The sequence below is a fragment of the Vicugna pacos genome, chromosome 21, assembly GCF_048564905.1.
Source record: "Vicugna pacos chromosome 21, VicPac4, whole genome shotgun sequence".
Taxonomy (NCBI): Eukaryota; Metazoa; Chordata; class Mammalia; order Artiodactyla; family Camelidae; genus Vicugna; species Vicugna pacos.
Genome location: NC_133007.1, coordinates 23,863,221 through 23,934,799, shown reverse-complemented (window position 1 = coordinate 23,934,799; position 71,579 = coordinate 23,863,221). Strand labels below are relative to the sequence as shown.

Below are 71,579 nucleotides of genomic sequence, written 5' to 3'. Positions count from 1 at the left end.
AAGTGGGACAGGGAGACAGCAGAGTATTTGGAGCAACAGACGGATAGATGATGACATCGGCTTAAAGGCCCACGCTGGCTGTGTGTGGAGAACAGACCACAGTGCAGCGAGAGTGGAGCCTTGGAGGGAGTTGGGAGGATCCAGCAGAAGTGCAGCTTGAAGTGGAAGTGGTGGAGGCAGTGAGAAGGGGGTGAATTCATGAAATATTTGGAGAGGTGGCAGGATTTGCTGAGGGGTCAGATGCAGAGCCTGAGTGAAAGAGGAGTCAAGGATTTTGGCCTGAGCACTGTGCTGAAGGATGGTTTGGGGGTCAGCGATGACAGTGGGGCCTGAGATGCAATGGGACCTTCACGTGGGGCTATCAGGCAAAGATACACGTGGGTCTGGGGTTCAGGGGAAAGGTTTGTGCAGACAGGGACGTGCTCCAGCGGGGCAAGGTCTGGGCACTGGGAAGCACTCAGAAGGTCAGAGTCAGGAAGAGGAGACTGAAAAAGAGTGGCCAGGGAGGCAGGAGGAGGAGGAGGATCAGGAGACTCTGGTGTCTAGGAAGCCAGGTAGAGGGTTTCTTGAGGAAAGGAGTGATGAAATGTACCAAATACCGATCAGGTGAAGACAGAGTGAACCACTGGGATTGGCCTGGTGGAACTCAAGGTGACCTCCCACCAGAATCTGTAGGTTTCAGCTTAGTGGTCCTTCCTCAGAGAGGCCTCCCTGCCCCTTCGTGCCCCCTCCTCTCCCAGCGCCCTGCACTTCCCTTCTCGGTAGCTGCCCTGATATCTGAGCACGACTTTTGGCGTTTCCTTGTTCCGCGTCTGTTCCCCGCGGTGGTGGAGGCTCCCTGTGGGCAGGAACAGGGACGTGGTGTTTACCCTGCGTTATGAGCACCCAGCACGTGCCTGGCCCCCGAGGGGGCCTCAGTGAACAGCCACTGAGTGAGTGCTGAGCAAGCACCTGGGAGCCAGGCCGCGGACGGAACCCAAGCAGTTTTCAGTTCTGCTCCCGTGGGGTCAGTTGATTCACTCGGGTTTTATTTGTGTATGTGGGGGAAGAAAGTCCCCCAGAGACCTCGCTGACCTTTGCAAAAATGGTGATGGATATGCCTGAATATTTTTCATGAGTTTTTATGACCAGAACAAATATGAGTTCGAGGAGGGTTAGCACTTAAAAATTAATTTATTTTTAGAGCTGTTTTAGATTCACAGGAAAATAGGGAAGACAGCACAGAGAATTCCCATACACTCCACATAGAATTTCCTCTGTTATCAACATCTCACCCTACTGACGCTTGTCACAATTAATAAGCTGATGTGTTACGAGGAAGAGTCTGCACTTTATTCAGTTTTCCTTCATTTTTACCTCATGTCCTTTTCTGTCCCAGGCTCTTGTCCAGGACGTCATCTTGCATTTAGCCATCATGTCTTCTTTGGCTCCTCTGGCTGTGACAGTTTCTCAGACGTCCCTTTTTCCATCGCAGTTTTGAGGCGCACAGGTCAGGCATTTCGTAGAACGTCCTTCAGTTGGGACTTGTCTGATGTTTCTTTGTAACTTGTCAAGGGTGTGGGGGTTTGGGAGGAGGACAACAGGCGAAAGTGTTGTTTTCAGCACATTGTGTCAAGGATACATGCTCCCAACATGAGCCACCACTGCTGCTGGTGGCCTCCAACACCTGGCTAAAGGGGGTGTTCCCCGGGGGCACCCACTAAGAAGTTACTCTTCCCCTTTTCCTGCACTGTCCTTGTTAAGAGCACTGGGGTCCCAGAAATCTGCCCACTAGACAAATCTTTTTAGTTGGGTCAGAAATTTCAAGAGGTTTCTGAATGAGGGAGATAGCCACCCGTTGTTTTGAGGGGAGAGATCCTGTTAACAGGAAGGAGATGTCTTGGGGCCCTGATTTGACACCTGTTCCCAGACTTGGATTACAAATGAATAACGTGCCATCCTATTTTATAGATCACCCTTGACTTAATTTTGTCAGCATGAGTGTTATCACCAAGAGTCTGACATTTCTTGAATATTTTAAGAATCTAGAGTTTCATACTTGAATTACTGAGGATAACACAGTGGATTTTGGGATTGTCCTTCTGAGGCGTGGATGTTGTTGGGGTGAATTATCACCTGAAGGGAGCTGGGAAGATATAAGGCCACTGGGGAGCTCGCCTTTGTTTTCCCGCAGGCACTGTGCCATGTGCCTGGGGCTGCGGGTTCGCCGGAGGGGGAGGTGCTGGGGGAGGTCGTGCTGCGCGTGAAGCCACCTTGGGGCTCTGTAACCAGAGCAGATGGTGACCCGGACAGGAAGGGAGGGCCCTGGCAGTGCCGAGACACACATGTATCCAGTAAATATTTGCTGAGTGGAAATTAGTCATGGTTGCCATGTGCAGCTTAGCTGAAAGATGTGTGTCCTGTTCAAGAACAGATGTGACACCCCAGCGTCCTCACAGGAGGGCTGGGACAAGGGAGAGACAGCAAGACAGCCACCCTCAGGTGCCGACCCTGCAGGGGCACCGGCCTGAAAGTGGGGCCTTCCTGCCTCCCCTGTTCACAGGGCCTGGGGCTGCATCAGAAGGAGGGGACAGGAGCCAGTGACCTGGTCATGTCACCAATGACCGACGACTTGCTGAAGTGCTGGGGGAGCCCAGCGCGGAGAGCACCTAGTTCCATCTGGGGCAGGACGGGGCAGCTCCCGGGGGCCATGTGAGCTGCATCTGGAAGGGTCGGTGGGCATTAGAAGGGGGCAGAGGGAAGGGTCTCCCTCCAGGGAGCGGGAGCAGGTGTGCGGGCTGGAGGCTGACGGGTGTTCCTCTCTTAGGCGCATAAGGGACGGGGTTGCCCCCTCAAATGGGGAGGTCTTCCCCAGTTGCCTGCTCCTGCTGGGCTCTCCCTCCTCTCTGTGCCCCCAATGAGAGGGTCTCAGATGTCTGTGGGCACGTTCTCGGGGCTGCGAGTGGGGACGTGCAGAGCCCGCCCTCTTCGCCCTGGGGTGGAGTGCTGTGGTCTGAGCCCCTTGGGTGCAAAGAAAATTGAGTTTAGTATTGTGGTCTGTCCTCCCCTCGCTGGACGGAAGAGAGATGGTGAGAACCCGTCCAGCCAAGAACCGCAAGGGAAACCTAGTGATAAAGGAAGCCCAGCTGGAAAGAGGCCGCCTGATGTGGTTGGGATGAGAGTCACCCACAAACTGAAGTCGGGGAAAGGTCCTCACCGGAGCTGGGCACAGGCACAGGGTGGGAGCAGTCTCTCCGCCAGGGAGAAGGGCAGGTCCCCCGGTGGACAAGGCCGCCTTGATCTCGGGGGTGCTGAGATGCAGCCACTGGCCTTAGTTTCTCGGCCTGGGGTGGAGTGAGGGAGGCAAGAGACTGTCTTGGGACAGGCCTGGCCTCCCTCCCCTTATGTGGCTCCTCAAGGTCTGAAGCCGTCGGCGTGTGGGAGCCTCACTGCACTGAGAGGGCTTGGGTCCTGGTAAGAAAGGCGGGGCCTGGTCCTAGGCCAGGCTCGCTATGTACTGGCTTCCAAACTTTGGGCTCATTTATTAACCTCTTTGGATCTTCAGTTTCCACATTTGTGAAATTGTTAGATAATTGTAATTATATCTGTCTCTCATAGATGAAAATGCTCTGTGAATCTGAAAGAGCTAGATAAGTTGGGGGTGTTGATGACTGGGGTATTGTTTTGGGATTAGAGATCTAGTTCTGAAAAAGCACCCGGTGTTCTGCCAGCGTGGCCTGCTAACTTGTCTGGTGAGCTCCAGGTTCCCCGCCTGTAGCTCTGTCCTCTTTTCTTCTCTCTAGGCTCCTCCTCCCCTCCGAAATCCTGAGCAGATTGTTTACCCAGAGAGCTCTCACACAGGGAGCGCTCACAGGAGGTGCAAGGACATGGGAGCTGAAAAATATGGGCCTTGCTTCTCATCCCCCTGAGAGTGACCAGGGGGCGAGCTGCCCACGTGCGGACACCATACAGGAAGCTTCTGACCTCACGATTCATGGGTCACCTTTTGAGGTAATTTCTCCATTACTGGATTGGGTTGCATGAATCAAACTGGTGCTGTGTATTCTGTTGCCTGGGATGCTACGGGATGGTTTAGGGGAGCACAGAATGGACTCAGGTGACTCGCTCGAGGCCACCCAGTGGGATGGGACAGTGGCTGTGAGGTTGGGGATTTTTTTCTAGAGTCTGTTGTTAAGAGTCCAGACCCTACCCTTGATTTGATGTGTAAGTTTTTGCAGGTCACGTTGTCCGTCATGGTCTCAAGTTTCACATCCATATAGTGGGTTTAACAGGCAGTTCCCCGACTACCTTAAGTGCATGGTCACGGGGCTAGTCCTGGGGGTCCAGCCTTGGAGTCTGGGCAGCTGGGAGGAAGCCTCAGTGGGGAGGAGAAGGGGGCACTGCCCAGAAGTGAGGTAGATGGTGCTACTCCCACAGGGTGTGGGCCAAGAGTTCTCAGGTGCTGGGGGGTACTGAGTCTGGGGAGAGGCGGCCAGAGCCTGAGTGAGCCTCAGGGGGTGGGGTGAGTCTGACAGCTGAGGCCGTGCCCGGAGACCTGTGTGGATGTCTGTTGCGGCCCCTCTGTGACAGCAGGAGCAGGGCTGGCAGAGGCTTGAAGGGAAATGCTGGGTGGGCTGCAGACCGGGGCTTAGTTTGTGTGTATGGGGAGGACTACTGACGGGTGTGGCCGCCGGGAAAGCTGTGCGGGTACAAGCCATGGGAAGTGTCTGTATTTGCATAGGAGACGCGGGGAGCTGACTCCTCCCCCCCGAGCTCTGTTCTTTTGCTCACAGCTTCTGGTTTAGGCAACTGACAGCTGAGTTTGTGGAAAATCAAAATCTGACTCATTATTTAGTATAAAGACAGAGGAGGAGACAGGCCCTGATGCAGGGGAGGCCTAGCTCCCCCGGGCTGAAATGGTGTGACTTCTGAGCAGAGCCCAAGGCTGGCACTGATGGGCAGGGCTGCAGGGGGCAGAGCTGGCGCCCAGGGAAGCAGGTAAGGGGATTCCAGTGAGTGCTAGTGTGGGGAGTGTGAGACGTCACCCTCTCCAGCACAGGGCCAGGCATATCCCGGGGTGAGGTGGTTTATACATTGATTCTGCATTTGTTTCTTGAGGGCCTGCGGCAGGAGCTGGGGATAACATGAAGAGTCTGAGTGGGTGGCTGTAGGCTGGTGGGCTGTTGACACAGACCTAGCACGCTAGCTCCGCCCTGGGGGTGGGAAGAGCCTGAGTGCTCCGAGTAAACTTGTCCTCCTCTTCGTCCCTGCCTCCTGGATGTTTCCTCCGCAGCTGAGCAGACTGACGGGCGGCACTGATGGAGCCCTGCTCAGAAGACGCGCTTCTCCGCAGGGCCTCCTGGCTCCTGGGGCTCGCCAGCCTCCTCCTCAGTGAGTGGCCGGGGCTCCGGGAGGGAGGGCTTTGGGGTGGAACAGGGAGGCAGGGTCTCCTTTCCGTGTCTGGTGTCTTTCACGAACAAAAAGACAAAACAGCTCTGTTATAATTTGGCAAATGTAGTGTGTTTGGTTTACAGCCCCGGGATGAACTATAGAACAAAATGGCCTTTTGCTTGTGGCGAGGCCGGGACCTCTGACCTACCACTGCCTGGGCTGCACTTAGGGAACCATTTCCAGGGAGATGAGGCCGCTTCTGCTGCAAGAACAGGGAAGCCAGGAGCTGCCAGGAGCTGCCTGCCTGGAGCTGCCTGGGGAGAGGGGTGGCGACAGAGAAGCCGGCTCCTGGGGACAGAGGGGTGGGATGAGAGTTTCCCTGCTCTGGACTCAGAGGGGACCTAACAGCCTCTGCAGCTTCCTGTGGAGTTGGGGGCCAACTAGAACCCCGGGTCTGAGCTAGAGGAAGCAATTCTAACGTGAGTTTCTTGAGCAATATTCAGAAGGCTGAATACAATGAAATTCTTCTTTCATAAAAGGAACAGCAGCCTCTAACATTTTCGGGTGTCTGTAAACCCACATGTTGTAAGAATATGGAGAAACCGAGAAAGGAATAGTAGACTGTTAGTGTGGGCAGGCAGCGGGAAGTAGGGACAATCAGAAGTTAAACAAAAAGGGAACTGAAGAAAAGACTATCTTGAAAAGCAGACATGTTTATGACTTTATCAGAGGTTATATGTTTACAACAAAGTAAGTAAAAACCAGTGAGGAAATAATAAGGCCTAGTGAATCATGAACTCTGAAGGAAGCTTGGAAAGCTTTTAATGTTTTAATTTTTTTATTTTATTATCCCAGCCACTATATGAACGTGCAGGAGTTCTATGAAATTTAATGGACTAGAGGGCACCTGTAAACAGATTTTTTGAAATAACAATGAGCTTTGCAGAACATTACCCTCTATAACTAGGTAACTTTTTGTCAACAGTAAAGTGCAGGCTTTCTCTTTTCTTCATTTTATTTAACTGAAAAATATGTGGTATTATTTAGAGTTTTCTCCTCAACCTCTGGTGTTGGAAGAATACATAGGGCAAAGAGAGAGAGCGAGAGACAGAATGAGAGGGAGAGAGAGAAATAGAATTTTAAGTTGGTTTATGAGCATGCACTTCCCCTTTCCCAGGAGAGGAAGTTGGAGGATAAGCACCAGGACCTGGGCGGGACGGAGGGGACAGCTCCTGCAGGGGAGGAGCGCTGGCTGGGAGACAGGAGACCCGGAAGTCAGGTCTGGCTCTGCACTGTGTGACCAGGACAAGCTCACCTCCCAGGGAGCTGCCTCCTCTGGGACAGGAGGGGCCTGGGCTGTCCCCCTCTAAGTCCTCTCCCAGCTGGGACGTCCTGGGATTCGGTGCCTCCACCCAGACGGGACTTTCCTGTGGGTGCTTCAAGGCCTCTGCTCTGTCTCTTCATCCTGTCCTGTCCTCTTTCTGTGTCCTGACAGGGACTGGCATGTGATGAGTCCGTGTAGGGCAACTTCAAAGAGCAGATTCTCGTCATCCCTGTGGTCACTTCTCAGCCCTCCAAGAAGGGAGGGAGTGCTCTTCTTCAAGCCTCTTCTTTGGAACCCGGCCCGGCCCTCTGTTTTCTCTGCATCTGCTCCTGTAGACCTCCTAGTGAAATGAAGGACACCACCTATCTTCCCACAGCCTGTGGAAACCTTCTTTGCAAGCCACGCGCAGGAAAGCATGTTAAGGCGGCGTTAAGCCTACTATGAGGACCCCAGTCCTGACTGGGGTGAAGGCCCGACCCAGCAGAGGGGATGCTTGATTAAGTGAGTTAGTGACTAAATGAGTACAAGGAAATACCAGAAATACTTGCACATGTGAATACTGGCCTGAGCTAGTCTCTGCTTCCGGCGAGAGCCAGGAGTGGGCAGGAGGACAGCAGGAGGGAGGCGGGCTCGATATGGGGAGAATTTACTGATTTGGAGAATACACTGATTTGGCCCCTGGAAGGCAGCAGCCAACCCGGGCAGGTCCTGACCTGATGAGAGAAGCAGATTGCTGTTCCCTTCAGGATAAGTCATTCTGTGGCCCTTTCCCTTGTTCTGTTCTGACCTACTCTGGCTCCCAGGAAGGACAGGTCAGAGGGTATCAGGTCCCCTGCAGCCTGTGTCTGAAGAGGGAGGACAGGCTTAGGAGGAGGCAGCCCTGAAGGTTGTACCCATGGTCACGCTCTGCATGAGAGTGACTGAGGACCGCCCACTGTGGCCGCTTGGGGACTGGATGGGGAAGAGCTGTCTTGGTGGCAGGGACAGCAGAGCTCACTACAGGATTGCGTGCTCCACATACTCTAGTCCCTGGCAGCTAGCTAGGGCCTTGTGATCATGCTGGCCAAACAACATGAGCAGAGATCACACTACTTCTGGGTGGATGTGGTGAAACCCCATGTGTGATTCTCTTGTTTTCCTTCCTCGCTGTGGGGCTGGGAGCCTGTGAAGACGCTGTGGGTTCCATGGGTGCAGCTACCAGATGGTGGAGCCTTCACTGTGTGTGACAGGATCCCCTCCTCACTCTCTCATGGGACTTGTGGTGAGGGATGTAAACTCCCCTGTTCTAAGACCCTGAGGTATTGCTACTCTTTGTTACACAGCAGAGTCTAGCCTGTCCCGACTACTACACTGCCTGGAAGGGGCGGGGAAAGGAGCAGCTTTTATATTTGGATGAGGTGTCTATTGTTGTGTAACCTATCACCCCAAAACTAAATGCCTTAAACACCACCAAGTACAGGCTCACACTTTCTGTGGGTCAGGGCCCAGGGCCCAGGGCCCAGGGGTGCTTCAGCTGGGTCCTCTGGCTCAGGGTCTCTCAGACTGAAATCAAGGTCTTGGCTGGGGCTACAATCAGCTCCAGGCTCAACTGGGCAAGATCTGCTTCTAAGCTCCCTCGTGTGATTGCTGATGGGAGGCAGTTCCTGTGGCTGTTGGACTGAGGGCTCCAGTTCCTCCCTGGATGTTGGCCGGAGGCTGCCCTTGGTCCCTCCTCACATGGGCCTCTTCATAGGGAAGCTGACAACATGGCAGCTGGATTCCTCAGAGTGAGCAAGAGAGAGTGAAGGAGAGAGAGAGAGAGTGGGAGCAGGAGGGAAGTCAGAGGCTTGTATAACCTGGTGTCACTGAGTGACATCCATCACGTTTGCTGTGAGCAAGTCATTAGGTGCAGCCCACATTCCAGGGAGGGGGTCACACAAGGATGTGGACACGAGGCGAGGGTATCTTTGGGAGACAAGTAAGAAGTTCCTTCTACAATTATGCATTTAGTGCTAACAGAAAGTCTGCTAGGTAACCACGAGTAACCTATTCCAGATCACACTTTACTAGAACTACCAGGACTTAATTCCAGAACTTTTTCAAATGTATTATCCTTGGCTGCCTCTGGAGAATCTAGGGAGTTACTAAGGATTTCATTTAAAATGTGGATTCTGTAGTTCTCCTTCATTTTTGATGCGAAAACACTCACGCTTCCTGTTCGCAATGCCCTAGGTGTCTGCAGCACTGGGGCCAAGAGTCCTGGAGCACATGGTACTGGAGCCCACGTTCCTCTGAAGAAGATCCGAGGAGCTTCTGTGTTGTTTCATGTGACAAAGGAGCCAGGAGCTAAGCTGGAGGAGGTCTCGTGGGGCTTTGGCCCTGAGTCAAACTACAGAGTCCTGCTGAAAGTCCGTCCTGGGACAGATGCTCCAACCTGGATCAGCCTCCAGGACAAGTACCAGCAGAGGGTCCATGTGCCCAACATGACGTCCCTGAAGATTGAGAACCTGACATCTGAGGACAGTGGGCAGTACCGGGCTCGCATCAGCTTTGCTGGAGGAATAGAACGTACCCAGGTTTTCCCCCTCATTATCTACGGTACGTGACACCCCCCACCCCATCCCATAGCTCACTTCCTTCTTTTGTCACATAGGAGTGTCACATAGGTCTCATTTTGCAGGATTCCTTCCAGACAGCAGCCTTCAGACTTTATTTTACTGTTTAAAATTAGGGTCAGTGGGTTCACAAGAAATGGAGAGCAGAACTGAGATTCGCACCAAGGATAACATCACTTCAGTGTTTTGGGAGAGGAGTGTGAAAATCTAGGGAAGTGACATTGCCACATTATTGTTCTTCATAGGTCTAAATCTGCTTAGTTTGTGTATTCATCGTCTGTTGCTGCTATAACAAATTGCTGTAATTTAGAGGCTTAAAACAACGCAAATTGACTATTTTACTGTGCTGTAGGTCAGAAGTCAGACATGGGTCTCACTGGATCAAAATCAAGGTGTTGGCAGGGCTGTGTTCCTTTCTAGAGGTTCCAGAATGAGATTCATTTATTTGCATTTTCCACCTGCTAGTGGCTGCTTACATTCCATGGCTCGAGACCACTTTCCTCCACCTTCAAACCTGGCAATAGTGGGACCAGTCCTCCTCACTTTGTATCCCTCTGACTTCCTCCTCTTCTTCCTCCTTCCATGTGATTACGTTGGTCCCATCCAGATAATTGAAACAGTCTCCTTATTTTAAAGTCCGCTCATTAGCAACCTTAATCCCATGTTACCTTAATGCCACTTTGCCAAGTAATCTAACATATTCACAGGTTCTGAGGATTGGATGTGGACAAATCTGGGGCGACTAGTCATCTACACAGTTCAGAAATCCATGTGTAGTTAGTTCAGCTGCCCTCTCTCCTTTTATTCAGCACCAGCCCAAGGCCAGCCTCACTTACAGACTCCACAAATCCAGCTCAAAAAGCCTCAATAGATGAAGGGAGAATCTTATGATGCAACACTTTCTAAGAACCTCACTTAGCCAGCACTTTCTTTCCTTAAGTTTCCTGTCTGCATGGGAAGATATCTGCTATGAGAGAGTGGCTTTTGCAGCAATGATTCCCATGTGATTTTCTTTCCTTCCTTCCTTCCTTCCTTCCTTCCTTCCTTCCTTCCTTCCTTCCTTCCTTCCTTTCTTTCTTTTTCTTTCTTTCTTTCTTTTTCTTTCTTTCTTTCTTTCTTTCTTTCTTTCTTTCTTTCTTTCTTTCTTTCTTTCTTTCTTTCTTTCTTTCTTTCTTTCTTTCCTTCTTTCTTTCTTTCTTTCTTTCTTTCTTTCTTTCTTTCTTTCTTTCTTTCTTTCTTTCTTTCTTTCTTTCTTTCCTTCTTTCTTTCCTTTTCTTTCTTTCCTTTTCTTTCTTTCTTTCTTCTTTCCATTTTTAAATTGAGTTATAGTCATTTTACAATGTTGTGTCAAATTCCAGTGTAGAGCACAATTTTTCAGTTATACACGAACATACATATATTCATTGTCACTTTTTTTTTTTGCTGTGAGCTACCATAAGATCTTGTATCTATTTCCCTGTACTATACAGTATAATCTTGTTTATCTATTCTGCATATGCCTGTCAGTATCTACAAATTTTGAACTCCCAGTCTGTCCCTTCCCACCCCACCGCCCGCTTGGCAACCATGTGATTTCTAAGACCAGCTTATCAGTATGTCACGTCTTTTCCTGTGTGGACCTCAAGTTTAACTGCACGTTCTAACCAGACTCAGGCTTGTCATTCCTAGCTGCTGCCACTGCCTCTCCTGCAAATGTGTCCGCTGGGGAGCCTGGGACATCTCTCTGGGCTCCCAGACGTGGCCAGATGTCCTTTTTCCCTATGGGCCATGCAAGGCCAGGCATTATCTGAGCAGGAGAAGAGGGCAAGGGCCCTGACCCAGGACTGGTCCTTCTGTCCCAGACTCCTTCCTCTCCCAGGAGAAACCCCACTTTCTTAGAAATAAAGGGCCTTGGGTAGGTGGGATCCGGGCTTTATTTTCTTGTTGGAGATTTTTAAGGCTTGCTCAGTCTCGTGAAATCAAATAGGGCTTAAGTCAGTGGCTTCCTTCTTTATTGTCACTTGCTGTACGTTAAATATTGAGAAAGTTGTGTTTTATCTGTGAAATGCACTCGCCATCATTAAAGGGAGGATGCTCTGGTGTCCATAAGATAAAGAATCAGGACGTGCAGATGTAACTCTTTCTACTCATGTGAGGCTCCACCCTTCTGTCTCTCTTACCGCAGAGGCCGTGCCCCTCCCACAGATCTTGCCGGGGTCACCATCCATTGCAGCAGGCTGGTGCAATGTCACCCTGGAGTGCAGGGCCTCAGAGGACACAGAGGACCTGAATGTGACCTGGGAGAGCAGGGGCCTGGAACACAGAGTGACACCAGGACCAGCCCCCAACCCCTGGACCCTGGCTGTCAGCCTGCCCCTGAGCCAGCCTAGCCCCAGCCTCTCCTGTGTGGTCAGCAACCAGGTGGACCAGAAAACTGCCACGTTAGACCTTGGGGAAGTCTGTGCCCATGGTGAGTGCATGGGGCACTCTCAGAGGTCAGACAGCACTGGGGCGAGGGCTCTGGGCTTTTCTCCTCTCCAAGCTATAAGCACCACCTTCCACCTGATCATCCCGTACAGAGGTCTGGAAGGTACATCCAACTTGTCTCTGTTTTTCAAGGTGTCTCGCATCCATGCCCACATCTCCACCTCTTGCCCATCCTGCTCCAGGGCAGTACTTCTCCCACCCCATCCATTATCCATACTGCGGCCACTGTCATCTTTTGGAAGAGAAATCGGGTTGGGCTACTGACCTGTGTTGTCTGGAGGAGTCTGACCCAGTGACTCCCTGTAGGAGTCCAGGCTCAGAAGCTTCTCTGCCCATGTTTCTGGCCTCACCTGCACGCTTCACAGTGAGCTGCTTGCCTGGAGTTTTCAGATATGTCCTGCTATTGCAACCTTTAGCCTCTGGAAATGCTGTTTCCTCCACCATCATTCCTCCTGCCCTTGGCCTTTGCGTCCTGACTTACTTTTATGGAAGGATCCCCTCAGGCACTGCTTCTTCGGGGGTGTGTGAGCAGGACAGTCACAGAGCGCCCTGCGCCTGGTTGTGGTTAATACCGTGTGAACAAAGGGCGCGTCCGTCTCATGTAGCCCACGGCCTTGCAGGCGCTGCCGTTGCGCCGCCCTCGGGCATCACTCCCTTAAGAGGCAGCCTGTGGCTACCCCACACTGAGTAGCTGTGCTCTGTTTATAGATTTGTCTGGATCACCTTGTGGACAGGGGCCATGTCTTGTTCTCTTGTGAATCTGCGTCCCAAGCAGAGCTTCTGGCAAAGTTTGCTCACAGTTGCTGTTTCAGTGAATGCATGAATGACCTGGTACCCTGTGTGCAGTCTCGCCCCTCTAACCCATCCTCCACGAGCTGCTGGGGGGATCTGATGTGTCAGCATCACTTAAAATCCCATGTTACCCACCCCACCCCGGGCCCCATCCTGGAGCCTTAGATACAGCTCAGCACTCAGCATGACCCACAAGACCCTTTGGAAAGAGACTCCTTCCTCCCTCTGATCCTCCTTGCCCAGCTCCTCCCTGCCCTGTCCCCGCTCCCTGCTGCAGCAGGGTGTTGGCCACTCCCGGGGCTGGTGATTCCACACAACCATTCTCTGAATGTGGTGCTCCTCCTTCCGGGAATGCTGTGTCCACCCTGAATATCTGTGAAACTCCTACTCCTCCCTCGAGACTCAGTTTACGCATCACTTCCTCTGGGAGGCCCTCCCTGAAGACGTGTACAAGTTGTAATCCTCTATTGCACTGCAATGCCCTTGGCTGGCAGACTTTGATATTTTCTCAGTCATCCTTCTGGGTGGCCACGTCTTGTTCATCTCAGTATCCCTAGAATCAAGCAGGAGCTCAGGACGCGGTTGAATGAATAAACCTTCCCTGCTCCTCCCTCTTCAGCTTCTGAACCAGGACCCTTGAGACTCCTTCACCTGCTCTCCCTCTCTGTCCCCTTGGCAATGGGTATCTCAAGTTCTACCTTTCCTTTACCTTTCTTCACTCTCTCTGTTTGAGGAAAACAGATTCACATGGACAGGTCAGGGCTAACCTCCTGCCAGGCATCCTAGGAGCCACTGTGGCTGTGCTGCTGATCCTCGGAGGTGGACTGTGTCTTTGGAAGACACAAAAGAAGAAGGAGAAGATGAAGACTAGAAAAGGCAAGTTGCATTTGCCCCTCCTGACTCAGATGCCTCCCTCCCCCACTGGACCCTTGGTTCCTCTCCTGTACTTTGCTGCTCAGGGAAGATCTCAGCACAGGGGATGGTGGGTGTGACCATGGCCTTTGGATCATAGCTTTGGTGGAAGGTACAGATATTCAAACCCCAGGCTCAAGCTTCACTTTGTGTATGACTCGGGTACAGAATTGCAGGAGGACCACAGGGACCATGATGGTGGCATCGAGTATGCAGAGCTGAGCCAGTCGGAATCTCCAGAGGGCACATGCAAGGTGAGAGCTGGGAGCTGTGTCCAGCCTGGACCTTTCTGGATCTCTCCATGTCTCGGTCTGGGCCTGTCAAGCCTAGTCATCTGCCTTTCCTGGCCCCACTGTGTCCAACTTTTTCAGGACAGTCAATGGTATTTGCTAAGAAAATGTATAACTGGGGTCAGTGTAGCACTGGGCACGTTGGCCAAATTCACATGCAGTTCATGTCAGCAGCACTGATTTCATGTGATCCCTCTGGGGCATCCCTCAGCTGTTCTAGGAACCCTCTGTCTTGCATTCCTAGGTTATGAGTGAACAACATCTCGGAGAAAACGAGGCCCTCAATACTGTCTACAGTGAGGTCCACAAGCCAGGTAGGCCATGAAGATAATTTAATTGGAGGAAGCAGAAGACTCAGCACTCTTAGGACTCCTCCACTCTGAGCTTGATCCTTGCTGACACCTGCCTCCTCCAGCTCTGGTCCAGCTCCAGCTGCCCCTGGTCTGTGTTCTCTGATCCTCCTGCCCTCAACTGTCTGGGCACACGTGGCCCTGTCACTTCTTCTGTCACCTCCCTCAGCTGCTCTCCCACTCAGGATCCTCACACCTGTAGGACAAGTGCTCTTTCTCCATCATTGACTCAGCTCCTGACCCGTCTCCTCCTGATGCTTCCCAAAGAAGACCTCCCTGACTGTGCATGTGTTCATCCCCACAGCCTCTGCCGTGTGGCTGGTGTACATCCTTCTGAGAAACCAAGTGTAGAGGTGTTGGCCATGCCATAGAGGAGGGGGTTATGGCCTAGTGCTGGATGCTGAGTTGGTGGTCCATGGAGGCAGCGTGGGCAGGTGGGAGCCCACAAAAGACTATCCTTCTGTCCCTTCCAGCTCTGTTGGCCTCAGACCCTAGACCAGCCTCCTCTTTGCTCACTCACATCTCTCCTCCCAGAATGACAGTTCCCTCTCCCTGCTCCTTGCTCTCATTTCTGCCTGTTGAAATCCTGCCATGCTGACCAAAGTACCCTTCCAAACCATGCATCCTGCGGAGCTTGTCTTGTTCCCAAAGGTTTGGAAATCGTCCCTGCCACACCTGACTTTTTCAAACACCTTGGACATAACTAAGATCCCTGCCACAGTCTGCCCTGCATTGGACATGACTCTTACCTGCAGGACTCACCTGGGGCTCCCTCAGGAGGGTTGGGGGTTTAGGAGGCCAAGACCAAGGAGACAAGAACCACTCTCTGTGAAGGATCTGGGCCACCCTTCCTCCCACTCCTACAGGGGCTCAGCAGACTGAGACCCAGAGCACAGAGGCTGCTGAAGGTCTTTCTGAAAGTGAGACCACATGGAAGGAAGGGTAGATGAGATCACCTCCCCTGACCCTGTTGGCCCAGAGACCTGAAGAGGGGGTTTCCTATCCCCCCTCCAGCCTCACATAGTCTGAGGTCCTGGTGCAGCCTGCACTGTGGTATGTGGGAGCTCCTCCTTTCCCTGGGGGGTCCTCACCTCCTCAAAGCCTCTGCCCCCTCCTTTGGGTCACAGCTGTTGGGTCAGAGATGGAATCACTCTGGTATTACAATCTGTGGTACATGGTCTGCTGGCCTGGATTCCTGGGTCTCTTGGCTCCTCTCCCAGCTTAGCAAGCTCAGCTGCTTCATCTCTGACCTCAGAAAGCAAAGTTCTGAGCTGAAGACATGAGCATTATAAAGCAATGTTATGATCCTGCTGGATGGTGCAGGGATAAGAGAGGCTCAGGGTTTCCATAACAAGGCTGTTTATAACCTCTTTCCACTCAGGCTGAACAGAAGGCTGAGAGAGAAGAAGGTGACAACTCTCACTGGCATTGCAGGTGAATAGCCTTGGCTGGGCATCAGTGCCCATCAGCCCAGAAGCAGTGTGTCAGGGAGCACTCATTCTAGGCTGTAGTTTAAAGACAAGTGGGTATTGAGGCCTCAAAGTATAAGTTGTGATCCTGTTATGCAAATACTATCATTATTCCCAGGAAACTGCAGCACTGATAAATTAATGACCTTGCTCAAAGTCACGTAACTGATAGATGATAGTGCTAGAATGGAAATCTTGGAATTGAATTCTAAAGCTCTTGCTCTCACCACTGTATACTCTACCCTTGTGATGGAGTACTACTTATGTAATAAGAAGAGTAAACTACATCTTTATGTATTTGAATAGGAACTTGTCCATGAAATATTAGATGAGTTATGACATGTGTATATAATTGTAATTATATACAGACATATGTGTATATGGGCACAAAGCAGTCTAAAAGCTGTGATTGTATTTTCATTTTCATTTGTCTCAAGGTATTTTTTAATTTCAACTTTAATTTCATCATTGACTCATTGTTTCTTTTAATAGCATGTTGTTTAATCTCCATGCTTTCCTTTTTTTCTCTATATGTATGTTCATGTATAACTGAAAAATTGTGCTCTACACTAGAATTTGACAAAACATTTTAAAATGACTATAACTCAATAAAAAATGTTAAAAAAAATGATCTAAAAGCTAAATAGGTCTAGAAGTTGACAGTGGTTACCCTCTGGGGTGTGTCTGTTCTGTATCATCGGATTCTTTATAACACTAATCAAAACAAAGATTATCTATTAAATTTCTTGGGCAGGGCAGTGACGGGATCAGAGCTGTGCTTCTGATAGATAAAGCCACACACGTGCCAACAGGAAGCTTAGCATTTTGGAAACCAGTTAACGTACTTAGGCTCATTTTCACTTTCTGTTGTGTTGATTGATGCCTTCAGGGTCTTTACTGAAATAACCCAAAAATGTCTAAATCTGTCTATATAGTACAAGCAAAGTGAAAATTTCTGTCGAATTGATCCAAATGGACACTCCCCATGAATTGCTTACAACCCAGGCTATTCACTAGATCAACTAGAGAGCTTTTAAGAAAAGGTGCTTGGACAAATTCCAATGTAGAGCACAATGTGTCTGTTATACATAAGCATACACATATTCATTATCACATTTTTTTTTTGCTATGAGCTACCACAAGATCTTGTAAATATTTCCCTTTGCTATAAAGTATAATCTTGTTTATCTATTCTACGTATGCCTGTCAGTATCTACAAATTTTGAAATCTCAGTCTGTCCCTTCCCACCCCCCTCCCCCTTGCCAACTATAACTCAATATAAAAATGTTTTAAAAGAGAAAAGAACAGATGCTTGGACCCTATCTTAAAACTGAAACTGGGCACCATCTATATTTTAAAAAACTCAATAGATGATTCTGATGCATAATCAAGCTTGAAAACTGAAAGCTTTGGTCTGCATGAAGTCTTCAAAAGTCTCTTCAAAAATGGGGACATACCTGGCAAAGAGAGGTTGAGAGTTTGCCAAGATGTTTCTCGGTCTGTGCTAGTACATAGGCCAGTAAATGTTGGGTGACTGAAGGAATGGGCGAATGACAACACCCTATGGGCGGGTATTACAGTTGACCCCTGAGCAGTCAAAATTCTGTGCGTAAGTTTACAACTAGCCTTCCGTATTCACAATTCCGCATTCACAGATTCAAGCAATCACGGATCATGTAGCCCTGCAGTAGTACATGCTCACTGAAAAAAAAAACACAGCATATAAGTGGACTGGTGCAGTTCCAATTTGTGTGGTTTTCAAGGTTCAACTGTACTTTGATGTGCCCACCAAGGTCTGGCATGTAGATTCTGAACCAGAACCCAGAAGCTCCATTTCATCCACTGCCCAGTGCTGATTTACCTTGGGGATGCAAAATCTTGATAATAAATGTTAAAGGACACTGATAGGCAAAACCAGAATGTTTGTTTATTTATTTACAGTGAGACGTATCCTTGATAACTGGGCTGGATATCCCTGTTAGCCTGACGAAAACATCCTCTTCTCAAAGAAAGGCAACATGGGAAACCACTGGGCTGCTTGGGGAGCCCTGAGTCAGGACAGGTGAACAGATGCTGCTGGTCTGGATTCCAATGACCATCTGGTCTAAGTCCTCCACCTCCATGGTGGGATGTACCTGCCCAGGACATGAGGTTCTCCTGCCAGCTTGACTGAGCACTTCATTTGTCTCTGTCACTCACCTCTCTTTATGCCCCATTTCTTGTTAACCATCCTTTTGATTGACATAGTCTTTCTTTGGTCATGTGCATTTGTGAGATTAAGTCTTGCCCTGGTTTCAACTGGAATCATTGTAGCTGTACTATAATCCACATATGTGTGTTTTATTTAATCTCTAAAAGTTAAAAAAAATCCCCTCAAATCCATCCTCATTTCTCTCATTTCCAAATTGTAGTAGAGAATGTGGAGTGTGAAGACACCCCCTCAATACACCACATACCACCAGCTGAGTTACCAAGTTGCTTTTGTAAACAGACCCGAAGAGTAAAGCTGTGTTAATGAGCTCCTGTAGCTCTCAGGGCTGGAATGTTTACCTAGTTTATCACCTAACCTTTCAGCAAGATCCTCTCATATTTATAACAGCAAAACAACAATAACAACAAGAAAAAACTTTAAGAGAATGTAGTGTATCGTTAATGTCTATTCAGTTTTAAATCTTTTTAAAATGGAAAATTTCTTTAAAAATGTAAAATTGCTAAGATCGATTTACACGTGCATACAAACCTCAAAAAGTGAACACAGAAAACATTGTGTAAAGGAGTATTTTGTCCTTCGAGGGCATGAGAGACAAAACCTATTACTGGTGAATTCTTCACATATTTAAAGAATAGATAATTTTTGTGCTAACAAATTTGTTTTAACACTTGCCAGAAGATAGAAAACATTCATTTATGATTCAGAAAACTTGACAAAGCATGAAAAAGGAAATAAAGTCCCAACCTAGCTGTCCGGGCTGCTTGGACGCTTGCCACTTCCCTTCCTCTGCTGGGGATTTTTCTTGTGAGTTGAATTTCCAGCTTCCCAAGGAGCCTGAGGAGCAGAAGAGCTTTTGCCGGCATCCTCCACAGTAATGGGAGTAAGAATAGAGATCTAGTCTCTGTTGGGTCAGAAACAGAGCTGGGAGTGAGAAGCTTCTGGGTGATGGATCCTGGGCTGGCCACGCTCCCTGCAGTGGGCTGACTCAGTACAAGGCCCTCTCCTCCAGCTGGTGGTTCTGGGGAAACTGGGACTTTGGGGCTCGAAATAATCCCATGTGATTTTGCCAAAAGGGATTCCTAGAATCTGAGAATGTACGTGTTGGAAGAAAACTCACTGTGGGGTCTGACCCTGTCCTGAGCTTTATAACTACCCACCAAGTAATTGCACCTGTGGTTACACTCTACCAGTGACCAGTGACATGGACCTCACTGTGCTCCAAAGCATCTACGTCAGTTTTGGAGGACTCTGACTATAGGAAATTCTCCTCTAACGTCAGCTGTCAAAACCTGCCTCTCCTATTTGCTCATTACAGACATGATTCCTTGTCCACTCAATGGCTCTTCCAGTGGGATTTAGAGCAGAGCAGAGGTAGACGGCAGTGGCCGGTACAGCTGATCTTTGCTTTTCCTAAAAGCCTCAATTTCACACCATCCTATAATTTCCTGGGCACATGCCACCTTTACTGTCTCTGATTCCTATCTCATCTGGTATTGTCCCAAAGGGCTAGGGAGGTTGGAATCACATTTTCCAGCACCAACCTACTGTACCCCTAATCTCCTGGGAAAGGAATGTCCATAGAGGTGAACACACTGTCTTTGCTGGGCACTCACTCTCTTGATCCCAACAGATTTCCCCAAAGTCTAGGGTGGCAGTTTTCTGGTCCACATGGTTATTGCCCACACAGGTGAGACTGGGGTTGGGCTAGCTCAGGGGTAGGCTCAGAGCCTGGTCTCAATGTCCCTCTGCTCCAGGTTCCTGGGGAGGCCCTTATTCACCTAGGTCACATTCAGATCTTCTGTGGTCCCTGTGACCCTGGTGCTCCAGAGTGACATTGTACCAGCCTGATGTGGTAGATGGTTAACTGGCCAGGATCTGGGGAAGGGACATGGGCTCTGGGGCAGGAGGGAACAAAAGTTATAATTGCATTTGTAGAGCATGGTACTCACCCATTATTGTGTGGATTCAGAGCGGCCATCTGGCAAGGCAGGGCATTTCACAGCCAAAGAAACTAAGACCTAGAGGGGTGAAACAGTTTGCCAAGATTATACAATGAGAAAGTGATACCGAATCTCAGTTTTAGAGAAGGAAAGGCAGCCAGTCTGTTAATGCTGGAACCCTAGCTGTCACCACACACAGCTGAAATCACATCTGCTTCCCTCCACACACATTATCAGATCCTTCACAACCTCCATAGCACTTGGGGGGATTAATCAAACTTCCTGGGCAAATACCCTCCATGTGCAGAATTTTGAAAGAAGCTTCTGAAAACTGGCTTGAGACTCTTAACCCTCTCTCGCCCACATTTGGAGATGGGAAGAGAATTTCTTTGGAGAGAGCTGTGCTGCCATGAGTCCCCTTCTAACCTAATAGGTGCCTGCCTTTCACCTCAACATGGTGAGAGGGGCTTCAGTGAGACCATGCAGAGAGCCGGATGTATGTCCCCTGCAGCTTGGGGATGCACTGGACAGGTGTCTGATTTAAATCTGAGAAACTGAAGGGGAGAAATGCTGCTGAAACATCCTATAGTAGAAAAGTATTGGCTTCCAGTTGAGAAGAAATTGCAAAAGCATCCGTGAGTCCAATGAACACGTTTTTCATCAACTGCAAGTAGGACCTTAAAAGAACTTTGACAAGAGGTGCGTCTGGAGAGGCAAGAGAATTCCAGCAGAGAGCGTCTATGGGGAAATGAACCAGCCAAGACAAGCAGCCGAAGACAATGACAAAGATGGCCTTCCTGAGAGTGTGTCACCTCACTTGTCAGGACTGTGTGACAAGGTAGGTGAGATATGTCCAGTGTGTGAGAAGAGAGGTATACAAGGAAACTGCAAGCACCCTGTGAGAGGATCAGCCGAAACACTGTCACGCTGGAGGACCCACGTGCTTCATCTCCACTACAGGATGAGCCAAGGAAAGTCAGCCCTGTAGCCTCCAACCTCCATCCTCCTTACTACTCCTCACTGCCTCCCTGTCCTTGTAGAGCGGGGAGAGAGCTTGGTCTTCTTGCCATTCTCTGTGATCCCTGTGGGTCTTTGCCAGGGAGCTGTGCCCTGGTCTTTGGATCTGCCTCTCTGCCTCTGCTACCTCTGCTGCTGAGGCAGTGTGGGTGACACTGGTGATGTGCTTGGTCCCTGCCACAGCTTCCTCCACAGTGAGGTCCCTGAACTCTGACCCTTCTTATTCTGAACTCAGGTACTTTCTGGCCCATGGCCCCTCTCAGCACCTTATCTCACCTGTAGGAGCCCACAAGAACTTCTGGACCTCCCTAACATGGAACACAAGCTAAGGGTGATTTGTAGCCCTTCTAGGAGCCCTTTAAGGTCCCAACACACTGTGGCCCAATTTACTAAACATGGATCCCTGGGAGGAGGCACTACCTTCCCAGATAAGGGGGGAGTGGGGCCCAGCGTCTTCTGCTTTTGCGTCCCTGCTCATCCTGTCTGGACTTCCCATCACCTGGCTTGCTCTCCACCAGCCACACAGCTCTCTTATGCTGAGCCCCTTGGGAATGGCATGTCACATTTCTTTTATGTTTTAATTACAATCTCATTCTTAATGCATTTAAAAATAATTACTTAACCCAGAAAGATATATAAAACCACTCTCATATTCTGCCTGGCATCTTTTTAGTTTGTGACTTGCCAAATGAACTCTATTCCCTTAGTCTACAGTCTTTGGTTTTGGAGCAAACAAATCTCTTTTGTTCTATCAATAAAATATGGCTCTTGCCTATTTTGGAAGTCAAAACATGAATACGGATTTGCACGTTCTCAGGGGGTTCCTGGCCTCTGCCTGAAACAATAGCCGTCTCAGCCCCAAGAGTTGGAGAGTGTGGGGAGCAAGGACTGCAGGAGTGGAAAAATGCTTTGGAACCCTCCAGACAAGAAGACACTGAGCTAATTCAGGAGCTCCTCCTCACACCCTGACCATACAATAAAACTTGATGAAATGTAACTAAAAGGTTTTGATTATGTTACTTAAGTTCAGAAATAAAAAAGAACTCAGTGTTGAAGAGGTGAGTAGAATTTGAAGTTCTGGTGTCCCAAGGGGTTATCAGAACCAGAAATGTACCTCAGAGGCCAAAGTTAAATGTCTCTAAGAGGGGAAGAAGTGTCAGTATGTCCTTGAGTTTGCAGGGATGCTGCACAAAGCTGGATAAGAGGCTGGGTGAATTAAGGTAACGTATTTGTTTTCTGTTCTGGAAAACTAGTGTTGGGGGCCGCAAGTGGCCCTCTTTCACGAGAGGAATGTGAGAAATTAGAATCCAAGCCTGCACTGTGCATGGTCGTGGATGTGAATTCTCACTATGTGCTGGGAATCAGCGTCCAGAAACTACCTTAAAAATAGGTGAAGCTTATAAGGCCCAAGCTGGGGAAATACTAAACTGACTCGTGGGGAGACTTCCACAATGGGGCACATGCGTGGACAAACTGTTCAAAGAGATTAAGGAAGGAATCAAGCCTATAATGCAAAAATTAATATTTGGAAGAAATAACAGACATAAGGCAGTGGGAAGAAGTAGAAAGTCTGAGCAAAGAAATAGGTAAAAAACACTGGTAAATTTAATGGATTTAAAAGATATTTAGAAAATAAAATTGAGAAGACTTACTGAAGGGTTGGCTATGGAGTTGAAGTAGAAAAAGATGTCAAGGTTGACAGTGTGGATGGTGGCATCATGCACTGGAGTAGGAGACACTCGAGGAAGACCAGGCTCAGGTGCTCAGTTTTGTACGTATTGAGTGTGAGAGGCCTTTGAGACATGCAAAGGGAGCAGTCAACATATTTGGGTTTAAAAATTTAGAGCTGAAAGGTCTCTAGACCTAAGGCTCAGAAGATACTGGAGGGCCATGCCCCAGGGGACCACATTCATGCCTTTGGGTGGAGATCCAGCATGGAGCTCTGTCACTGCAAGGTTGAAATTCCTGAAAGCCTTTTGTAGAGAACAAGATGCAAAGATGTTCAGGGGAGGGAAAGATGACTTCCAGTTGGTGGTTTCAGGAAAAACTTCATGAGCAAAGTGTCTTGTGGACTGCTTCTCCAGGATGGATGGAGCATCCCAGTCCCTTCAGCTCCTCTTGAGGTGACCCAAAGAGGCCACCTTCAGGACCTACATCAATAGGGTTAGTATAGCCTGTTTCTACTCTGGGCCACCCATGTCAGTCTCCTCCCAAATTCAAGGCTCCTTCTTCTGTCTGTTCTCATCCACATCCCCCACCTTCCTGCTGCTTGTCCAGTCCAGGAGGCAGTTTGACCAATGCTTTCAACATACTGCCCAGCAGACCATGCCCTCAGGTGGACACCCTGACATGGGTCAATGGGGTTTAGACTGAGAAGAGATGGGTGAGATTCGCTGCAAGGGAAAGGTCCCTCCAAACTAGTCGTTGCCCAAGTGGCCCAGCTGGTCCCAGGACGTAGTGCTCACAGATCAGTAACAAGAGAGGACAGAAGTCCATGCTAACCCTCTCTGGGCTCCAACTCCCTCCATTAGGCACCCACGGGATTTGGGGTGTCTGAGGGTCACTGATGTCTTGAGGAAGAGGAATCCAGGCCAGCCCGTCCCAGTTTTACGTGTTGGTTGAGGTGGAATGCTCTGTCTGCTGAGGGAGTCTTTCTAGTGTGCTAAAGCCAGACGAGAGTACAAGTTCTGTGAGTGCAGGAAATAGTGACTCCTTGGTGGCGGCTCCAAGTGAGAATGCTGTCAGCTGACTTCAGTTTTGTGAGACCCTGATCAGAGAACCCGCCAAGCTGTGTCCAACTTCTCACCTGCAGAACAGTGAGGTAATAAACGAGTGCTACTTTCAGCCACAAAGTTTGAGGTAATTTGCTATGAAACCACTGCACACTTAAATAAATAACATTTTTATGAAAAAGATAACTATATTTTCCAAAACAAAAAAATTTGGCACAATAAGCATGTTCTGTCAGATCTGTGATTTATAAGTATTTCTCTAATTGTGTGGCAGCCTGATTGCAGAATTCTGTTCTAGGGTGGAAGCTCATTTGTTCCTTAATTCCTAGCTATTTTGGCAGTTTTTCAGAAAGGCTGAATAACACAGTGGCTTTGGAGCTTTGTGTACAGAGCAATCGTTATTCCCCAAGGGCAGTAAAGAGGAAACCAGCCTTCACTTGCCCAAGATTTTTGAGAAGAGAAATGCTGGGAAGTGGATCTTCTGAAACATGGGGTGGAAATCAGAGGGACTGAGCTGAAACACAGTGACTACAATAATGAGGGGCTGACTCATAAGAAGCACTCAGTCTCCAGTACCACAGTAAGCACTCAACAAACGATTGTCGAATGAATAAACAGCATCACTCTAGGACCTGCTTGGCATTGTGTTGGACAAACACCACTCTGTTTTCACACACGTCATCCACCTACCCTTTGCTACTTTCCTGGGTCAACAGATCTGCCCCAGGCAGCCCAGCTCATTAATGTTCGCCTCTGGTCAGGCACAGAAGTCATGCTTTTATAGCAAGGCTGGGGTGAGTCTGCGAGGGGTAGGCCCTCCTGGATGCAGTGGTTATCTTTTGTGAGTCAAATTTCCTTTCTCATTTTCAATAAATGTCAGCTGTCGGTTGCTTAAGAAGCAGCGGGCAAAGAACAAAGCTCCTTGTGGGAAGTGTCAACTCCCCACATCCCCAATGCAAATATTGGTATTTACCTTGTCTTGGGAACCAGTATTCAAAGTCTTATAGCCCGCAGGTTTGACTTCACTCCCACACACTCAAAAAAGTCAGGTTAATTAATATAAAACCATATTATGGATGTGAAACATGAGTCTGTAAGGGGTTACATTACCCATAAAAGGTCACACAGCTAATCAAGTGTCAGTCTGGACTCTTGACAAAAAGGTCAGGAATCATCCTCTAACATCACAGCCCCTCTCCCACCCCACCGTGTGGCCTCAAGTAAGTCTCCTGCAGTCCAATGTCTTCTCTCCCCAAACAGCTTTGAAGCATCCCAGTCAGGAGACTATTCAGTGTTGGCTGGATCCCCCTCTACTCCATGTAGTAATGGGGAACTACTTTGCAATCTGTGCAACCTGTGGTGAGAAACTTCTTATATGGAGTCAAAAATCTAAATGGCTCATCCCCTGTCACCTGCATAGTGATGGAGAACAATTTTCATCTGCCACTTCTCCCTCTCATGTCCCTACACCACTCTCGAAAGAACTCCTTCTTTGGGAACTGTTCGATTATGAAAATAACTTGCGTGAGGGAGAGCGGAAGCTGTAATGTGGCTGGAGGCCAGGGCCACTGGGAATTAGTCAACCAATAAACATTCCATGCTGGTAAAATGCCAAGGACTTTTTGAAAGAAGTCTAATCTTAATGTTCCATCCATCATGTGTCAAGGCACAAGTACACGCATACCAAGCACAGAACATTTGATAAAGAGTTTACTGTGAACAGTGACCTTGTGCTGGTAACGCTTTGTGGAATTAAAGGAAAGCAGACTGATAGCTGCAGCAGCAGATCACATGTTTGTGTTGGGGTGGCGGAGGCTGAGCAGGGAGTGGGTGCCATACAGGACAGAAATAAAGACTTGAGCAAGATGGAGAGCCCCGGAAGAACAAGAAATCTGAGATGTGACTAAGAGAACGTAAGCCCCTGGGTATTCATAGAAATTGTCAGGAAGTCTCTGGACCTCCCTGACTTGGGATGCAATCATATGTGTTTCATTTGACTCATTTCCCCCATCCCCCATCTCCCACCCGTCACGTCTGGTCACCACCAATCTTTTTCTCTGTTTCTATGAGTTTTTTAAAAAAAATAGATTCCACATGTAAGTGAAATCATACAGTATTTGTCTTTCTCTGTCTGACATTTCACTTAGCACAATGCCCTCAAGTTTCATCCATGTTGTTCTAAATGGCAGGATTTCCTCTTTTTTTTTATGGCTGCATATATTCCATTGTGATATAAAGATATATCACATCTTCTTTATCCATTCATCTGTCAATGGACTGTTAGGTTGTTTCCATGTCTTGGCTGTTGTAAATAATCCTGCAGTAAACGTGGGGGTGCAGACATCTCTTTGAAATAGTGATTTCATTTCCTTAGGATATATATCCAGAATTGGAACGGATGGATCACATGGTATTTCTATTTTTAATTTTTGGAGAGACTCTGTGCTGTTTTCCATAGCTCTTGTCTTTTCAATAATAGGTATGAGGTGATATCACACTGTGGTTTTGATTTTCATTTCCCCGATGATTAGCAATTTGAGCAACTTTTCATGGACCTATTAGTAATTTGAATATCTCCTTTGAAAAACTGTCTATTCAGGTCCTCTGTACCTTTTAAAATTGCTTTACTTGTGTATTTTTGCTACTGAATTGTATGAGTTCCTTGTATATATTTTGGATATTAACCTCTTATCTGATATGATTTGCAAATATTTTCTCCCATTCCATAGGTTGCCTATTTATTTTGTTGATCATTTCTTTTGCTGTGCAGAAGCTTTTTAGCTTGATGTAACAATCAGTATATCTTATGTTACATAATAAGGAGATGAGAGGGAAGAAAACAAAGATATTTGAGATATATATATATATATAGTAAAATAGGTATACTGTATATACACTATACACACATATACACAAACACACGCAAATGCATTCATAACAAAATCAGAAAAAAATACTCATGACAATTACCGTCCTTTCTTCCGCTTTCTGTAGCTGGTACATGTTCACAGTTGGTATTTATTGCTACCATCTTCCATAACCCGTTTTGTATTTCTTTTGCCTTCAGTGTGTTAATTTGGTGGCCCATGGTTTAGAAGTCTTTACTAAGGCCCAGTAGTAAGCCAAAAGCTGCTTTTCAGGAGAATAATTATCCACAGACAATAACAGGGCCATACTTCAAAATCCCAAGGAACTTCACTGTGGGAGAGCTGCCAAAGTCTTTAGCCAGCATTCCTATTTTCCACAGACACTTCAAACACCATTAGATCTCCTGGATCCTCTGACTCAAACAACAAAGAAGCTTGCAGACTAGCCTAGACCTATTACAGAGCCTTCTCTTATTCTGGGCTTTACTCAAAACTCATAGCTTTTTGGATCACCTGGTACATGGGTTGGAATAGCACAATCAGATGAGGAATATGTTACTTCCAAAATCCAGAGAGACCCCTAGGCATTGTGACTTTAAAATTTTTTTTGGTTGTAGGAGGGTCTAGATCTACCAACTTATCCTTTGCCTTAGAAGGAATGTTTCAACATGCTCCACACCATCAAATTCCTAAAGATTTCACTGAGGTAGGAGGTCACTTGAGTTTTTGTGAAATTTATTGCACACCCTCTAACATGCATATGTCTTAACCAATAAATCTAGAGTAGTTGCAACTACTTGCTCACTAAGTCCAGTCAGCACAATATTGTCAATGTAATGAACCAATGTGATACCTTGTGGAAAGGAAAGATGACCAAGATCCCTGCAAATTAAGTTATGGCATAGAGGTGGAGTTACTCTGCCCCTCAAATAAAGCAGTGAAGATGTATTGCTAGTCTTGCCAACTGAAAGACAACTGCTTCTAGTGTTTTTTCTTAAAGGGACAGAGACACAAGGATTTGCCAGATCATAGATACATACCAGGTACCAGAGGAGGAGTTAATCTGCTGAAGCAATAAAGCCACATCTGGTACAGCAGCAGCAATTTGAGTTACCATCTGGTTAAGATTATTGCCCACTGTTAGCTATTACAGCCCACTGTCATTCTCCAAGACCCATTTGTCTTTTGTGCAGGTCAAATGGGGGTATTGAATGGGAATGGGAATCAGTACCCCTGCATCTTCCAAGTTCTTGGCACTAATCTGCATAGCTTCTCTGTGAAAGCAGTATTACCCATAGTTAACTATTTTTCTAAGTGGAGATAGTTCTTGTGGCTTCCACTTTGCCTTTCTTATCAGAATAGCTCTCACTTCACAAGACAGGGAACCAATATAGGGATTCTGCCAGTTGCTGAGTATGTCCATTCCATTTATACATTCCAATTATATCGTTATATTAATTGATTAATTTACTTAAAGCAAAAAATATATATATATATAGACTTACTTTAAGGAATTGGTTCATGTAATTGTGGAGGATTGGTGAGTCCAAAAGTTCATGGGGTAAGCCAGAGGCTGGAGACTCAGGGAGGTTTTCAGCTTGAGTCTAAAATCAGTCTGCTGCAAGAATTTCTTCTTGCTCAGGGGAAGTCAGTCCTTGTTCTATTAAGGCTTTCAACTAATTAGAAGAAGCCCACCCACATTATAAAGGGTAATATGCTTTACTCAAAATCCACAGATTTAAATGTCAATCTCATCAAAACAAAAACAAAAACAAAAACAAAACTTCACAGAGACATCCAGAGTAATGTTTAACAAAATAGTTGAGTGCTATGGCTCAGCTAGTTTGACATATAAAATTTAACCATCACCATCAGTATGGAAATAGAAAATGTAAGCAATACTCTAAAACTGACTCATTCTAACAGAAATACATAGTTTACTTCACCAAACAACAGCAAAATACACATATTCTCAAGTGTGCATGGACCATTCTCTGGGACCTTATATTAGGCCACAAAATAAAAGTCTCAATAAATTTAAGCAGAATGAAATCATACAAAGTATATTCTCTGACCACCATTGAATGAAGTCTGTAACAGAAGGAAGACTAGAAACTTCACTAATATGTCAGATTTAAATAGCACACAATGAAACAACCTGTGAGTCAAAGGCGAAATCACAAGGGAAATCAGAAAACAGTCTGAGGGTCTTTCAGTGACAGTGTAGAAAGAACCTGAACTCATCTTCTTCTACAGACACCCTGGATCTACACCTACATACAGCACAATGCCTCCTGAAGAAGAACCAAGGGCTGATTGAACAGCTTCTGCACAACAAATGATACAAGGACCACCTAGACGTGGGTAGGAAAGATGAAGACATGGTATGGTCAGGAATCCCACCTCTGATGTGGCAAACTGCAGTAGGGAGGAATATCACTGAGGGGTCCACACACAGACGAGTCCACCCTAGGGGACACAATGATCAAACAGTGGTTTAAAGATCATCTGGACTATACATGAAGAAAATCCATTTACTAATTGCAAAATATTAACATGTAAAACGGTAACATTATTTGACATCTGCCAGCAAGTGTTTACCCAAAATAAAAAGATGATATAACAACAAAGACATAAAATGTGGAGGCAGAGAAGGAAAAATGTAGTGCTTTTAGAATGCATTTGAACTTAAGTGACTATCACCTTAAATAAACTGTCAGTATACATGAACCTCATTGTAACCACAAATGAAAACATAGAGTAGACACACGCACACACACACACACACATACACACACACACACACGAGAGAGAGAAAGGAACCCAAACAAAACACTAAAAATTCATCAAACCAGAAGAGAAGAACCAAGAGAAGAAGAAAGGAACAGATCAATAACCAGAAAACAATGAACAAAATGGCAATAAGTACATAGTTATCAATAATCACTTTAATGTAAATGGACCAACCAAGACTGAATGGATAAGAAAAGACACATCTATATGTTGCCTCTAAGAAACAAATGAAAATGAAAAGAAAGCTCAGTTAACAACACTTGTATTAGACAAAATAGACTTTAAAAAAAGACTGTAACAAATGAGAAAGGAGAGCATTACATTATGATAAAGGGGTCAATCCTGGGAGAAGATATACCATTTGTAAACATTTATGCACCCATATAGGAGCACTGAAATATAAAGCCACTATTAACAGACATAAAGGGAGAAATTGATAGTAATACAAAAATTTCAAAAGATTTTAATGCCTCACTTACTTCAATGGATAGATCATCCAGACCAAAACTCAATTAGGAAACATTGACCTTAAATGACACATTAGGGAAGATGAATTAACAGAGATATACATAACATTCCATCCATAAACTGCATAATACACATTTTTTTTCAAGTGCGTATGGAACATTCTCAAGGATAGATTACACAGTAGTCTGCAAAGCAAATCTCAATAAATTTAAGAAAATTAAAATCAAGTCAAGCATCTTTTCTAACAATATGTTAGTTACGAAGCTAGAAATCAAATACAAGAAAACTGGAAAAAACACAAACATTTGGAGACTAAACATGCTACTGAACAATCAATGGGCTAGCAAGTTTTAAAAAATCAAATAATATCTTGAAACAATGAAAAGGAAAACAAAACTTCCCCAAATCTATGGGACATAATGAAAACAATTCTGACAGGGGAGTTCCTAGGTATACAAGCCTACCTCAAGAAACAAGAAAAACTTTAAATAAACAATCTAACTTTATACCTGAAGGAACTAGAAAAAACAAAAACAAAACAAAACAAAAAACCCCACCCAAAGTCAGTAGAAGAAAGGAAATAACAAAGATCAGAGCAGAAACAAATAGGATAGAGACATCCCCCCAAAATAGAAAAGATCAATAAAACTAAGAACTAGATCTTTTAAAAGATAAAAAATTGACAAACCTTCAATCAGACTCATAAAAAATAGAGAAGTCTCAAATAAATGAATTGAGACATGAAGGAAAAGAAGTTACAACTGATACCAAAGAAATACAAAGAATCACAAGAGACTACTACAAACAATGATACAGCATCAAATTGGACAACCTAAAAGAAAGGGAGAAAGAATTGACAATGGAGAAAAATAACCTCTTCAATAAGTGATGCTGAAAAAACCAGACAGGTGCATGTAAAAGAATGAAACATTTTCTTACATCATAAACAAAAATAAACTCAAAATGGATTAAAGACTTAAGCATGAGACCTGAAACTGTAAAACTCCTAGAAGAAAACAGAAAACATATGCTCTTTAACATCATTTTTAGCAACATTTTTTTGCACCTGTCTTCTCAGACAATGGCAACAAAATGAAAGTAAACAAATGATACTACATCAATCTAAAAAGCATCTACACAGTGGAAAAAAACCTGTCAACAAAATGAAAAGGCAACCTAAATGGGAAAAGATATTTGCAAATGATATATCTGATAAGGGGTTAATATCCAAAATATATGAAAAACTCATACATGTCAATATAAAAATAACCAAACAAACAATTAAAAAATGAGCAGGATCTGAGGAGAAATCTTTCCTAATACGACATACAGATGGCCAACAGACACATGAAAAGATGTTCAAAATCCCTAGTCATTAGGGAAACCCAAAATGAGATATCACCTCACACCTGTCAGGATGGCTATTATAAGAAGACAAGAAATAAAAAGAGTTGGCAAGTATGTGGGAAAAGGGAACCCTGATGCACTGCTGATTGCAATGTCAATTGGCTCAGCCACTATGGAAAACAGTATGAAGTCTCCTCAAAAGTTTAAAAGAATTACCATATGATCTAGCAATTCCACTTCTCTGTGTTTATATGAAGAATATGAAAACACTAATTTGAAAAGAAATGTCCACTATTATTGCAGCATTATTTTCAATAGCCAGGGTATGAAAGCAACCTAATTATCCACTGATAGATAAATGGACAAAGAAGATGAAGCAGATATATACAACAGAATATTACTGAGCCATAAAAGAATTAATGAAATCTTGCCATTTGCAGCAACTTGAATGGACCTACAGAATATTACGCTAAGTTAAAGAAATCAAACAAATAAAGACAAATACTTCCTGGTTTCACTTATATGTGGCATCTAAAAAACAAAAACAAATGAACAAGCTTAACAAAACAGAAGCAGACTCATGGATACAGAAAACAAACTGGTGGCTGCTAGAAGCAGTGTTGGTTGGGCAATAGATGATACAGGTGAAGGGGCTTAAAAGGTACAAACTTCCAGTTATGAAATAATTAAGCCATAGGGATATAATACACACCACGGGGAATCCAGTGAATAATATTTTAATAACATCATATGGTGACAGATAGTAACTAGAGTTATTGTGGTGATCAGTTTGTAGTATACAAAATTACTAAAATGTAAGGTATCAAATTGCTATGTTGTACATCTGCAGGTATAATATAATAAGTCAATTATACATCACTAATAACAAAAAAATGAAAATACTATGAGATGTAGGAGAATGGAAACAAAACTGCCAAAACATGGGATGCAGCAAAGGCAGTAGTACCCAGAGGGAAATTGGTAGCAGTAAATGAGTACCTTTAAAAAGAAAAACAATCTCAAGTCAATGACTTAACTTTGCACCTAAAAAGAAGTGCAAATAAAGTCCAAAAATTAACAGACGGAAGGAGATAATACAGATCAGAGCCAAGATAAATAAAAGAGATGGTAGAAAGACATTGGAGAGAATCAATGTAGCCAAAAGTAGGTTTTTTGAAAAAAAATTAACAAAACTGACAAACCATTAGTGAGACTGACAAAGGAAAATAAAATAAAGACACAAATCACTAATCACAGAAATGAAATTGGAAACAATACCAAACTCACAGAAATAACAGGATTATAAGAGACTGTCATGAACAATTATATACCAACAAATTATATAACCTAGATAAAATGGACCAATTTCTAGACATACAAATTACCAAAACTGAATCAAGAAGAAATAGAAAATCACAACAAACCTACAGGAAATAAAGAGACTGAATTAGTGATCAAAAACATTCTAACAAAGAGAAGTCCAGGACCAGGTCACCTCACTGATGAATTCTATCAAACAGTTAAAGAATTACCATCAATTCTGTTTAATTCTTCTAAAATTAGAATTAAAAGTGGATAAGACAACACTTCCTGACTCGTTCTATGAGGACAATATTACCCTGATACCAAAAGCAGAGAAGGAAATCACAAGAAGAGAAAATTATAGACCAATATATCATATTAATACAGACACAAAAATCATCAACAAAATACCATCAATCTGAGTCTGATAGCATATTAAAAACATTATAAATAACCAATGAGAATCTAATGTTAAAATTATTAATCTAATGTTTAAATAAACAATTCTTTGTGTAACAGTGGACACTATAAGTACTCCATTTAATATGACCTCTTTAAGAAACAGCCTTTGTTCCAACAGCAGAAGTGTGGTAGTTGGTCTTACTGAGGAACAGTATTTCAGTCTCCAACGTGACATCTTTCTAAGAGGTTTTCCAAGGTAATTCTAGCAAAAACAATGTTTGCATTACTCCCTACAAACACTGGTAAGAGGGCTCACCACCTGGCCTCAGCAAGTATGAAGGTAAATTCTCTGCTGTACAAACGGGAACTTTGGAATTATTAGTTAGCTGCTGCTAAGCAGCACAGCTGTAGCATGCCTCCCTGAGAGTGGTTTGCAGACCAAGTTTCCATACACTGTGGGGAAAGAGATAATGTCTTTCAGTCAGCTGATCTGAGGACACTGGGTCCCAAGATCCCTCCCAGGCGCAGATACAGAGAAGACAGAGGGCCAGGCGGAGTAGTCTTGAAGATGAAGGTTCCCTCTCTCCTTGGAGGGCTGAGGAAGTGACCACAGAGATGGCCAGAGGTCTTTTCTTCATAGGTGTCCTAAACAGGTTCACTGACTGTCAGTCCCTATCAGGACACAGGAAGAGGACAGGACAGGATGAAGAGACAGAGCAGAGGCTTTGAAGCACCCACAGGAGAGTCCTGCCTGGGTGGAGGCACCGAATCCCAGGATGTCCCAGCTGGGAGAAGACTTAGACGGGGACAGCCCAGGCCCCTCCTGTCGCAGAGGAGGAGGCTCCCCGGGAGGTGAACTTGTCCTGGTCACACAGGGCAGAGCCAGACTTAACCTCCAGGTCTCCTCTCTCCCAGCCAGCACTCCTCCCCTACAGGAGCTGCCCATCAGCTGTCCCGCGCTGTCCCTGTCCCCCCACGGCTGACTCATCACCAAAATCTGGGCAGTTCCTAGGGGCTCATCCTCCAACTTCCTCTCCTGGGAAAGGGAAAGCGAGTTCAGAGGGGTTTAGAAGGGCAGGGAGTCCTGGCCAGCTGAGGGTTAAACAGCAGCCCAGCCAGACTCCCCACCTGCCGGAAAGGAGGGAACCAGGGAGAGAGGAGGCTCAGCCTTCAGGCTGCAGGGAGGTTCCACCGGAAGGGGATGGTGAGGACCAGCTGTGAGGAAGTTGAAAGAAGACTTAGAAAGAAAGAGAAAGCAGCAAGAGCGCTGTGATCTACAAAACATCTCATCTTCAAAAAGAAAAGACAAAAAAAAAAAAAACCAAACCAAAAAAACACAAAACAAAACACCAAAGAAGTAAGAGAAGGCATGGTAGTAAACAAGATTGAGTTTAAAATGTGTTCAAATAATAAAAACTTTCATAAATTTTAATACAAAATTTTGTTCATTTTTCTGACCCTATCACTACATTGGGAAATCAACAGTAGTTCCCTCTCAACTCTTGCATCAAATCCAGCCTCTCTCTGTGCTGTTTTCACCGTCTGGAGCCCAGGGTGACAAGGACCCTTTCTTCCTCTGCTCCTTGCCAGCAGACACAGGGTCACACCAGGTTAGTAGCTTCTCTGGTAATGCAGCAGAAGCAGGCTCACCTCCCTGGTAAATGTTTCTCTCAATGCAGCCAACCATGCCGAGCTCAGTGTTCTCAGCCTTTTCACCACCAAAAGGCCATTTTGTTGTTGTTGTTTATTTATCCCAGAGCTCTAAGCCAAACACACATTTACAAATTATTAGACAGTGTTTTTCTTTTTTGTTCACCAAAGACATCAGAACATAAGTCACCAAAGACATCAGAACATAAGAAGCCCGCCTAGGGGTCAGCAACCCCCTTTCCCGGCTCCACTCCAGCTTACACAATTGCTATCTCTTCCCAGGAGACCAGGCCACTCACTGAAAAGGAGGCTGTTTTAGCCGAGGGTCAAGGAGACACAGCAGAGCTGGAGGTCTTCCGAGCAGAGTCCCATCAGCCTGTTCAGTTGCAGAGGAAACATCAGAATGAAGAGAGCCAAGAGAAAATTTAAAGCATGAGTTCTAGTGTTGCAGAAAAATGTGTCACAGCCCGGTGTTACAGCTCACTTGTGACAGCAACCTGGATCCCAGCGAGAGATCAAGCAGCACTTGGAGAGTTGGAGAACTCTGGTTTATTACACCAGCGGGCCCAGAAGAGTTAACACTTCAAGCTCTGGACCCCGTTTGTAGGTTTACACAGGCCTTTTATAGGCTGCCAGTTTTACACTTTGCAACATCATATGCAAATAAAGTATAACAGAAGTTGACCAACCAGGAACAAGTTTTGTAGAAATAGACCAATCAAGAGTGAGAGAAACAACCAATCAGGAGTGAGCTCAGGGAACCAATAGATTTTAGGTGTAAGTTAGCCGCTTTAGAGGCAGAAGGTGAGATAGAGCTTCCTGGCCAGGGAACCTGACGGTGCTGGGAGGAGAGCAGTGGCCCTGCATAGGGGTCCTGCGGGTCTTTTTATGGGGCTTCCCGCCTCACCAGGAACCTTTTGCACAATTCTTCCAGAGTGGGGCTAGCAAGCCAGTTCTTATCTGACCACTGGCCAGCAAGCTAGTTCTGAGGAGACAGCTGCACCACTGTAGGAGAAAAGTCTTTCATCTTACTTCCAGCATTTACAGCATGAGCTTAGTAAACAACTGTAGAATAAATGTGCAGACACCTTCAGTCTATGATTTGCCGGGCGCTGTGTTGGACAGGCCCCATTCTCTGCAGTCACAACTACTTTGGTGTTTTCACACCCCCTGCCCTCATATCCACTACCTAGCTGTAGTGGCTTCTTTGGGTTAACGCCAGTGTCAGTCTGTGGTCAGGCACAGAAATCATGCTTTATAGAAAGGCTGGACTAGGTTCCTCCTGGATTTGTTCCCTATGTCATTTAATGAGTCAAGTTTCCTTTCTGATTTTCCATAAACTTGAACTTGTTGATTGCCTACCTCAGAAGCTGTGATCAAAGAATAAATTTCTTGTTCAAGGTGTAAACTTCCCACATCCCCAGTGCAAATACTGGTATTTACCTTGTCCTGGGAACCAGTATTCAAGGCCTTATAGTCTGCAGGTTTGACTTCACTTCCACACACTCAAGAAAGTCAGGTCACTGGTTATAAAATCATATTATAGATATGAAACAGGAGTCCAAAAGGGGTTACATGACTTATAAAAGTCACACAGCTAATCAAGGGGCAGTGTCTGGACTTGTGACAACAAAGTCAGGAATCGTCCCCCAACATCACAGCCCCTCTCTCATCTCACCGTGTGGCTTCAAGCAAGTCACCTGCAGTCCAGTCTGTCCTCCGCTACAAACTGCTCTGAAGCATCCCATACAAGAGATTTTTCAGCACTGGCTGGATTCCCTTCTACTCCACATAGTAATGGGGAACTATCTATCTTGCAAACTGTGGTACCTGTGGTCAGAAACTTCTTATATGAGGTCAAAGTTTAAGCATCTCATCCCCTGATCACCACAGGGCAATGGAAAGCAAGTCTCATACAGGCCCCCTCTACCCCCTTCCCATCCTTCCCTCTCTTTTTTTTTAACATTTTTTATTGACTTATAATCATTTTACAATGTTGTGTCAAATTCCAGTGCAGAGCACAATTTTTCAGTTATACATGAACATATATATATTCATTGTCACATTTTATTCTCTGTGAGCTACCATAAGATCTTGTGTATATTTCCCTGTGCTTTAGAGTATAATCTTGTTTATCTATTCTTGAATTTTAAAATCCTGTCTATCCCTTCCCACCCTCTGCCCCCTTGGCAACCACAAGTTTGTATTCTATGTCTATGAGTCTATTTCTGTTTTGTATTTATGCTGTCTTTTTGTTTTTGTTTTTTAGATTCCACATGTGAGAAATCTCATATGGTATTTTTCTTTCTCTTTCTGGCTTACTTCACTTAGAATGACATCTCCAGGAGCATCCATGTTGCTGCAAATGGTGTTATGTTGTCAGTTTTTATGGCTGAATAGTATTCCATTGTATAAATATACCACCTCTTCTTTATCCAGTCATCCATTGATGGACATTTAGGCTGTTTCCATGTCTTGGCTTTTGTAAATAGTGCTGCTATGAACATTGGGGTGCAGGTGTCATCCTGAAGTAGGGTTCCTTCTGGATATAAGCCCAGGAGCTGGATTCCTGGGTCATACGGTAAGTCTATTCCCAGTCTTTTGAGGAATCTCCATACTGTTTTCCATAGTGGCTGCACCAAACTGCATTCCCACCAGCAGTGTAGGAGGGTTCCCCTTTCTCCACAGCCTCTCCAGCATTTGTCATTTGTGGATTTCTGAATGATGGCCACTCTGACTGGTGTGAGGTGATACCTCATTGTAGTTTTGATTTTTTCATGTGACTTTTGATCATTTGTATGTCTTCCTTGGAGAATTGCTTGTTCAGGTCTTTTGCCCATATTTGGACTGGGTTGTTTTGTTGTTTCTTATTAAGTTGTATGAGCTGCTTATGTATTCTGGAGATCAAGCCTTTGCCGGTTTCATTTGCAAAGGTTTTCTCCCATTCTGTAGGTTGTCTTTTTGTTTCACTTATGGTTTCCTTTGCTGTGCAGAAGCTTGTAAATTTCATTAGGTCCCATTTGTTTATTCTTGCTTTTATTTCTTCTAGGAGACAATTTTTGAGATGTATGTCAGATAATGTTTTGCCTATATTTTCCTCTAGGAGGTTTATTGTATCTTGTCTTATGTTTAAGTCTTTGACCCATTTTGAGTTGATTTTTGTGTATGGTGTAAGAGAGCGTTCTAGCTTCATTGTTTTACATGCTGCTGTCCAGTTTTCCCAACTCCATTTGCTGAAGAGACTGTCTTTATTGCATTGTATATTCTTGCCTCCTTTGTCGAAGATGAGTTGACCAAAAGTTTGTGGGTTCATTTCTGGGCTCTCTATTGTGTTCCATTGGTCTATATGTCTGTTTTTGTACCAATACCATGCTGTCTTGATGACTGTAGCTCTATAGTATTGTCTGAAGTCTGGGAAAGTTATTCCTCCAGCCTCTTTCTTTCTCTTCAGTAATGCTTTGGCTATCTAGGTTCCATATAAATTTTATTATGATTTGTTCTAGTTTTGTGAAATGTGTCCTGGGTAATTTGATAGGGATTGCATTAAATCTGTAGATTGCATTGGGCAGTGTGACCATTTTAACAATATTGATTCTTCTAATCCAAGAGCATGGGATATCTTTCCATTTTTTTAAGTCTTCTTTAATTTCCTTCATCAATGGTTTATAGTTTTCTGTGTATAGTTCTTTCACCTCCTTGGTTAGATTTATCCTTCCCTCTCTTATATCACTACATCTATACCCCTCCTGAAAGGACTTGTTTGGGAGCTCTTTGATTATGAAAACCATTTGCTGAGGGTGGAAAGGGAAACATTAATGTGTCTGAAGGCCACAGACAATGGGAAAGAGTCAATTAAGAGTCAGCAAAACTCCAGGAACTTTAAAAAAATCTCATTTTCAATATTCCTTCTATCCTATGCTAAAGCATAACATGTACACATGCACACATGGCAAACACAGAAACTTTGGTAAAAGTTTATTGCACATAGCTGCCTGGTGCCAGTAATGATTTGTAGAATTTAAAAAGGCAGTCCTGGATCTCAGCAGCAAAATGTGTGTGTGTGTGTGTGTGTGTGTGAAACAAGAGCTAAAGGACACCATGACTGTGAGAATATAAGCCCCTGGGGATTCATAGAAATTATAGGAAAGGTTCTGGATTTTTATGAGATATGAGATGAGTAGTCACATCTATTTTATTTGAATCTCAAATAATAGGCTATCCAACTTGAGAGCTGGATTACATGAAGGTTGTAGGTATTTAATACTTACTGTATTCTGTGGCTTTACATGCACTATTTCAATTAATCTACAACAAACATTGAATTGAATCCTCAGAATAACCATATTATCTAAGAATTACACACACTTTATTGATGAACATCTTGGTTGTCCAGAGGATTAATAACATGTCCAAGTTTATAACTTATAGTGAGTGGCAAGGTGCTCACAAGCTGCTGACATCAGCCCAACCATGGACATGCCCAGGAAGGGAAGGAGAGTGTTGATTCTGAGAAACTCAAGTCAGAACTGTGAGAGATCCTAGGGAGAAACGATGGCTGTTTCCTAATGTGGGAAGGAAACTGCAACCCAGGAGGATAAGGGGTAAGATAAGGGGAAGAGTTGGGAGTGGAAGCTCTGAGTTATGGTCTTTTTCATCACCAGTGTGCCCAGAGCAGCACCGGGCTGGATATTGGGGAGGAAAAAAGAGTTCCAGGAACAGGCTGACAGTAGGCTGATCTCTGAACGTCTGTTCCTCTTTCCCTCACCATCTAGACCTAACTATGTGCTGTTATAAATACTTTAAATTAAAAGGAATAGAACAAAATTTTGTAAAATAAAACAGGATGATGGGTGGTTTTAGCGGATCATTAAGGGAGGAATATATAAACATGGAGCAATTTTAGCTTTAATAAGAATAAAATGTAATTCAACATGTATGTTAAAATGTAAAGTGTAGAAAGTGGTGGGGTGAAAACCATCACAAATTCTCTTTTCCATAAAAGCAATGAGAAAACCTGTTAACTTTCGAGTGCTTTTTTCAGAACTCTGAGAATTAACCAATGGCTTGTAGCAACCCAAAGAGAATTTATTCAAGAAAAACAGCTTCATCTCAGTAAGAACAGAGAACTTTGTGGTGTTTTAACTTGCCCCAGTCCCACCCCCCATTTTCTACTTCCAGGGTAGTTTTGAAAAATAACAGCCTGAATTCATGGTGAAACTAGCAGTCTAGAAGCCACTTGAAAGAGCAGAATAGGGGGCTGGAGCTCTTTTTAAAGGTTCATGCTCAATGAACTGTCATTATTTGTCTTTCTGGTTGCTCCCTGGAAGACTTCATTGACAATTATGCCTGTATTTTACCTAACTCAATGCTCTTCCTTTACTTGTTGTTGATATTTGTTGAAAGCAACTACAAGTAAGTGTTTAACTTTGTGGCTGCGTGCAGTAGTGGATACAAGCCATAGGCTCACCATAAAGCTTAAAAGGAAACCTGGGGAATTAGATATCTACAGGGGCTGTTGAGAGCTCTCACATATTCCCTGGAATCTAGAAGGCCCCTCCACGCATAGGGCTGTGTGTATTCCCAGTACCATATTGATGTTTGTGAAAGATCTGAGAAAACCCTAATCTCTCACCCCTTGCTGACGCTGAGGATCTCTGCAGGCAAGCTTCCCTGGTGGATATACTGTGCATGTTGTTACACATTGATGCCAGGAAGGTAGTGTTATCTTGACTCCATGGCAACATGGTACATTTTCTGGGCTTTCCCCTGTGTATCTTTCCCTTCAGCTAATTTTAATCTGTATCCTTTTCCTGTAATAAACTGAACCTCGAATATAGTAGATTTCACAATGAGTCTGTGAGTTCTGCAGATGAAGAAAATTAATCAATCTAAGAAAGAAATAGAAAATTTTATTTGAGCCACATTGAGGATTATAACCTGGGAACAGTCTCTCTAAAAGTTCCGAGAATAATTCTGCCTGTTAGAAGTCAAGGCACAGTTATGTAAGTTTTTGAGACAAAGGGCCATACATTAAATGACATAGATAGTTTGCACAATCCTGATCTGCAAGTACAAAGTGAGTCATGGGTCATCATGACCCCTCACAAGATTAGGAAGGAATGTTACCTTTTAAGGAGTTGTCTTGTTGATGCTTGGAGGATCTTTGTGATTGAGTAGTTATTTCTGTTGATGAGGAGGTTTGGTCTATGCATAATGCAGATACACGATGCACAGCAGAAGGGAGAAAGGAGGACAAAGGACAGAGAAAATTTTTTTATGTCTAAATTTTTAAATCTTGCCTTAAAATATGAATGTTATTTCATAGTCCTTGTCACAAAGGAATTCTGTGAGTCCTAACAAAGCTTTCAGAACTTGAGGGGTTTTGGGGAACCTCTCAAACTTGCAGTTGGTGTTGGAGATATAGGTGGTATTGTGTGGACAGTGCCTCTAACTTTGTAGGGAGCCTAGCTCTCACAGTTGGTGTCAGAAGAGGGATTCCCTGCAACAATCCTGACACTGAAACATGTGGTTTGAGAATAGTAAGAATGAGAGGCAGAGGATGAGAAATCTTTGACTCCTGTATGTCCTCAAGTTCTCCCCTAGTATGGAATTACAGCTGTGCTGAAATCAGTTATTAGAGGTTAAAGTCATCAGTTAAATTTAGAAATGGTAGATCCAATTCCTGAAGAATTGGTTTGCTGAATGTACAAGAAAATTCAAAGTAACAAGAAAAAAGCTAGATATACAATCCATTGGTAATGGTTATCTCTAACAGCTACAATAAAAGTTATAGAGAATATTAGAGTGGATCCTCATACTGGGCCAAGTTTTAAATCCAACCACTTCAAACCACAGCTGCTAGCTTCAGGGATGCTACCTAGGAGAAAACTTATGCTGAAACAGCAGATAATGAACAGAATTAGAGTGATTTACAAGAGAATGGGGGAAGGAAAAGGGGTGTTAAGGGACTTATCTAGGAGGGTTGAAAAATCTTTAAATGTTTTTTAAGAACTGAGATGAATAGAGCAGACATTAATAGTCAAAATAGCAGTCAAAAATGTCTCACTGCAGCTCTCTTGGAAGTTAGGTGGACCAGTGGGAACCTCTGCTGGTCCAACAACATTGAAGGGCCCCCTCAAATCTGCTTTAATCACTCTAGTTTGGAGACATTTAAAAGTCTAGAGGAGAAAGTTGAAAATGAGAAACCTGACCTCAAAGCACCCGAGGCAACGATCCTACAGTCTAGTTAAGAGAAAGACTGACCAAAGGATATTCAAGGCCATATGCACAGGCACTGGTGAATGGTCAGGGAGTGGAAAAGAGCTGTTTCTGAACTGGGAAACTGTCTGGGACTCTGACTGGGATTCCCATGAGCTGTGGTTCCAAAAACCTATTGATGAAATCCTAACAGGCACTACAGTTAGATTGGGAGGATACAGGGATGTAACAGGCAATGAGATAAAGTTGAAAGTTTGGATGAAAATTGGAATATTTGAACAGATTTAATGTGTGAAGTGGTTGTATCTCCTTTACCTGAATGTCTTATGGGGACGAATATTGTGTCTGAATTGGGAATGTTTTCTCTACCAAATATTGTAAAACAAAAGACATGTAAATTTACCCTTCAGTCAATATTGAGAGAACATGCTAACTGAGAAACAATAAGATTGCCTGAGCCCACAATTCATTAATTTGAATCAGTATAGAATATCTGGTTGACACACAGAGATCAGCACTTTAATTAACGTTCTATTAATGTTCCACTAGCTCGGGTGTTGTACAGACAAATCTTCTGTACAATAACCCTATGTGGAGGAAAAACTGGGGGCTTATGGCAAAAGCTAGTGAGTACTACCTAGCAGTGACCCACCCAATTTTTTGAATGTCGAGGATGTAGAGTTCAAATATTACTGAAGACCAAGAATGGGGCTTTTGATCATCCTAGGATACAAAAGTGAGTTTCAGACCATGTGTAATCAAGCTGACTTCTGAGTTATGTACATGTTCATTCCAAGAGATGCCGGATCAGATGACTCTCTATCATTGGATTATTTAAGGACAAGGGCATCATTAATCAGTGGTGCTTGGGGGTTTTCTATATCAGGCTGTAAGAGTCTGTAACACCATGAGTCAACCAAGCCTTTGACAAGGGCTGAGCTGATGTTCTTCCTCTTGTCAGACATTGCTACTCCTTCCCCCACTGGACCAACTCTGGACAGAGCCCCTCATTATGAGCCAAGTATGGGAATTGAATCAACAACTTTCCAGAACATCCCAAACAGCAACTTCTCTGTCTCTCTCCTCCCCCAGACCTCATGACTCTGATTAGCAAGCATCTCTCTGGGCCTTTTCTTCTTAGAATTTTACATCATCCATAAGAAAACTCAATTTCTCCTTCAGATGCTATGTCACAGAGCCTGTCTGTATTGGCTAAATCAAATTTCTACACATCTCTAGGTATGATCACTCCCTATAAGCCTAGTCTTGTTTGGGGTAGTTGGGATGAGGGCGTGAAGGACAGCATGGATGGGAGAGAAGGGAAGAGTCTTTTCCCTGGACAAACCTCTGTTTGTCAAAGCCAACAAGTTAACTTGAAAGAGATGCTCAAATTCACTAGTCATTAGGGAAATAGAAGTGAAAGAAGATATCACTTTTCATATATCAAACTGGCAATCAAGATAATCATAGCCCGTACTGACAAGACCGTGGGAAAATGGGAACTCTCATATACTGTTGGTAGGAATAAAAATATACACAGCCTTTTGGGGAAGTAATTTGACAGCATATCAATGCTGTCAATGCACAATGCATTTTGACATTGAAATTCTACTTCTAGGGAAATATCTTAACAGGAGCATAGCCATCTAAATGCTCAGAAAACCATGTTTAAGGGTGTTATGGCTAAAATTGCTTTTTGCCTACCTGGTCTCCATCCTTTCTAACTATCTGGCAGTAGTGATGTGTCTAACTAAAAGTTGACATTTCCCAGATTCCCCTGTAAGACAGAGAGCCAGTGAAATGTAAATAGAAGTTACTGGGAAGGATTAAAGGAAAAGCCCTCTCACACTTTCCCTCTTTCCTTCTTTCCAGTGTTTGGAACTTGTACATGATGGTTAAAGTTCCAGCAGCCATTTTGTGACATTAAGGATGGAAGCCACACACAGAAGAGAAAAACACAAGGAGCCTGGGACATTGATGCTTCATAGAATTACCATTCCCTCTCTGCCCTGCTTCCTACAGATTTTTTCTGAACACAAGAGAAAAACAAGCCCATTATTTTTTAGGTCACCATGATTAGATCTCTCTCACTAGCAGCCAAATCTATTTCTAAAAGATGTGGGAGTTTGTTGCAACGTTGCTTTAAAATGAAGGAAAAATGGAAACAGTTAAAATGTCCCTAGCTTCCACTTCCCTGAGGTTTTCCAGATCTAATTCTTGTCTCAGTACATGAGAATCCTGACACTGAACCTCTTTTTTTCTTAAAGCAACTTCAGCTTGGCTCCACTTCAGCTCATTCCTCCCACGCTGCTAAAGAACCACACTTGTAATGCAAATATTTTTAAATTTATGAAAAAGAAGACATAAAGTAAATAAGATTCAATAATTATAAACTGTATATAAATCCCCAAATAATATCAACAAGAACTAAGAATTGGGAGCAAGAGAGAAGAAACATACTCAATTCTAATTGAACATGGGAAAGGAAATAGCACTAAGTAACAGGTTCAAACTCATTTTTATTCATTTATAAGAAACCACTAGTCAAATTGAAAATAGGATATTGATCATGATAATCATTAGAAAGTAGAGAAAGCAAAGAAATAGAATCTATATCAGTTGTCTGCAAACACTTTTAGCAGGGTTGCAAGAAATAAGTTAAAAGATTTTAAGCAGGCAATCCCAACATGTGTATATTTATTAATTTGTGAAAATTAATTAAATGGGAAAATTAATTTTCACAGTTGCATATTCTAAACCATACACCAAAAGTTTAAATCTATAAAACTATGAGATATCCACACTCATGAAATAAACAGTATTTTATTTTTTTCTTTTCAGAGGGGAAGCAATTAGGTTTATTTACTTATTTATTTTCAATGGAGGGATGGGGGATTGAACCTAGGACCTTGCATAAGCATGCAGTCTACCACTGAGCTACACCCTCCCCCTAAATAGTATTTTAATATCTCACAGTTCATGATGGTTCATACAACATTAGCTAATACCTCAAGGCCCAATTTGCACTTAGAATAAGAGTTCTTCTTCTTCTTCTTTTTAAAATTTGATTATTATTTTTTGGTGGGAGAAGGTAATTAGGTTTATTTATCTATTTTTAGAGGAGTTACTGGGGTTTGAACCCAGAGCCTCATATATACTAAGCATGCACTCTACCACTTGAGCTATCCCTTCCTCCCCAAGTAAGAGTTATTATTAACAGAAGTGGAGGCAAATCCATATTTTATATGGCATTCTTGAATTTTTTGAGAGTTTCATTTTTTTAAAGCAAAAATTAAGGCTAGGGGCATTTAGACTGTTATATATTACTCTTCTATTTTAAAGCAATGTTTAAAGCATCTGCATCTGTTAGAAATACACTTGGCAGCTAGTGAGAGATGCCTCATCATAGTGACATAAATAACTTTGAATTTTTGGTGAGTTTCTTGCCCAGTTTCGTTGGGCCATCTGTTTTGCCCCATAATGTGCTGACAAAGCACTTCACCAGGTGTAGGAGGAGGGTCAGCTGTGCCTTTTTCTTGTTCTTTGCCTTACCTATGTTATCTCTAGTCCATAGGTGTCAGGAGAGCTTTTTAAACAACTCGACCACCCTGTGCTGGTTAATTCAGTGATATCCATGCTACCTAGAGAGCAATCATCTGAAACTGACCCGATGAATGAGAGGGCTGTTCTTGACCTTGGTCTTGGAATCTCATACTTCCTCCTGGGGTAATTTACTCACAAGTGACTGACAAACAGACCGAGCCAGAGTGCCCGGGAAATTCTATTACACGTTACATGTGGGTTTTTCTTTCTTATTGTAAATAAAAAATAAATAGACATTTTTCTATTTTCTTACACTACAATGGATCATCTCACATAACACACTTTATCTAAAAAGATAGCTATTTTTTTCATTTTATTTTAAAAGGCACAGAAAAACATACCCAAAAGAACTATGCAAGAATGCTTATGATCAATTAGAAAATTGGCAGAAGAACTGAATAGACATTTTTCTAAAGAAGACATACAAGTGGCCAATGGGTACATGAAAGTTGCTCATCATCTCTGATCATCAGGGTAATGCAATCAAAATCACAATGAGATGTCATCTCATACTTGTTAGAAAGGCTGTTGTCCAAAGGACAGGATACACTAAGTATTAGTGAAGCTGTGGAGAAAAGGGAACCCATTAGTGAGGATGCAGACTGGTGCAACCACTACGGAAAGCAGTAAAGAGTTTCCTCAAAAATTTTAAAATAAAACTACCATACGATCCAGCAATTCCACTTCTGGGTATATATCTGAAGGAAATGAAATCAGGATCTCAAAGACATATTTGTCTCCCCATTCCATGTTCATTTCAGTCAAAACATGGAAACTCCTGAGTGTCTATTGATGATGAACGGATAAAGAAAATGTGAGAGATACATATGCAATTCTGCCATAAAAAGAAGGAAGTTTTGCCTTTTGTGACAACAGGAATGGACCTTGAGCATCATATGTTGGGTGAAATAAGTCAGAGGAAGGCGAATACTCTATGCCCTCATTTACATGCAGGATCCAAAAAACCTGAACTTGTAGAAATAGAGTAGAATGGTCATTGCCAGGGCTGAGGAATGGGGGAGATGGGGACATGTTGGTCAAAAAGTCCGAACTTGCAGGGATATGAGTAAGTTCTGGGAAATCTAGTGCACAGCTTGGCGACTACAGTGAACAGTAAGAACTGCATTATACACTTGAAACTTGTCAAGAGACTAGATCCTAAATGTTATCATCAGACACACACAAACAGTTACTACTCGAAGGGATAGAGATGTTAACTATCCTCCTTGTGGTAATCATTTTGCAGATTATTCATGTATCAAACCATCGTTTTGTCCCCCTTGAACTACGCATGTTATATGTCAATAATACCTCATTAAAGCTGGAAAAAATAGAATGTTTATGATGGTTCGCTTTGTGAGGTGTGATTTTTATCCTTCTGTACAACTTTCTTTGTTTCCCAAATTTTATATGATCAGCACGGATTATTCTTGTCAGAAAAAAACACACATTTTAAAACCCTTGTATATCCTTTGGCTCATCAGGCAAAGAGAGACTGGTGTGTGCTGAGAAGATATGAGAGGAGAGCGTGGGCTGGGAGGGGCAGGGGCGGGGCAGAGGAGGAGCCCGGGTCTAAGGCTGTCACTGGGCAGTCATGGATTCCTTATGCTGCAGCTGGTCCCACATGCAGAGCTTGGTACTCCAAATCAGTCTCATTCTCGGTGAGTAACAGGACAGGTGGGGCAGTTTCTGGGACGGTGTGGTGGAGGCTGAGGAGTCAGGTGTGAGGGAGACAGGTGGGCAGCTGGGGCTTGCATGGTATCAGCTTCCTGATTCCTCAAGTTTCTTCAAGGGTTGAGGTAGAGGAGAGAGGGACAAGGGCCCTTCTGGGATGCCTGCAAGATCCTCAGGACAGAAAAATCCTCATCAAAACTTTACTTCAAAAGGCAGTTATTTGCCTGGCTTTGCTGGGCTGCTGCTGCTGACATTTCGACCAATGTCTCATTTTCCAGCTTCCTGTTTGGCAGAATGATCTCCACAATCTCAGGCCCTTTTCTCTGTCCCTTCCCATCCCCTAGCCTGTTTCCTTCCTCTGTACCCAGGCTGAAGAGGGCAGATGGGGTGAGTGAGGGGCCAGGACAGCCTCCCATCACCCCATCATTCAGGGACAGCTGAGCTGTGGCGTCAACTTCAGAGGTGGGGGAGGCGGGGGAATCGGGACCCCAGTCTCTCATCTGCTGGTGACCTTTATGTGTGGTTACAGGCTGTTTCTAACTCTTCATGGGGGCTGGGGGTAATGCTGCAGATGTTGCCCTGTGTGTGACTTGTGGGCTGGCCCCTTTCCTACTTAAAAGTTTTTCACGGTGGAAAGAGGGGCTGAGCTCTGCAGTCAGACCCACACCCACGGGGCCACAAATCCTGGTTCTGCAACATTTCAGCCATGAAATCTTGGGCAAAAGTATATATCCCCTGGGACAAGTGGCTTTACCTTTCGGAGCTTCAACTTCCTCACTTGTAAAACGGATGGAGTAACACCTAACTGAAGGAGCTGTTTGGGAGATTAGGTGAAACCGAGTACACTCTGATCAGCGTCTGGCACAGGGACACAGATTACTCATGTATGTAGTGTTATATTTTCTATCTTGATGAAAGATTTGCAAATAGACACTGTAAAAGACAAAAAATGGTATTGTTTCCTTGTTCCATAATTGAGTTTTAAACAGTTTAAAAATGGAGGCGGTTTTCCTCTGGGAATCAAGGCGACTGTGGTAACACAGAGATGGAACGCTCCCCTGAGCTCCCTGCTCCCTCCGCCTCCTACACATGGTAAACACTGTAGGAGCCTTTAAAAAAAACCGGTTTCCCCATGCAAATCAATAAGAGAAATACTACCACCATCATTGATAACTGAGCAGAGGGTATGAACAGGTGAAGCATAAAAAATAGGCAAGATAAATAAAAATTAAAGATTGTCATCTTCACAAGTAAACAAACAAATGCAAATTAAGAAGACTAGATATCATGCTTTGCCTATCAAATTAACACAGTTTTTTTTTTCTCTTTAACGAGAATACTCTGATGGTAATGGGCAGTGTGACAGGCGCTCTCATATATTATGGGAAGCTTTTTATATGAGTAAAAAGCTTATTGGTAGTTCATATGTCAGAAACATTTAAACATTTAAAATGTTTATACTTTTTCCTTGGCAATTCCACTTCTGGGATTTACCTGAAGGCAAAAACCTTCTTGCAGAAGAGTATTATGCACAAAGATACTCCTTTTGGTCTAATAATGAAAAAATTAGAACCCAACAAGAGGGTAAATTATATAAGGACAAATTACAACACAAAGGTGGTGACAATGACTGCTATAGGTCAGCAATGTTGGCTGGATACGTGGGAAGATGAAGAGGACTTGGTTAGAAGGAAAAACAGGAATAAATATGTGTTGAGCAGCTACCATACGCAAGATCTATTCTGGGACTATGCACATGTCTCACAAGTCACACCTGACAAGTTTCCCATAGGGTTTCCTAATGAGGCAGGAAGGGTCAACGCAATGGAAGCCCCCCTGCTAAGCACCAAGCACTGTGACATATGTTGGGAATGTGCTTTACACATAAGCCCCATTAGGTAGGTGACGCTATCCTCATTTTGCACTTGAGAAAACCAAGGCTCAGAGAAGTCAATCAACCTGCCTGAGATCTCAGAACTAAGAAGCATCACTAGGGTTCCAACAGCTCCGGGACCACGTCCTGTCTTAGGCTGCGGAGAGGTGGATGCAAGCTGCACTGTGACAACTGTCTTAACCCTCCCCACCACTCCCGCACACACAACTCTGACCTCTTCATTAGAGGGTAGGGGAACCTCTGTATTTAAAAAAATTACTCTCGTCTCACTACTTCTGGCTCTCCGTTCCTACCAGCCTCTAGGAAGATTAATATATTTGCATTTCTTAATAGGGAAGCAGCTGCTCCTTTACTGCTCATCTCTATTTGAATTATTTTTCCATTTTCTACTCAACAATGGTAGCACTGTTTCCTGCAGGGCTGTGGGGCCAGCGAGCAGTTCAGGGAGACCCACTGGGTTTTTTTTTTTTTTTTTTCTTCTTGAGACGTGGTTACATCTATGCTGGCTCTTCTGTGCTTTCAGAGCACTTCCACTGTCTGCCGTTGTGCCATTTGTCAACATCCTCAGAGAGCTGTGTAGGTGGCAGGGTGAGGGGTACACAGGAAGCCACCTCTGCCTCTAACAGCCCTCAGTTTGTGTGCTCTTGACTGCTGAACAGCCACTGAGGGCCGGAAGTCCCTCATACAGGATGTAGCTGTTCCTACCTTGCCCAAGCAGGCATCAGCCGTGCGAATTCTCAGCAGACTGAGAGCAACCTTAACCAAGGTGCATGGAGTCCTACATGACAGGGAAGGGCAGGGAGCTGGGTGGGTCCCAGTGGCTCTAACCAAGACATTCTTTCCATTCCTTAAACAGTGACAAAACAAAAACTCTTTCCTGTAAATGCATCTTGGATTAAAGCAAGTGCTGGGTTCATGATTAATTCATTTTCATTAAGAGTTGAAGTTGACTGAGCTAGTGAATGCTTGTCCTTTATTTAAAATAATTTTAAGACATTTAAAGAATATTGTATCATACCATCATATTTAACTTCAGTTCCTTAAAAATTTGCAAAGGCAAAATGTTATGAATATATATTTATTTGCATATTTATTTATTTGCATATCCTGCTTTGAGGACACAGGATGTGCTGATACAGGAGAGAGCGAAATGAGTTACATGGCTCTTACCCAGCCTTTCAGCCATTATTAGATTTGGTCCTTTTCCTGCATGTTCTGATGGGTTCTGGAAGTGCACTAGGAAGAGAATTAGAAATCAGAAATGTCAATCTTGTAAGGCTGGTGGTACCAATTTCCCTCTAGTGGGTTTTCTCAATTTCTTTGTAAATTGTGACTTTATCTCCTTGTTCATAGTAAAGAATCTTTCCTATAGCCTGAGAGAAACAGCTTAATAAATTCCTTTAAATATGAGAGAGAGAGAGAGAAACCAAAAACCAAAAACCAAAAAAAAAAAAAAATCCCCAAAAAACAAAACCCAAAAAACAACCCAGGAGTCAGGCAGCTCATGAACACACAAGAATTTAGCTCCAGCTTCACAGCTGTGTGACTCTCCTGCAGCTCTCTCCATCAAAGGATTCATCTCTGGAAACTCCCTCATTCCTACCTTTTGTTGAACTCTGTAATGATTTGTTTCCCTGTTTCAAAAGCCAAACATTGCTTTGTGGTAACAGACTGTCTCCTGCTCTCGAGTGTTTTGTCTGAAAGAGAACGAAGCCCTTGAATCACTGCCAGCAGCACACAAGCATGATCTAGTGTCGCCTATCTTTCAAAAATCCTCCCTTGAAAACCTAAATACCCAAAAGTGGAAATTGAGAAGCAGGAACTAATCACACATACGAAGGAAATTAAACAAACAAATGAAACTATTTTGCGTTAACTGTATACAAATATATTGAAAACTGTGATGAAATAGATAATTTTCTAGAAAAATGTAATCTACCTATACTGAGTCCAGAAGAGAAAGAAAATCTAAACACATAAATTACCTGCTATGGAAACACACTCCTGTGTTTCTCCTCTGCTCTCGCACTGCCCCCACACTACTTCTGACACTGGACATATGAGTTCTTTTCCCCACACCATCAATTTTGTCATTTTCCAGATACCAGCTGAGGGTCCTACAATTTAACTCAGTTTTAACACTCTCTACCTGCCGCTTGTGTGAGATCCCACAGGTTAAATGTCCCGTCCCTTATTCTCTCCCCACCTCAGACACTAGTCACAAGGCCAGGTTGTTAGCTGTGCTTCTGACAGACTGGCTCTAAGTCAGAGATTTCCATTACCTTCTTGTCAGGTTTGATTAATTCGCTAGAGCAGTTCACAGAACGATGGGAAATCATTTTACTTTGTTATAAAAAGATGTAACTCATGAACAGCCAGGTGTACAAGATGCACAGGGCAAGATATGTGGGAAGGGACACAGAGTTTACCTGCCCTCTCCAGGTGCGCCACCCTCCTAGCACCTGCTTCAGCAGCTTGGAAGATCCACCCCAGTCCTTTTGGGTTTTTATAGAGATGTCATTATATAGGCAGAATGATTAAATCATTGACTTTGTTGATTAAGCTCCGTCTCTAGTGCTTCTCACCTGTCAGGATGACAGTGTGTGGGACTGGAAATTCCAACCTGCTAACAGGGTTGGCTCCTCTGGCAACCTGATCCTAAGGAGCTCTGCAAAAGTCACTTCATGAACATAAATTCAGCTGTGGTGTAAAGGGGCTTGTTATAAACAAGATACCCATTTCACTTTTATTGCTCTGGAGCTATATCAGGGACTGAGAAAAATATTAAATATTATAATGCCCCCTAGAGCACTTATGTAGAAAATTGCAAAGATTTTAGGAGCTATATCCCAGGAGTAGTGGACAAAGACCAAATTTATAAAAGTATACACACACACACACACACATACACACACACACACACACACATACACATATACACACATTACTTTGTTTAACACATTACTTTGTTTTAAAAGCAGAGTGAATTGTCTCAGACCTACTCTTTAAAAAAGTAACTGGCACAGGTAGTTTCATAGCTTAGTTCTAACCAATGTTTATGAACTGGATGATTCTACCATCACCACTGTAATTTACCTGTGTTAGGCATCCTAGCTGATAAAGCTGATAAAACCAGCTTGACTTAACACTTCATGAAGTGGGCATTCTCCATTCCCAAGAGTCTGGAGAACTGCAAAATAGGGTGGGCAGAAGGAAGCTTTCATAGGATAAAGAGTAAGAAACATGGAAAGGAAAAATAGAAAATGAATAAGGAACAAGAAAATAAGCATAGAGCCCAGAGCTGGCCTGGTGTTTGGGGACTGGCTGACTGGATATTGCAATTTCTGGTCATATGGTACATTTATAAGAAAACAAAGATTAGCTAAGTTTCAATTTGCTGACATGGCATCCCAGGCAGGAATGGCTCAATCTTGGGCCTAGAAATTTATTTCAACAGACCAGAGAAACAAATGAGGTATAAACATTTCAAAGAACAGGGTTACATTATCATTACTTATAAATGATTTAGTTTTTTACTTGAAAAATCCAAAAGGATCCATAGGAAAATTATTACAAATAATAGGAGAACTCAGAAAAAGAGTTATATACTGAATTAATACAAAGAAATAAGTGAACATGTTACATAATACTAATAATCGGGAAAACATGACAGAAAAATAAAATGCTTATGTATAAACATAATAAGAGATGCATAAGAGATATGTGACAAAGAATTTAAAATGCCATTGAAGAATACAAAATAATTCCTGAACAAATAAAAAACAGCATATTCTCTAATAGGAAAATTTAATTGTAAAGAAATCAGTTATCCTGAAGTTAATCTACAGATTACATGTGATCCTAGTTTTAAAAAATTTACCAACAATTTTTAAAAACAAAATCCAGGTAAACAGATTCTTTATATGGAAAAATATGAGGCAAGAATATCCAAAAACATTATGAAAAATAACCATAATTGGGGAATAGGTCTACCAGACATTAAAACATACCACAAAACTACAGTTATCAAAGCAGCAGAGTATCAGCACATTAATAGACATAGAAAGTCCAAAAGAGACACAATAAATTATTTTGAGATAACTGGCTAGCCATCAGGGAAAAAAAGGTTATATTTATACCACATGCCTTATACCAAAATAAATTCCACAAGGATCAAAGATTTAGATGCACCTGGAAATTTCCAGTTGGAATTGGATAATAGTGATAATTTAACAACATTGCGAATATACTTAAGACACTGAATTAAATGGTTAAAATTGTAAATTTTGTGTTATGTATATTTTACCACAATAAAAAATATCACACACACAAAAAGATTTAAATAAAAAAGTATAATTTATTTAATAACCAAGAGTGGGAAAGGCTTAAGTATGACAAAGACAGTCACATAAACAATCAAAAACCTCTGTAAGTAGAAAGGTTGATAGATTTGACAATATGAAAATAAAAATTTCCTCATGGCAAAAAGGATTACACACAGAAAAAATGTCACAAATTGGGAAAAACAGTATAACTCATATATTAAAAGGCAAAAAAGGAAAAGTACTTAAATGTTCATCAGTTGGGAAAAAAGAGGATCAATAAGAATTTAATACATTCTATGAAGCTAGTGCCACCCTGATACCAAAACCAGACAAAGATATCACAAGAAAACAACAGACCAATGAATGATGAATACAGATGCAAAATCCACAATAAAATGCTAGCAAATTGAATCCAAAAGCACATTTAAAAGATTACATGCCATTACAAATGGGATTAGTCCCAGGAATTCAACGGTGGTTTAACATAAGAAAATCAGACAGTGTAACACATCATATTGATGGAATAAAGGAAAAAAAAACAGAATCATCTTAATAGATGCAGAAATAGCATTTGATTTAACACTCTTTCATGATAAAAACTCTCAGAAAACTAGGAATAGAAGGAAACTTCCCTAACATGACAAAGGGCATTTATGAAAAGCCCACAGTGAAGATCATGTTCCATGGTCAAAAACTGAAAGCTTTTCCTTGAAGATCATGAACAAGAAAAGGGATTCTTGCTTTCACCAGTGCTATTCAACATTGTATAAGAAATTCTGGCCAGAGCAATTAGTCAAGAAAAAGAAATGAAAAGCATTCAAATTGGAAAGAAAGAAATAAAATTATATCTATTTGCAGATGACATGATTCTATCTATAGACAATCCTATAGAATCCACACACATGCAAACTATTAGAGGTAATAAATTCAACAAAGTTGTGAGGTAAAAAAACAATACACAAAAATCTATTGTTTCTATATGCCAGCAATGAAAAAAATCTGAAATGGAAATTAAGAAATCAGCTCCACTTATGATAGCATTGGAAAAAAATATGTAGCAATAAATTTAGCGAAGAAGGTGAAAGACTTGTATGCTGAAAACTACAAAATACTGGTGACATAAATTAAAAAATCACTAATGAATGAAAGACATCCCATGTTCATGGGATATAAGACAATATTGTTAAGATGACAATACTCCCCTAATAAATCTATAGAGTCAATGCAATCCCTATCAAAATTCCAATAACCTTTTTTTTTTTCAGAAATATAAAAGCTGATCCTCAAATTCATACGGAGGACTCACATTTCCCAATTTTAAAACTTGCTACAAAACTACAGTATGGTGATGGCATAAGGATAGATATATAGACCAGTGGATTAGCATTGAGAGTCCAGAAATAAACCCAAACATCTATTGCCAAATGATCTTCAATGAGGATGTCAATGTCATTCAGTGAGAGGAAAGAATATCCTTTTCAACAAATGGTGCTGGGATAACTGCAAAAGTATGAAGTTGGATCCCTACTGATGTCATATACAAAAATGAACTCAAAATGGGTCAACAACCCATTGAAACTATAAAACTATTAGAAGAAACGTAAGAATAAATCTTCATGACCTCAGATTTGGCAAAGGATTCTTAGATTTGACATCAAAAGCATGAACGACAAAAGAAAAACAGATAAATTGAACTTCATCAAAATTAAAAACTTTTGTGCATCAAAATATATTATTGAAAATATGAAAAGACATCCTGCAGAATAGGAGAAAATGTTTGCAAAAGCATATGTCTGATAAGGGTCCAGTATCTGGAATATATAAAGAACTCTCACAGATCAACAACAAAAAGATAAACAAAACAATTTTTTAATGGGCAAAGGATTTGAATAGACATTTCTCTAAAGAAGATATACAATTGGCCAACAAGTACATGAAATGATGTTTAACATCACTGGCCACTAAGGAAATGCAAATCAAAACCACAATGACATCAGCCAAGTATAAGTGATCTAGGTTCTCTGCATTTTTGTTATGATTTTTTTTATTTTAGCCATTCTGGTAGATGTGTAATGATATCACATTATAGTTTTAATTTACATTTCCCCAAATGCTATTGGTGTTGCAAATATTTTAATGTGTTTCTCTGCCATATGTATATCTTCTTTGGTGAAATGTTTCTTCATGTCTTTTGCCCATGATTGATTTTTTACTGTTGAGTTTTGATTGTCTACTGTATACTTTTAGTTCTTTGCCAGTTATACACTTCTAAACAATATCTCCAAAACTTGTAGTTTTTTTTATACTCTAAATATGGTAATCACAGAGTAAAAGTTCTTCAATTTTGAAAAAAAGCATGATGAGTTACTACTTCACACCTATTAGGATGGCTTTAATAGGAAAAAAAAAAAGGAAAATAAGAAGTACTAGTGAATACGTGGATAAATAGGACCCCATGTATATTGCTGTTGGGAATGTAAAGTGGTTTAGCCACTGTAGAAAACAGGCATTTCCTCAAAAAATTAAATTACCATATGACCCTGAAATCCCACTCCTAGGCATATATCCAAGAGAAAATAAACTATATGTCCACACAGAAACTTGTACACAGATATTCATAACAGCATTATTCATAGTAGCTAAAAGGTATAAACAACCCAAATATCCATCAGTGAATGAAGGGATAAACAAATTGTGGTATACACGTACAATGGAATATTCAGTCATAAAAAGGGACAAAATACTAGTACATACTACAGCTTGGATGAATGTTGACAACATTATGTTAAGTAAATGGAGGCAGACACAAAAGGTTACATACTGTATGATTACTTTTATGTGATACATCCAGATCAGGCAGAAAGTGGATTAGTGGTTACCAGGGGCTGGGAGAGCGGGAAGAGAGAGTGATCACTTAATGGGTACAAAATATTTTTGGGGGATGGTGAAAATGTCTAGAGAGAGGTAGCAGTTGCACAATGTTGGGAATACATGAATTATACACTTTATAGTGTTAGTTGTATGAGAATTTCACCTCAATTAAAAAAAAAAAAGACATGCACCTAAGAGTATGCTGGTACAATTCTTGAAATGCAACGAAAAAGAACAAAAACTTGGAAAGTTTCCAAAGGGAAAATACTTTGAAAGGAAAAATAATCAAATTTCTCATCTACAATACTGGAAGCTTGATGGCAGTGAAAAGATATCTATGCTCTACTTAAAGGAACAGCTAGCAATTCACAAATCCTCACTATTCAGCCTCAATGCCACTTACTAGCAGGGTGAGAGAAGACATTAGCACTTAAGTAAGGATCCAGAGAATATATCACTCACAGAGCCTATTTGAGGAAAATCCTCAAAAAAGTTGTCTGTCAAACAAGAAGTTAGTCCTAAGAGTAAGGAAAGATAAAGAATACGCACTGGTAAGCACAGAACCACACAACAGTTGTAATTAAACCGCAGTGGATGACGGTAATGTGACTGGAATTTGTGAATAAGGATTCTTGAAATAAAGGAGTCATAGTTTCAGAGAAAATGTAATAAATATCTGGAAATAGAACACTTGACTATGTCAGCAAGACCTCCAAGTTGGAAGGATGTTGCAGAGAGAAGCATAAGATATTAGAAAGCTGTGCAGTGAGCAGAGAATGTGGGCTAGAAATGTTCTGCATTTTCATTCTACTTGAGGTGGTGGTGAGCAAAGAGGAATAAAGGGCAGGATAAGTATTATATGAATATTTTAATATAATAGTGGAAAAATAGGTATATTAAGAAGGTAAGTACTAATGGAATGAGAAACACTGAAGAATTTTGGAAGTGTAAGAAGAAAAAGAAAAGAAAAGAAAGGAAGGAAGTCTGACTTTACCTCTCAGCAGCACTGCCCCAGTTGTCCACCCCACCTTCTTGAAACACTTTCCTTCTTTGGCTTTTCTGACCCTGCACTCACCTGGTTTTCCCCACTGGCTGCTCCTTCTCCACCTCTCTCAAAGGACCTGAACCCTCTGGTGGTCAGTGCTATGCCCTATTTTCTTCCTTAGCTATCATGTCTCCCTGGGTGATTTTAGCTAATCTCATGGCTTTAAGTAGCATGGCTGTGCCGAGGGCCACATTTCTGGTCTTGACATCTTCCCTGGGCTTCAGACCCAAACTTTATGGCCTTATTAACATCTGTTCTTGGAAGCCAAAGTGAATGTGTCTAAAATGGAATTCTTATGCTATGCCTACCTCACCCCAAACCTGCACCTACCCAGGCGTTAATGACAATTACAGCTCAATAAATGTGACCCCATCTGCCAGTTGCTTAAGCCAAAAATCTAGAAGTCATCTTTGACTCTTCCTTCTCTCTGACATCCAGTCCACCAGCAATCTCTATTATTTTACCTCCCAATTTTTTTCTGAATCTTCCCATTTCTTCTTATCCCCTACCACCATCTTTTCTCACTTAGCCTTTTGCAAAAGCCTCTGAATTGGAGTCCCTTTCCTTCCTCTTGCCCTCCTACAAACCATTCTGCAAACACTATATATTCTAAAATGATCAATAAAAATGTAAATCACATGGTATTACTTGGGTAAAAACTATCTGGCAACTTCCTGTTGCTTTTGGACTTCATTCAAACCCCGTACTCACCCTATAAAGTCTTTCTTGCCTCAGTCTTCTGTCTTAAGATCTCTTCTTCACTCCCTCTGCTCCAGCCACAGCTCCTTGTTCAGTCCCACCTGTAGGTCAAGATCACTTCTGCACTGGAAACTTTGCACATGCTCTTTTTGCTGCCTGAAATAATTCATCCCATGGTGTCATGATTCAGGACTCAACTGTCACATCTTCTTAGTGGGCTTTTTTGACGAACACCCACACCTCACACTTCCATCAAACCACCGGTATTCTATGACATTATTTTAAGTGTTATTATTGTAAGTGTTATTTTACATTATTTTAAGTGTTAAGTATTACTGTAACTTCTTGGTTACAAACAACAGAAATCAACTGACTGATTAAATATTTATTTATTTTTATATTCTATTTATTTATTTGTTTTTTAATTGAAGTGTAGTCAGTTATGATGTGGCAATTTCTGGTGTACAGCATAATGTCCCAGTCATACATGTATATAAATATATTTGTTTTCATATTCTTTTTCATTAAAGTTTATTATAAGATACTGAATATAGTTCCCTATGCTATGCAGAAGAAATCTGTTTTTTAGCTATTTTTATATGCAGTGGTTAACCTTTGCAAATCTCAAACTCCCAAAAGGAGGGCAGTGGCCCAAAGACCTTTGAGGGGTCCAAGTGGCCAGGGTTTGAGATGACTCATCCAGGAGCCACACCTTAAGTTGTGCCACCAGAGCTGGTCCAGGAGAAGCAAGTCTATCACTCCTGATACAGACACCACAGCTTACATCCCAACGCCACTGTCTCTGGACCATTCCCTGCCCCAGATCTGCTGCCACAATTGCCTCAGGTGACAAGGTGGCTGCTGCCATTGTTGACAGCACAGATGCAGTAGTCCTCCTCTCTTCATGTCACTAGCTTCTGTTTGAAATTCTGGGTAGGTTCATCTGATTGGAGGAGCCCAGGTTATGTGCCATCTCAGCTGCAAAGGTGGCTGGGAGGGTATCTAGCAACTTGGATGGGCTTTGCATCATAAGGTAGAAAATTCCATGAATAAGACAAGGAAGTTCAGATACCAAGCAACAGATAAGAAAGCTGTGCCACATCTTTTTATTTTTTATAGCACTTACAACTACCTGAAGTCACTTGTTTTCCCTACTTTTTTAGTAGTCTGCCTCACTAGAATGGAAGTTCCATGAAAGCAGAGACCTGATCTGCTTGTTCACCATCTCCAGCAACCTGAAGGGTACTAGCTCATCAAACATTTATTGACTGAGGGCTGGCTGAGCACCCAAAGGGGTAAAAATTTGTATCATATAAGTAGTTTATATAAGAAAGAAAGAAGAATTATATGACAAACCATAAGGTGGTCCTATAATACTAGGACTGGCCAGTGATATATGGATTTGTTAATTTTAGTGGGTTATTGGTGACTCAATTAAGAGCAATTTCAGAGGAATGATGGCCAGAAACCATAAGGCAGAGAAAGCTGAAATGATTCTCTTCTGGTGTGTACAAACAAAGAGGGGGAAGTTGTACTACCATTTATAAACTTCAGTATTTTCAGATTCTATTTCCTAGAATTAGACCAAGGGGCATACTGAGTACAAGCTGCCAGAAAATGAAAGAGCTTGAGTGTGGGAGGGTGACAGGCATGGGCTTGAATCAAAACTGTCAGCTTCTAGGCAAGACCAATGCCTATAAGCACGTTACCTCTGCAGCTTTGTTCCCATGTCTGTAGAAGTGGATACTTCTCTTTTCATAAATGTAAAAGTATTGTGATGTGAAACAGACAGTAGATCAACAGCATAACGTTTGCTCTACTTCTTCTTTCCCCTAATCTTAGCTCTTCCTTCATCAGGTTCCCAGACTGTCAAAGACCCCAGATCCTCCTGCACATCCCCAAGGACTGTGGGGGGATCTGTCCAGCTGCAGCTGAACTCTACTTTGTATCCTAACATCCGAGAGATCGAGTGGAAGTGGGATCCTGAGGATGGTAAAACACAGCTGCTGGTGTCCTGGAAGCCTGATACCTCCAGCTCTGACTGGTATGAATTTGAAGAAAAATACAAGCACAGATTCAGCCTAACAGGGATGGCTTCCTTGAGCATCAGAAATCTCACGATGGATATGAGTGGGCTATATACAGCGAGCATCAAATTCCGCTCAGGAAAATCCCAGGAGGAAGCCTTTAGACTCTGTTTATATGGTAAGGTGTGGGACCATGCCCCAACTGTATTTTCCAACAACCAGTTTATCTAAAGTAAATTAGCCTAAAATCAGATGTTTAACCACCAGCCCCTTTTTTCAGGAGTTTATAATATCTCTTTGGATGCCCTAAAAATAAAACTAAATTTTAAAAATTACATCTTAGAAAAAACTAGCTACAATTTCTTAATTTCCTACAATTTTTTTGTTGTTTAAAAGTATTTATTTAGAACAGGAAGAGAAAGGGGCTTAAGCTTTATCATCTTTCAATTAATCCACTTCTGGCAGAACCATGGTAAGGCCTGACCACCACTGTCCTCCTCTCCTGGGCTGGGCCGTCCTCCAAATCCCGCCCCCAACTCTAGGGATCCACGCACAGCTGGTGGAGGGAAGGTCCAGGATACTGGGTGGGCTCCAAGGCTCATGAGAGACAACCCATGGAAGTCTTAAAGCGGGGTGATCACTTTACAGCCTCTCCCAGCAGCATAAAATTATAGAGGCTCACCCAAAAGTATATAAAAAAAGAACTTTCAATTATAAAATACTGCAAAGTTGATTATTAGAAATATACAATTATATCCAAAATGTCCTTAATTCATTGGTTCAAAAACTGATTTAAAAATTCCTAAGTGACAAAAAAAAAAGTTGGCAAAACTGAAACAACAAAGCTGGACATCAAAAAACATGAAGAAAAGACACTTAAGCAGGAGTCGAGTGTTAGAACTAATCATCAGGTAAAATGCTTTTAAATCAGTTGACCTGAAGTCCAGCTAGAGAGAGCTCGGGACAAAGCTCTGTCCTAGACACGAGTCAGAGATCCAGAAAAGCCAGCCTCGGCCCCCTGAAGCTTCCAAGCCAACGAGGAGCTCAACACCCTCCCTGGGGAAGCGGAGAGCTCAGGGCAGACAGTGCCATGGGGAAAGCAGGAAAAAAGGGAGGAGAAGGAACTCAGTCTAGGGGTATCCAACCTGCCAGAGCTCCCTCCCATCGGTCCTCTTTGCCTCCACCCTCCGTCCCCTCTGCTTGGGTTATCCCAGCAACCTCCTAACTGGCTTTCCTTCCTCTGGTCCGTTCTCTCTTCCAAATTACCCTCCATACAGCTGATATTTTGATGTTTTTAGGCTGGAATTCTCTTCCTGTTATTCCCCTGCTTAAAACCAGACAATGCTCTGGGTCTCCATCCCCCATAGGATAAACGGCACTCAGGAAAAGAAGTTTAACCCTGCACACAGGATCTGGTCCTTGGCTGTCTCCTCAGGCTCGTTTCCTGATGCTTTCCTTCATGTGCCATGCTCCAAACTTTCTACCCTTCTCCTCGCCACCAGGCCCTCTCCTTCTTGACATATGCTGGTGGCTCTCTAGAGAGTATCCGTCTCCCACACATTCCCTGAACCACCAGCACCGTCCCTACACACCTCACCTAGTGGGAGCAGGGGAGGGGTGAAAGACTCCAACAGAGGGAATTGAAAAGCTTTATAAGAAGAGGCTGGGTTGACTGGGTTGACTCCCCAAGCTGGGGTTTCCAGTTGGCGAAGGATGGAGAAACACATCAGCGGCCTCCCTGGTCTCCAGCTTCTGATTGCTCAGCTTGTCTCTCTCTCCTCCTAGGCTAATAAATTCCTGGCAGAGCTATCTGAGCAACATCATACGGGTATAGTCTCATCCTGTCTCTTTTGGCAGCAAGAAATGGAAGCTTATTCAAATAGGTCAATAAAGAGTGTTTTCATGGTAAAGATGCATAGGTCTCTAGGAGGAAGAGCAATAAAGGAGTTCCTTTTGTGCTCATGGGAACTGGAAAGCTGATGGGCACTCTCTTCTGTCTGGCAGGGATCGTGTACTTTCTCACCTTTGCTTTCAGTGTCTCTCTCCCTTTCCCGTCGGCTTTATTCTCCTGGGCTTCTCCACATGGTAGGGAATATGGCCTTGTGCAGCTGTGGGTTCCATTCAAGCAGAGAGCAAAGGGAGTTTCCTGGCTCACTCCACCCGGGAAATTTCTAAGGAAAGGCACTTAGTGGTTGGGTGTGGGTCATAACGTCACCCTTAGATGCGCCACTGGCTAGGAAAATAGCATATTATAATTGTTAAGCCCTGGGATCTGTGTCCTCCGTTGGAACCAGGGTCAGGGTGCTTTGACTAACATGTCAGTACCACAAGGTTGGAGCAAAAGAGGAGTTGTTAGAAAAAGTAAAGGTGCTACTAGCTGGCTTCCCTTTGTCTCACCTTCCATTTTCTGGCAATCCACCAGAGCCCATGTTACTCTTCCAGCAACACCTGCTCACACCCCATCACCTGTACAAATAAGTACTCATCTCATCATCAGACAGCCTCCATCCATTGTCCCAGCCTTGTTTCTAGCCAGGCACATTGTTCCTCTAATACAGCCCCCATCCTCTCTCTCCATTACCTCGTGGCTTTCAGAACTGCTATGTCCTAAGAAAAGGCTTTTCTGATCCATATTAAATGGATATTTCCAACTGAAAGTTCTTTTTCCTAATTCTTTTATGGATCGAGTTTCTCTCTGTCTTGCTCTACAGTTATTTGTGTGGGCTACTCTCCACTTGAGAGCAGGGTTCATGCCCAACTCTTCTTGGCATCTGCCTAGTGTTCTGTACAGCTCCCAGGAGGCATTCAGGAAGTAATTTTCAACCAAATAAATGTAAGCAATTTTTAAAGGATATCTACAGAAACACATCTAGTTCTTCTAGAATTTTTATTATTCAAGTCTGATTAATATTCCTTCACCTACTGAAAAGAGCATAATAAAAGTTCAGAAGAACCACATGCTGAGTGAATACATGCGTAAGGGCATGTACTTCCTAAATACTTGTCTGTGCTTCATGACGTGTTGTAATAGACATCCCACTTGGTTTTATATTTCAGTTATTATCTGTTCATTAAATCAGATCTTTTAAAGAAGTGACCTAAAAATGTCATTTTCAATGAGTCTTGGGAAGGGCCCACAAATCTGCATTTTTAACAACTGCCCCAGATCAAGGGTTGGCCAACTATAACCACTGGTAGATCCAGCCCAATGTCTGATTTTTATAAATAAAGTTTTATTGGAACACAGCCATACCCATTCTTTTACCCATGTTGCATTTGGCTGCTTTCTTCTTCTCATGGTAAAGTTGTGTAGTTATGACAGAGACCATATGGCCAGTGAAACCTAAAATATTTCTATCCGACCCTTAACTCTTTTGCCTACCCCTGCCCTAGATGACTCTACTGACACAGCTAATCCATGTAACTTTACAGGGTTACAGTGAGGATTAGATGAATTTATGTAAAGCCCTTAGAGCCTTGCCTGGGAATAGATACCTTCTCAATAAATGCCAGGTGTGTTTTTCTGTTCATCTGCTAATAGAGTAAATTACACTAATAAATTTCATAATTATATTGTCCTTGCATTCCTATAATAAATCCAGCTTGATCATGATGTATTGTGTGATTATATTTGTGAATATTTAATTTAGGAATTTTAAAATTCTTTATTTGTAACTGACATTAGTCCTTAGATTTGTATAATTGTATTGTGTCTTGTTTCGGTTTTGGTATTCTTGTCTGATGTGAGTATTAAGTTAAACTGTCCTTTCAGAATGACCTCAGAAACATTTCACCTTTCTAAGCTCTGGAACAGTGTATATAACACAGGAATTGTCTTTTCCTTGACCATTTGGTAGCACTCACTCTAAAGCCATATGCACTCTGTGACCTTATAAGGACAGATCTTTTGTCACCTTCCTCATTTCTTCTAAGAACTATGGGTGTATTCAGGTTTGCTGCCACTTATTAATAGGATTTTGATCATTTACATTTTCCTAGAAAAGCATCTTTTCATTTACCTTTTCAAATTTATTGATATGTAGCTGTATATTATGTTTTCTTACAATTAGTAATATATCCTCTTACCTGTAGTTATGCCAAATTATTTATTCCTAAAGACATCTACTCACAGCTTTAATTTTTTAGTAAGATACCAATATTTTTTCTTTTGATTGGTCTTTTGAAAAACTCAACTTTAATTTTGCTGATCAAATCTTTTTTATTGTTATCTATGCACACAAGTTAGGAAGATATGTTTGACTGAAATTAACATTGAACTTGATTTTTAAAGGCTTAAGCAAACAGGGAATTATTTTTCTCACATAATAAGAAGTGAAGAGATAACTTTGGCTGGGATCCACCTGTCTGCTCAGCACTGCCCCCGGGGACAGAGGCTCACTCTATCTTTCTGCTCTGCATCCTTGGCACAAGCTTTTTCCTCCTGCTTGTTGCCTCTTGGTCCAAGATGGCTGTTGCTTCAGATGTCGTTCCAAGATAAAAATAGCAAAAGAGAGAAAGACACGGGGAAGAATCTTTCTTATTTTGAGGCTTTCTCTTTTCAGGAGTGAGGATCTTTCCTCTCACCCAGAAGAGTTCCCCTACTTTATTGGTCAGAACCAATGCAGTTGTACAAAAGACTAAAATTGAAGAGTAAGCTTTCTAGATTCTTAATAGTCAAGACAGTGAGGGAAGCGGGACTGAGTGTGGAGTGAGCATCCTATGAGATTGGCCACCTGGCCATTAATGTCTGTTTTTACCTATAGTTTATCCTGTCTTCTAGTCTCTTTAGGCCTATCTGCCATTGGAAGGTCATCCATGGAGTAACAGTGAACTTGACTTATACATTTCCAAACCATGTTGTTAGGTCCATATTTATTTAACATATTTCTATTTGGCCCACTTAATGTTTTTTATCTCAAATTTTATTTGGTCTACCGTGACTCTTGCCACACCTGCAATTGTTTTGTTGACCTTTTCCTCATCTATTGTTTTTAATCTTTCTGTGTCATTAGGTGATGTAACATACATCTGGCTTTGCTTAATCTGGGTCTTGGCTTTTTAATGGGGGATATAATGCATTCAAATGTATTTTTTTACGTGTATGGACCTATTCCAGACATTTTATATAATGTTTTTTATTTATATTTTTTCTTATTTTTTTCTTGCCTTTTGCTTGATTAATACAGTTTTCTTTGATCCAAATTTCTCTACTAGCTTGGAAATTATACAACGTTGTACATTTATCCCACTGGTTATTAAACTTATATCTTTACTTCAACATTTAATCAATATATTTTTCATTCTCTGAACAAAACAAGAGGGTTAACATGTTTTTCCACTGTATTCTCAACCCTTCTCATGTTTTCTTTACTATAAATACAATAATATATATGACTATCATATATATTAATATCACATATACATCTAATTATCATATATATCATGATAATTTAGTTATCTAGACTTAACTTAGCATAGAAGGGGCTCAACTGTCTACCCCAGTGCTGGGAATCAGAACATTTTAGGCCAGGGGGGAATAGGTTCCTTCCCCAGACCTATAGTTAGAAACTTCCCACAGCTGCATCATGTAGCTGAGAGTGGTGATCTACTTGGCTAGACCTCTAGTCCTGAACCTCAGTTTCTCTTTTGTCCCCTCTTACCCTAGAGCCCATCCCTGACCCCCAGATCCAGATTCATTCGTCATCCAACACATCAGGCTGGTGCAACATCAGTCTAGAGTGTGAGATCCCAGGAAACACAGAGAACCTGACAGTGACCTGGCTGAGCCAGGGCCTCCCCAGGGAGCTGGAGCAGAGAGGGCCACTGGGGCCAGCCCCCAGCTCCAGGAATCTAAGCCTGAGCGTGCCTCTGAGCCACTTCAATGGTCACCTCACCTGTGTGGTCAGCAACCCGGCGGATGAGAAGAACACAAGCTTACACCTGGAGGACATCTGTCCGTGGAAGGGTGAGTGTGATCTGCTGGGAAGGGTTATGAAAATGAGCTGGCAGAGACTCGGGGAGGGCAAGACTGGGAGGACTCAGGGAAAATGGTGGGACGAGGAACATTTTAAGGCAGTTTATATGATGCAACTAAAAAGTCCCCACCTCAGTGAATGACCACACGCTCATGATAGCCTTCAAACCTGCAAGTCCAAAAACTGGACCAATATATGGAGACTAACACATCACCCAGGACATCAGTGTGGGGCTGGCATGTGGACACCCCTTTTTCAGCATGGAGGATCCTGGGATGCTGAATTAGACATCAGACCCAAGCAGGGAAGGAGAAGGATCTGAGGAGTAAGGACTGAGGAACCTCAGGGCACCCTGCTCGCAGCCCTGGAGTGCTTCTGTCCCCTAGACTCGGGCCCCCTCCCCCAATCCCTGGAGAGCTGGAATTGCATAGTGGGTTTAGGTCGATAGATGCCTGTCTTTTGCTGCATACCAGACTTGCCCTTGCAAAAAGTGGTTACATGAACCATGAGTACACGAACCACAGCTCAACCCTCTTCTGAGCAGCCTGAGCACCTGTGGTCACTAAGACCAGTTACCACACTTCCCCTATCAGCCTAGTGGGTCGCCTCAGCTCCATAAAGGGACTACACAGGGTAGTTTAGGGGGTGGGAGTCTTTATAAAGGAGCCTCAGGCCCAGGTGCCATCAAATACAAATGCTTCTTCTTTCCGTAGGAGTACAGAGCAGGAACAACTGATGTGATAAAGCAGGTGTAATTACCAGCTGAGTTGCCCCATCCCATCAATGCCCTCCTGACCTCTGCTTGCTCACCGGGGGCTCTCATCTGAACAGTCTCTTCCTTCTCATTTCCTTACTTACTCAGTATTCACCCCACACACTCAGATTGAGTGCCTGCTAGTTGCTGGTGGGGGGAAAGCTCAGTGAAAAGTAAGATAAGCCCCTGCCCTCAAGGAACTTACAGTGCAGTGAGGGCTTCACAGTACACTGGCTATGTGATCCCGGCCAAGTTAATTTCTGCAGGCTTTCAATGATACAGATAATAATTGTATCTATTTCACAGGGCTGTTGTGAGAATTAAAAGAAATAATCCACATAACCCTATCAGTGAAGTTTATGACAAGTAATGTGTCAGCAATTATTAGAAAATAGTTCAGAAAAGAGGAGGATAAATTTCTAAATATAAAACCAGAAGTTAAATGCCAAAGTTGGGAAAAATACGAAGCATATGGTTCAAGCACAAGGAAAAGAAGGAAGGAAGGGAGGGATGGGCAGAGAGAGAGAAAAAAACAAAGAAAGAGTAAGAAAGAAGAAAAGGGAAAGAAAGAAAGGAAGAGAGAGAGAGAGAGAAAGGTGAGTAACTGCTGCTAGAGTTGGGAAAGGCATCACAGAGAAGGGATGGGCCTTGAAGAATGAATAAGAGTTTTCTTGTGGCATTGTGAAAAAGACATTCCAAACAGAGAGAAGAACATACCCTGAGATCTGGTGACCCCAGAGTCTTTTACCCCTTCTCCCTCTTAGAATATATTCTTCTTCTGGGAGTCTGAGAGGAGAAAAGAGGCAGACTGAGGGGATGAACATTGGCACATGCAGCTAATGGGTGCCTCTGAGGTTCCTGTGCAGAGATGGGACAGAAAGCCTGGTAGAAGAAACATTAAGGTGGTAATGGTTAGTGTGTAGAGAGACTAGAAAGGAGGAAACGTCAGGGCTGCATCAAGGATGTACACTTGGGATACAGGCCCTGAGCCAGGGTAGTCCCACCTCCTCCCTGTTGCCTACCCAACAAGCCTGACTGAGGCAGATCTGACACCGGTCTTTGACTCCAGGTTCTTTTCAGAGCAAATGGCTTTGGAGAGGCATCCTTCCCACAGTTCTGATGGTGAGCCTCGGGGCTGGAGTGTGGATCTGGTTGAGAAAGAAGACGGAGACTAGGAGAGGCAGGTGCTGGGTAGACCCTAAGGGGAGCCCTGGGATGGGGAGGCCCTAGGGATGGGAGTGGATGGAGGAGACTCCAGGGAGGGGGGCAGGACAATGAGCAGATAGAGGCTCACTGACCTCTCCTGTGAACCATTCCTGGTAGAAGGCTGAGGTAGAGCAATGCTGGGGGCAGGAGCAGCATACATGCCCAGAAAGGAAGAGGGGTGGATGGCAGGGACAGGACAGGGTCTGGGGCCTGATCTCATGACTCAGAGGGCAATGGCTGCCCTTCCACAAGGGCTGATGAGGGGTCACCTCAATTCCATACATGCTCCTTGAACATGTGCTGCATCCAGGCGAGTCCACTCTCCTGCCAGTAGTGCCAGCCTCTGCAGCTGCTCCTCAGGCCCTTCCCACAGAGGAATCTGCTGACCTGCAGACTGGTGAGGCCAACAGCCACGACCCTTTCTATGAAGAGAGCATCCTCCTGAGACACCCTAAGGTGGGTTTATGGGAATCAGATCAGGCTGACTGACATATGCTCAGAGGCAGTGAGTCCTAGGAAGCCCGGAGTATTCTGTTCTCCATTAGGCTCTGGGTCCAGTCCTTGCTTTGGACAATATGGAGGTTGTGCTGGGTGCTCACAACATCCTGGGAGCTGAGGTGCAAAGGGAGGACACCACTGATGGGGAGCATGCCTCACTTACATGTCCACAACCTCATCAGATCCCCACTGCCAACCAAGGAGGAGGGGTGGCAGAGCAGAAGAGGCAAAAGTGTAAATGACTGGGTTTCTGGTAGATCCTGCCATCTATATAAGACTCAAGGAAGTGTAAGTAAGCCACACTAACAGGGCTTGGATACAGGGCAGGAGCTTCAGGAAAGGCTCCCTTTCCCCTCTCCCCTACCTGGAGTCCCTCTCCCTCCTACCTGCTTGAGGTCCTGCCATTAATACCATTTCTTTCGGTAAAGCGTTTTTTTTTTCCCCCCACTGATGAGATGCCCCTGGGAGAGTATCTCATGTGGCTATTGGCCCTTAGTTGGAAATTGGTGCTATGGTCTCAGATGGGATGATTTGACCAAGGGGAAGATCTGGAGACAGGACTGGCAGGAGGAGGAGAGGACACTTAAGGGACTTCAGTGGTTCTGAAACTGAGCTTGCATCAGAAACCCCTGAAGGGCTTGGTGAAATTAAGGTTGCTGGGCCCACTCCTGGGGTTTTTGACCCAGTGATACTTCTGGTCCTACCCTTTGAGAGCTTCTAGGCTAAAAAATAGGAGAAGCAAGTAGAGCCGCTGTCAGGATGCCTAGGAGTAGCCAGTAGCCAAGTCCTTTCCTCTCCCATCCTTTGGCTTCTCTGATGAAGGAACAAGACACCAGGACCTGGTTCAGTCCCAGCAGGTTATAGTGAGGGAAAGTGGGACACTGAGGAAAACTTGGACTTATCAGAGAACCATAACAAACACAAGACAGAATGGGGTGTCCTCACCCTCAGCCCAGTGTTCTGTGCACTGTCCCAAATGCCTCAGTGCCTGCCACATTGGGACTTCCCATGTCAGTCCCTCTGAGTTATGTCTCTATATAGCCTGGACCTCAGGGGGCTCAGGAAATAGGTCGTTGTGATCCAACCCCTAGTATTCCGTCCAGAGAAGTGCAGGAAGGGAGCAATGTGTGGCTTTGGGATAGAGAAACAGATCAGGCCACATCTGACCCAGAAGCTCAGGCCTGTCCTGAAGCCCCTGCCACCTCAGTCCTTGCCCTTGGGGAGTTCCTAGTCTGATGGAGAAAATAAATTTCCTTCACAGAGACAGGGAGCTAAGTGCAGAAGAGAGATGGGATGGCATGAAGAAGAAGCTGGAGAAAAGGGTGTAAGACCCAGCTCTGACACTGACTTCTTGATCAACCCTAGAAAATTACTTTCCTCCCAAAGTCTCAGTGTTTTCTTTTAGAAAATGGGGATTACAGTAATAGTACCTTACACTTTCCTGATGCTTTTCAGTTTTTCAAAGCACCTTTGCAATGATATCAGTCAAGGTGATTCACAAATGTGTTTAACAAACATTTGTTGAGTGTCTGCTGTGTTCCCTCAATTGTTCTGATCTGGGCTACAGAAGTCAACAAAACAAGAAAAATCCTTGTTAGAATATACATTCTAGGTTGAGGGAGGGGAGGATGACAAATCAATAAGTGAAATATGTGGTGCTAGGTGATGATGAATGCCAGGGGAAAATGGAGCAGAAAAGGGAGGTGGGGGAGGGGGAGGGCGTGATTTTAACTAAGGCTGTCGGGGAAAACTTTACCAAGAAGAGAGAGACCCTGAAAGAGATGAGGCAGTGAGCAAAGTTGCGGGGGTGGGGTCTTGGAGTGGGGAGAGAAAGGTAGCATCCTGAGTAGAAGACAGCAAGTGCAGATTCTGCAGTGCTCAAGGAGAGGTCTGTGCTGAAGCTATAGTTTGGGGAGTTTTCAGGACTGAGTGCCAGAATCAAATGGTTAAGGACAAGAAGCTCATGAAGAGATGTAGTTTGACTGACTCTTCTACCTAATGCTTAGAAATTGATGAGACCACGCCTAAACTCTGCTTGAATTGTAGAAAGACACGGAGAAGGGCACCTGCCATTCACTTAGCCCTGAGTGTCCTCTGGCCATCTACACTGTCTATGAAAAGATCCGGACAAGCCCAGAGCTCCAGGAGGACGCCTAGACCACGAAGACACTGGGGTATTGAGGGGCCTTGGCAAGATCTGCCTCATCCTACCCTTTACCCCTGGGTCCCCAAATATCCCTCCTTAAGGTGGAGCTGGGACTAGAGCCCAGGTCCTTCTGATCAATCTCACTGAGACAGCAGAGCAGCATGAACTGCTCCCCTGGGCTCCCCACCAAAATTTTCTCACATCACAGATTTTGGGTGGTGACTCTGCTACTTAAATATCCAAATATGAGAAACAAACCCTTCAGCCTTCAGCCACACTTCTGACCTGTGACCCACTTAACCCCATTAGGGAACACTCGTGGTCAGGCTGGACCTGCTTAGGGGACGATCAGAGGAGAGAGATGGTTTCCTATGACGGAGGGTCCTGGGCCCCTGAGAAGGATGGGCCTTGGGTGGATGCCCTTCAGGATCTCACCACCCAGCTCACTACCCATGAATAGAGAGAAGAATGGCCCTTGACTGTGGAAAAAGCAAAAAGCTGGCAGATACAAAGTTCAGGGCCAGCTGTGCTGTTGAGGGGAGTGGTGGAAAGGGAGGGAAATAATTTTTTTGAGCTCCATTACCTCCTAGACTTCATTCTAGGCACTGGAAATGTACTATCTCAGGTTCTTAAAATTCAAGTAATTCACAGACTCTTGTTTTTATTACATAATATGTGTATGCAGCACAAAAGTTAAAAGACATGTCTTGTTGAAATGATGTTGGATCATTTTGTTGCTATTAAGATGGGATCTTATTCCCATTATATATTTTAACCCATTGATTAAAATAATACATACAAAACATATATTAAGTCAAGTTACTAAATTTCTGTACTCTTTGAACAGTATTTCACTGGGTCCCTTTTAATTTGAGGGTAAATAAAAATATTAAAAACAAGCAATTATAAATTTGTTTCCTGCTTTTTTATTTTTATGCCTCACTTCTTTCTCTTGACTAGCTGAATTGACTAATACTTCTAAAACCATGTTAAGTAATAGTGATGATAAAGAATATCCTTGTATTGTTTCTCACTTTAATATAAATGCTTCTAGCATTTCTCCATTATGCATGATTTTTTTTGGTTACGATATATTTGTTGTATCATGTTGAGAAAATATGCATTTATTCTTATTTTATCAAGAGTTTTACCAAGAATAAAATGTTAAGTTTTATTGTTTCTCTTTTATCATTTGTGAAGATATCATATGGTTTTCTTTTTTATCTATTAATAATATGTTAATAGATATCTTAATATTGAACCATCCTTGTATTATTGGAATAAATCCTAGCTGATGTATTATTCTTTTAATGTGCTAGTGATTGATAATATTTTTATTTGGGATT

The 71,579-nt window shown here is 43.2% G+C and overlaps 2 protein-coding genes across 5 annotated transcripts; both read left to right on the top strand.

The window, feature by feature from the left end:
- Nucleotides 1–3,804: 3,804 nt before the first annotated feature.
- On the top strand, nt 3,805–16,763 carry LOC107035155 (SLAM family member 9-like). 3 transcript variants are annotated; one of them, XM_015252275.3, is made up of 8 exons: nt 3,805–3,990; nt 5,273–5,370; nt 8,906–9,271; nt 11,453–11,737; nt 13,288–13,422; nt 13,627–13,712; nt 13,993–14,062; nt 15,480–16,763. In XM_015252275.3, exons 2-8 carry the CDS (start codon nt 5,298–5,300, stop codon nt 15,482–15,484), a joined length of 1,020 nt encoding a protein of 339 aa, XP_015107761.2. In that variant the 5' UTR covers nt 3,805–3,990; nt 5,273–5,297; the 3' UTR covers nt 15,485–16,763. The 3 variants fall into 3 exon arrangements, with proteins under 3 accessions (XP_015107761.2, XP_072802423.1, XP_072802424.1); XM_072946322.1 differs by having other exon boundaries at nt 3,806–3,990; nt 13,993–16,763; XM_072946323.1 differs by lacking the exon at nt 3,805–3,990 and adding an exon at nt 4,028–4,977 and having other exon boundaries at nt 13,993–16,763.
- A 29,946-nt stretch (nt 16,764–46,709) lies between these two features.
- Nucleotides 46,710–71,245, top strand: LOC107035156 (CD48 antigen-like). Of its 2 annotated transcripts, none has more exons than XM_031689157.2 (6): nt 46,710–46,780; nt 59,485–59,832; nt 65,320–65,619; nt 67,453–67,563; nt 67,900–68,045; nt 70,134–71,245. In XM_031689157.2, exons 1-6 carry the CDS (start codon nt 46,714–46,716, stop codon nt 70,242–70,244), a joined length of 1,083 nt encoding a protein of 360 aa, XP_031545017.2. In that variant the 5' UTR covers nt 46,710–46,713; the 3' UTR covers nt 70,245–71,245. The 2 variants fall into 2 exon arrangements, with proteins under 2 accessions (XP_031545017.2, XP_031545016.2); XM_031689156.2 differs by having other exon boundaries at nt 59,470–59,832.
- Nucleotides 71,246–71,579: the final 334 nt, after the last annotated feature.

What these genes read in the sequence shown, in the direction of transcription:
- LOC107035155 (XM_072946322.1), top strand. Translation starts at nt 5,298, where the DNA reads ATGGAGCCCTGCTCAGAAGACGCGCTTCTCCGCAGGGCCTCCTGGCTC. An exon ending in GCTCGCCAGCCTCCTCCTCA is followed by an intron (nt 5,371 to 8,905) that starts GTGAGTGGCCGG and finishes GCAATGCCCTAG; the next exon opens with GTGTCTGCAGCACTGGGGCC. An exon ending in TTTCCCCCTCATTATCTACG is followed by an intron (nt 9,272 to 11,452) that starts GTACGTGACACC and finishes CTCTTACCGCAG; the next exon opens with AGGCCGTGCCCCTCCCACAG.
- LOC107035156 (XM_031689156.2), top strand. Translation starts at nt 46,714, where the DNA reads ATGGATTCCTTATGCTGCAGCTGGTCCCACATGCAGAGCTTGGTACTC. An exon ending in CTTTAGACTCTGTTTATATG is followed by an intron (nt 59,833 to 65,319) that starts GTAAGGTGTGGG and finishes CTCTTACCCTAG; the next exon opens with AGCCCATCCCTGACCCCCAG. An exon ending in TCCTCCTGAGACACCCTAAG is followed by an intron (nt 68,046 to 70,133) that starts GTGGGTTTATGG and finishes CTTGAATTGTAG; the next exon opens with AAAGACACGGAGAAGGGCAC.